The sequence below is a fragment of the Ruditapes philippinarum genome, unplaced genomic scaffold, assembly GCF_026571515.1.
Source record: "Ruditapes philippinarum isolate M1 unplaced genomic scaffold, ASM2657151v2 ctg1994_1_1_1_1, whole genome shotgun sequence".
NCBI classification, from domain to species: domain Eukaryota; kingdom Metazoa; phylum Mollusca; class Bivalvia; order Venerida; family Veneridae; genus Ruditapes; species Ruditapes philippinarum.
In genome coordinates this window covers 281-72,369 of record NW_026853388.1, presented here as the reverse complement: position 1 = coordinate 72,369, position 72,089 = coordinate 281, and the positions used below count along the sequence as shown (strand labels likewise).

Genomic DNA, 72,089 nt, shown 5'->3' with positions numbered 1-72,089 from the left:
TCATGTATAGGTAAGTAGACTCTGAAATGAGCTTGAGATTACGATTAAACTAGGATTATAATTGACGTCATACGTAAAAATGTCAGATCGATAGTGAAACAGAAGACAGACAGATCGTTTGCCATTTAATGCCACCGAAGGGAGGCATATTAAAATCGCATGGTCTGTCTGCCAGTCTGTGCTCGTGTCCGGACTGTAACTTTGTCATACATAGAGGGATTTCGAATTAATTGGCACAAATGTCTACCACATCAAGACAATGCGTCTCGGCTAAGGCTAATGTCCGTCTGTGTGCCCCCACTTACACAGCAATCATGTCCAGACTGAAACTTTGTCATGCATTCAGAGATTTTGAAATAACTTGGCACAAATGTCTATCTCATGACAACATTCTGTCTCGTCCAAGAATCACGTCCCTTCTTCAAAGGACAAGTTCACATTCATATTTTGAAGGTTCACGCAATCACAATTAGAGATTTTAGGTACAATAATACAAAGAACAATATTAAGCAATTAAGTTACTTTCATTCTCTTTTCGTTTCATAATACCTGCATGTTTAAGAAACGAATTCGGGGGGCATTCATCACTTGTGTGACAGCTCTTGTTACTTCATTCCAAAAAAGCAAAGATTGGTAAAAACTATGTTAAAGCCTACATGTATAACGATATTTCTCATCATAGTTAAATTGAAAAAAAGTCATATATGTATTTTAGTTTCAAAGTTCAATCCCTCATTTTTTGCATAACTGCATTATATTTTTATTAGTAGCCTTTATAATGATTTTCTTGTGGCTGTGGGTTTTGTTTTGCAATTAGAATTGCAGCCACCGTTTATCCCTGCGTGATCGTAAGAGGCGACCTAATGGGTTCAAATTATTAAAGTCTTTGCATCTCCTTGCTCCAGCAGGTAAGGTGGTTTTGACTCTGGTGTTACTTTACGTTTGTTAGCACCCGAGGTTAGCAAAAATCATCTTTCCTATTAACGTTATTCATACCGATTATGTAGTTAAATCTTTTCAGCTTATTGCACAAAATATATTCATGTTTTCAGAAATTGCTTCACTAATGTCATACTTATGAAATTTACTAAGCTTATATACAACTAAATTAGATACTAGTAGATGTATTATATAGAGGATATTTGTTTGTTTGTGTGTAAGATGAAATTTTATTTCATCGAGTGGGCTTTAAAAACAGTATTCTCACGAGTGGCGTAGCCACGAGTGAGAATACTGTTTTTAAAGTTCACGAGATGAAATAAAATTAAATCTTACACAACAAACAAACAAATTTTCTTTTTATTTTATGCTAAAAAACAAGTTAAAACGAAATTTCCATAAAATAAACGTAAATATTAAAATCTGTTTTCCCCATTGAGAGCCCCATTTAGTCGGAATTTCTCATTAAAAACAAGAAGTCTTGAGCTGTAAAATAAGTCCGACAGTCAACGTTAAATGACAGTGATATTATTTATTTTGTTAAAAAAATATGAATGATCGCTTGTTTTAATAATAAAAACAAACAATTCTTGTAGGAGAAAAATTCCAACCATCCATCCATATTTCTGTTACTTAATGCGTATTTATATTAGACCTGGCTTTGTTTAATGTAAGCGGCAGCCATTTTTTAAAGTTGTGTATTTCACGGGAGGAAAATAATTGTGTTTGATTCAGAGGGATATCATTTGGATTTGTTAGTCATACACCTTTTTAAAAGAAAGAAAACATATTTGAGGATTGAAACAGACAAAAAATAAGTGTTGACAGATGTGAAAACATGAAAAAAGCAGCTATGAAAATGGAAAACTTGGACTTGCTCGGAACGCTGGGTGGTTTAATTGTTCTACGAGGTGATAGCTGTCATTGTTTTTCAATTTTTCATAAAGCATACGGCAGTTATTGCTCGTAGGATACTTTAATGTGCCCAAATGTCATCAAGAGCAGTTTGCATGTGGAAGGAATGTATTTGTCAGACTGTAAAAATGAAACAAAAAATTTAGAGATGAAATTTGGTGATTGGAATTTGAATGAATAGAAGTAAGTTTTCTTCTTTTTATTACTTTTGACATTTAAGTTGATTATCAATTTCAGCTTTGCGTTTTCTTTAAACAGCCTGACATTGTCAGAATTGTAAGCAAAAATAAAATTGAGGTACAACATGGGAAAAATCTAAAAAAAAGTAGTTTCGTCATTGAAAAGTGTGAAATTATATTTTGATAATTTTCACTGTGAAATTATCAAATATAATTTTCACGGATAAATCAGTAATCCACTGAAAAGCATAAAATAAAGACGTTTAATTTCCTAAAGTTTCTTCATTCTAAACATAGGAAGGAAATAATAAATTAGCAAATTGATTTTCTTTTAACTTTGCATCATTAAAGAGTATATTTATATATTCATAACTGAAACAAACTTGTCAAAACATTCTGGGTCACGGTCTTACTTTTTGAAATCTCTTGGATCAAATTCTTTGACACAATGTACATATTTGAAGAAGCCAATTGATATAGAACAATGTATTAGCTTTCATGAAATATAATGTATGAAATGTATATATTATATTCATCTCTTCAGACTTCTAGATATATATTTCGTATAATATGCAAAGCAATGTTAGTCACTGTATCCATTTCTAGTGAAAATGAAAAGAAAAAAAGAAAGAAAAAATATCAAAATACAAGTAGCTTGTTGCCTTTATCTACGTATTTGTCGATGAACATACTTATATAATTTCAAAGTTTTCTCAAATACCTCATTGCTCTTTATTAGAAAAGAGGTATATTTCACCAAATCATGTTTCATTATTGGTCTTTGTAGATTAGACATCGTTTAATAGAACGTTAAAGTAATCTAATGGTAAAGTTTTTCAATTGAATTAACTTCCTTATCAGCCAATCTACTCATTAACAAATGCTCTCTAATAGTAATACAAAATATTTTTTTAATTATAACTTGTGTTAATGAGCTTTATTTGCATTAACGTTTACATAAATAGTAAAATATTTCTAAGGTTCAAAGAAGAAGATAAAACGCTCGCAACAAAGAAATCAATTCAATTAGTTGACTCTTATCGTTGATCAAAATGGTTTTTTATAACGAACTTTTCCATCTTGAAGCGATACTCTCCGTTAAAGTAGATTTATGCTTAATTGGTAGGTATCTGCTTACGTTGTAAACTATCAACATTCCTCGATCTTATTACTGCTTCGACTATCATAGTTTAGTTTTGCCGACTTTTAACAATAGCTTTAGCGTCATTTCGACTGTTAAATTAACTTTGAAAATGTCCCTAAAAGTAACGAATGATGTTGTCTTGATTGACGGATTGTTAATGGACCAAATGAATGACCCTTCTATTTTGATATCATTGTATGTAAATGCAAAGAATAAAATATCATATTTTTACTTAAGTCTCTAAATGAAATAGTTCATGCTGACCGGAACATTTGTCCTGCAGCATATTGATTCATTTTAATTATTGTTGAATTATTCATAAGTGCTGTCTGTAATTCCACGTAACGTATCATTTACTGTTCAAATGGCAAATCCACTGAATACTTATCTCTGTGTTATATCATTTTATTATGAATAAACCAACAGCTTTAAACACGATTCTGTCATGACAATTTACATCTATGGTGTGAAATGTTTTGTATCTAATTCATTTAATCTGAACTTGAAACGATGACAAAAATGAATGTTATCTTACAATCATATCTGGCAAAGCTTTGATAATATAGAATAACAATTCTATTAGCATAATTCTGAAATGTTTGTGACCTAAAAAAATATCAACTGTCATACACTGATATATTTTTTGTATTGTAATTATACCAATTGAAAAAAATACATGTAATAGTGTTTTAGTTTCTCAAAAAGTAGAACCGTGATTCTCTTCAATTATGCACACTTTAAGAAAATTTTGTTCACCAAGTTATTTTTCCGTATTTGCCTATATACGTGTAAGAAAGGAAAAATCAAGAGGTCACGTCTTTAATCCATAACCGTGTTGATCAATAGATATTAGCCTTTGTAATTGATATAGACCCAGGCAAGCCTGGCCGTCCGTATAGTCTGACAATACTCTGGTACTGTTGGTAGTTCAGTTACCGTCCGTATAGTCTGACAATACTCTGGTTCTGTTGGTAGTTCAGTTACCGTCCGTATAGTCTGACAATACTCTGGTACTGTTGGTAGTTCAGTTACCGTCCGTATAGTCTGACAATACTCTGGTACTGTTGGTAGTTCAGTTACCGTCCGTATAGTCTGACAATACTCTGGTACTGTTGGTAGTTCAGTTACCGTCCGTATAGTCTGACAATACTCTGTACTGTTGGTAGTTCAGTTACCTCCGTATAGTCTGACAATACTCTGGTACTGTGTAGTTCGTACTCGTATCAGCTACTGACAACGTCCGTATATCTGACAATACTCTGGTACTGTTGGTAGTTCAGTTACCGTCCGTATAGTCTGACAATACTCTGGTACTGTTGGTAGTTCAGTTACCGTCCGTATATCTGACAATACTCTGGTACTGTTGGTAGTTCAGTTACCGTCCGTATAATCTGACAATACTCTGGTACTGTTGGTAGTTCAGTTACCGTCCGTATAGTCTGACAATACTCTGGTACTGTTGGTAGTTTCAGTTACTGTCCGTATAGTCTGACAATACTCTGGTACTGTTGGTAGTTCAGTTACCGTCGTATAGTCTGACAATACTCTGGTTCTGTTGGTAGTTCAGTTACCGTCCGTATAGTCTGACAATACTCTGGTACTGTTGGTAGTTCAGTTACCGTCCGTATAGTCTGACAATACTCTGGTACTGTTGGTAGTTCAGTTACCGTCCGTATAGTCTGACAATACTCTGGTACTGTTGGTAGTTCAGTTACCGTCCGTATAGTCTGACAATACTCTGGTACTGTTGGTAGTTCAGTTACCGTCCGTATAGTCTGACAATACTCTGATACTGTTGGTAGTTCAGTTACCGTCCGTATAGTCTGACAATACGCTGGTACTGTTGGTAGTTCAGTTACCGTCCGTATAGTCTGACAATACTCTGGTTCTGTTGGTAGTTCAGTTTTGTATTGTATCATCGAAATGCCTGAAAAACTTCAACATGAACTGTTCTAAATTCAACGAATACCTCACAAATATACATCTAATTTACACAATAATAATAAAAGTTGTTTAAAGAAATTTTAGTTTGTTATATAGAATAGCTTTGAGATAGTGCCCTAATTTATTATTTCCATCCCATGAAAAAAGTGGGAGTCATTTTGGTTATGATTTCTCTGTCAAGAAAATCGTCAAAATCTTGAAGTTCTTGAACACAATGTACTTATTTGAAGAAGCAAATTGTTATAGAACAAATATGAAAAAAAAACAAGTTAAATTAGCTTATATGAAATGGCAGAATTGTTGAAGATTTTGTTATCTATCCATTTCTTTTGATAAAACAATACCAAAATACATGTAGCCTACATATTTGTCGCTTAACATACTTACAGTATTTACAAGTTTTCTCAAATATCTCATTTCTCTTTAGATAAAGGTATATTTTCTCCAATCATGTTTCATTATTGGTGTTTGTAGATAAGACATCGTTCAATTGCACGTGGAAGTAAACTCATTCTTAAGTTCTTTTTAATAAAATTAACTACCTTATCAGCCAATCTACTCATTTAAGAATACTCTGATATAGTAATAAAATACTTTTTAATTATAATAACCTGTGTTAATGAACTTTATTTGCATTAACGCTTACATAAATAGTGAAATATTTCTAAGGTTCAAGAAGATTAAACGCTCACAGCAAAGAAATGAATTAAATTAGTTGATTCTTATCGTTGATCAAAATTTGTATTTTATAATGAACTTTTCCATTTTGAAACGATACTCTTTAATTACAGTAGATCAAGGCTTAATTGGTAGGTATCTGCTTTAGTTGTAAGCCCATTCTAAAATGTAATTGACTTGATATAAAATAACACTACAAATTTTTTTAATATATTTTGTTTAACAATTTTTTCCCCTGCTTTTTTATTATATGATTCTATTTTATCTTTATCTTTATTATTCTAATATCTTTGTATTATATTTTTGTTCTTTTTGTTGCTATTTTGACTTGAGTCACAACATTTCTCCATATAGACTTGAATCAATATGCTGTCATCATTTCTCCATCGGAGTTACTGTTTCGACTATATAGCTTTGTTTTGCCGACTTTTTACAATAGTTAAGCGTAATCTAAATTGTTAAAATAAATTTCCCTAAAAATAACGAATGATGTTGCCTAGATTTAGGGCTTGTTTATGGATTAAAGAAATTTCTTTAATAATATCAGTGTATGTACATGCAAACAAAAAAATTGTTTCAATTATGAATAATTCTCTAAATGAAACAGATCATGCTTACTGGAGCATTTGTCCTGCAGCATATTGATTCATTTTTATTATTTTTCAATTATCTATAAGTGCTGTCTGTTATTCCACGTAACTATTCAAAAGGCAAATCAACTGAATTGTTATCTGTGAGTTATATCATTTTATTATGAATTAATCAACAGCTTGAAACACGATACTGTCATGATAATTGACAGCTTTGATGTAGATTTTGTTAATGATAAAGTTCATCTGAACTTGAAAGGGTGACAAGGAATGTTTCTTCACATTCATTTTCGCCAAAGCCTTGAAAATATGGACCGTAATAACAATTTGTATTAAGGTCATTTTGAAATGTTTGTGAATAAAGAAATATTACCAATGTCATAGACTGATGTTTATTTTGTAATGTAAATAAGCAAATTAAAAACTTGATTTTGATTTTGAACATGAATTTATAGTTTGTTGTAATAATTACCAAGATTAATGTTTTATAAAATCCATTGTATTTTGTAAACAGGGGCTATGTCTTTTGCCGAGCAAAGTACTTGCATCAGTATTTAATCATTTTTCAGTTTAATATCACCAAGAGTATTTTCTCTGAAGTAAATATTCATGAAGAATTTTATTCAGAACTAATATCTTATGGTTTTTTCTAATTGAATAGGTCTATAATGGAAGATTTAAATACCATTAATAACTATGTTAATAATATTTAGTATAATATGTAGAAACAAGTTAAGAAAGATTTTTCTATAAATGTTGTTTGAGTGTTAGATACATGATTCGATATGGCATGTAAATATAAAATTATGCAAAAGATTGCAAAAAGAGATGTAAAAGACTACTAGTATTACGATATTTCTCATTACAGATAAGTTGAAAAAAACTGTATGTACTTATTATATATTAATAAGTTTAAAAGTTCATCCCTCATTTTTGCCTTATTGAATTATATTTTTATATTAAAGTTTCCATTGATGGACCTTTTGAAATAACATCAGTAGTATTTGAAAATGATACAAAATACAACATTAACCCTTTCCCTCATGAACATATTATGAAAAATGTCCGTTTTCATTGAAAAGCCTCCTTATGAAAAATGCTTCAATACTAATCAAACTTGGCACAAATGTTGACCGGACCATTGCCTTTGTAACGACATGCTCAGTCTTAAATTTCCTGTTACCATGGCATCGAGGGGACATCTCAAAATTGCCAAAAATCACTATTTTGCCTTGATTTTTTCCATCAAAATTTATTTCAAACTCCTGCAACTTCTCAAGGGATTGAGATAGAGTCAAAGGCTTTCAGCGTTGGTTACACGTTACCTTATGATCGACCTGGGGTCATTTTTAGCCTCTCACAAGTCCAAAATTTTCTTAGCGATGAGGGGGACTACCGCCCAAACCCCCCCAACAGAAGGGGGCACATCCACTGATGTATCTTTTGGATGGGGGCGGCGCCGAAAAAGTGCTCACTTTTTTTAGGAACATTTCTCAAACGAAAACATGTGTTTGGGGCCCAAATATGACATTTTTTCACTGTTTGAGGCCTAAAAGAGGGGGGGGGGTCGAAAATGCGTTGTTTCGCGTATATATGAGGTAAAGGGTTAAAATACATGTATCGTGTTGCTTCTATCTCTAAGTATTTGTCGCTTAGCTTAATTATATAAATTGAAATATATCTAAGGTTTATAAAAGAAGATTAAACGCTCACTGCAAAGAAATGAATTCAATTAGTTGACTGTTATCGTTAATCAAAGTTAGTTTTTTATAACGAACTTTGCAATCTTGAAGCGATACTCTTTAGTTAAAGTAGATTGAGGCTTAATTGGTAGGTATTTGCTTTAGTTGTAAACCTATTCTAAAATGTAACTGACAATACGCCGCCTGTCAATTAAACTGGCAGGGGTCACAGAGATAAGCCAATCGGTGATCGTTATCAGTTCCACGCTAAGATACCTGCGAGGTCCACCATTTTCCTTAGACAAGCTACTTGTCTAAGACATTGGTGCAGAAGTAATTTACATTGAAATTATTTAATTTTTTCTGTTAATTTAAAGCTTTTTTATCGATATATATTAATTAAGTTAGCAAATATACTGACCTATTGACAGATCGAGTAAGTTAGTTTATTATACAAAAAGTCAATAAATTTCAACATTTGGAAATAATAAGTACGAAACATTTATCATGGCTATAACATAATATATTGAAAAAGGAAAATGTTTAGATAATCCACCTTTTTTTTATTTCCATTCTATCTATTCATAATCACATTACATATTATATGTTTAAGGTCCTAGAACATCCAGAAGATATGACATTGTTTCGTTTATAACGTATAGCGTAAATAAAAACGCAGCCGTAAAAATGCAAATATAATGAATAAATACAATACACAATTGGGTGAAATTATCTAACCTGAATATTTGTATTAAAGTTCAATAATTTAATATAAAATATTCAAAAAGATCTGGTAAATACTAAATAAAACCAATAACATCATGTCTGATTTATGTGAAGCTTATTTTAAAGAGAATAACATTGTGTTTTTCAAATGTTTGTTGACAATACATAATCACATATCATAAAAAGTTAGCAAGGGCATGTAATTTTCTGAATCAATTTTAACAATTTATGAACAAATTAATGTATTATCTTAACTGAATTTCTCACATAAAACCCGAAAAATGATTTTAAATTCATTTTTGTCACTGATATAATTTTAATGTTTTTGTTTCGCTACTTCAATTTCAAAGTAAAACGATCATAACATAATCATATACTTTTCTACATATAATCTCTCTTTGATTGTAAGATATGATTATATTTATCAGATTTAGATTTTCAATGAAGTCAACAAGAAATAGCCCGATCTTTGCAAATCGATTCATGCGTCATGTATACGTGAAAACAGATATATTTTTTTCTTTACTTTTTTAAAATACCATTATACATTTATACATAGAAAAATAGATCTTCTATTCAATAAAACCATTAAAAGCATATACAAAATTTATATAAGGTAAATTAATTGTGAACATTAGTGGCATAACAGTTTTGTGAATACATCGGTACCGTATTTTGTCTAAGTGTCTTACTGACCGGGTCACGAGAATCAGTTGGCGGAGCGATCGCTTCTTTGGCGTAATGTCTTGATGAAAAAGAAAGCTGAAAAAGAAAGATGCAAAGACATTTGTTTTAACTTCATATCACGAAAATGCATTATTTTCTTTCTTTACTTTTTTATTCTTACTATTATTTAATTTTATATTTCATCTTTATCTTTATTTTTCTATCATCTTTTTATCTTTTTTTTTATTTTGACTTGAGTCATTATGCTATGAACATTTCTGCATCTTGTTTTCTATTTTGACTGTCGTATTTTAGTATTTTGCCGACTTTTTACAACAGCTTAAGCTTCATTTCGGCTGTAAAATTTACTTTGAAATTTTACCTACCTTTAAGTAACGAATAAAGTTGTCCAGATTAAGGTGTTATAAAGAGAATAAAAAGGACCTTTCTATATTGCCCTCATTTATTGTACATGCAAACAATAGAATAGATTGTTCCTTAATCTTTCTCTGAATAAAACAGTTAACGGAACACTTATACTGCAGCATATTGATTCATTATATATAATTTTCAATAATTTATAAGTGCTGTCTGCCACCCTTGTTGCTTTTGTATGGTAATTTCATGTAAGGTATTACTTACTATTCAATTGGTAAGTTTACTAAACTACGAATTATATAATTTTATCATAAATCAATCATAAGCTTGAAACACGATACTGTCATGATAATTGACACCTCTTGTGTGAAAGATTTTGTTAAAGATTAAGTTCATCTGAACTTGAAATGATAACAAAAAATGATTTTTACCTTACATTCATTTGGCCAAAAACTTGATAATATGGACCGTAATAACAATTTATATTAAGGTAATTTTGAAATATTTGTGTATAAAGAAATATTACCAATGTCATAGACTGATGTTAATTATGTCATGTAAATATGTAAATAAAAAACATGGTTTTGTTTTTGAACATGAATTTATTTATTCATGATGAATTTGTAGTTTGTAGTAAAAATTACCAAGATTATGTTTTATAAAATTCTAAGATTTTATGTGGACATTTTAAGCATGGTACAAAACAGTATCATATTTATTCATAGCATAAATGATTTAAATTATATTTGCTAAAACAGTAGCACACGGCTATTATTGTATTAGTTTTTAACAGTGCTATGTCAATCGTCGGACAAAAGTATTTGAACCATTTTCTAATCTTTTTTTACCACAAAAGAGTATTTGAAGAAATTTATTCAAAACTTATCTTAAATGTTTTTTGCTTTTGTTTTGTTTTTAAGTTAAAAGATCTAAAATAGAAGAGCAAGCTATCATTTACATTAAAATGCTTATGTTATATTACTTTTGAACTCTATCAGCATTCCGTTTACCATAAATATTTCATAAAGTATCCAAATGATATAATTCTATCGTTTTCATCAATATTTGAAACATTTCCGGAAAATGTGCCCATTCTAGACCTATGCTTTGTAAGGACATATTGTACATGAATTTATCAATTTATCAAAATAATGTTGCAATCAATTCAAGAATGACATTATGCTCATTTTTGTTTGTCATGTTGCTATTCTACGACTCTTAAGACTCCAAGGTGAATTGTTTACTGTCTTGTAAGTTTAGAACATCAGTTAAATGCAATAATGATTAATAATTAATTATAGCAATAGGAATACCCGGAAGACTTGTAAACCAGACATTGTAATCAAGATGATGACAGGTAAAGAAATATTTCGCAGAATTACGTGATGAAAATTCAATATAGGTTAATATGAAAGTATCGTTTGTCTTATAACAATATAACTCTTATTCTTAGTTGTTATTAACTGTTTTGACTTTTGTATTAACGGAAACAGGATGTTATGTGGTTTCTTTTTTCAAACACCTGCAAATATAATATGTCATTTTATCATAAATGATAGTCACTATACTTAAAAGATAACATGCATTTATACATGTATCGTTATCATCCATTATTTGTAATATGATTGTGTTCAAGTGAATTGGTCTATCATGGAAGGTCTAATAATTCATTATCAGACATTACAACAAACCATAAAGAATTTTATATAATATTATGAATTTTGTTAGGACGTGTAGGATACATTATCCGATATTACATAGATTTATATAGCAGATGGTAAAATGTTCTAGTACAAAATAAATTCTTTTCACTAAAGTAATGTTCAACCTAAATCACTTTTAATTCATCAACATTTTCATGCCCCCGCAGGGAGGCTTATTAAAATCTCACCGTCCGTCTGTCTGTCCTTTCTGTCTTTTTGTGCGTCCCTACTTCATTCGTGTCCGGACTGTAACTTTGTCATACACTGAGGGATTTTGAAACAACTTGGCACACATGTCTAACACATCAAAACGATGTGTCGCGTCCAAGAACCACGTCCCTACTTCAAAGGTCACACTATCATTTTGAAGTTTCACATAATTACAATAAGAGTAAATAGATACATACATTCGTGTCGGGACTGTAACTTTGTCATGCATCGAAAGATTTTTAAATAAGTAGGCATAAATGTCTACCACATCAGGACGATTTGTCGCTTTAAGAACTATGTCCCTACCTTAAAAGTCGAGGGCACACTAACATTTTGAAGTTTCACTTTAACACAATAAGAGTTTATAGGTACTCTCATTTGTTTCCGGACTGTAAATTTGTCATGGAATTATTTTAGAATAACTTGGCATAAATGTATACCAAATCAAGGTGATGTGTCGTGTCAAATAGTCACCTCCCTACCATAAAGGTCAAGGTCACACTACCATCTTGAAGTTCGTTTTATCACAATTAGAGTTATTACAATGTAGGTACACATATTCGTGTCCGGACTGTATCTTTGTCATACATTGAAGGATTTTGAAATAATTTGGCACAAATGTCTACCACATCAAGACGATGTGTCGCGGTTAAGGCTCATGTCCGTCCGTTCCAACTTACACAACAACCATGTCCAGATATTAACTTTGTCATGCATTGAGGGATTTTGAAATAACTTGGCACAAATGTCTTTCTCTTGACATCATTGTGTCGCGTCCAAGAACCACAACCCTTCTTTAAAGTCACACTTATAATTTGAAGGTTCACGCTTTCACAATTAGAGGTTATAGGTACCCACATTCGTGTACGGACTTCATGAATGGAAGAGTTTTAAGATAACTTGGCACCAATGTCTACCACATCAAGATGACATGTTGTGTGTAAGACCCATGTTCCTACCTCCAAGGTCAAGGTCACTCTAATAGTCTGAATGTATTTATGCTCATAAGAAGAGTTTGAAGGTACACATTAGGTTCCAAATTGTAAAATTGTCATGCATTGAAGGATTTTATAATAACTTAGCATAAATGTCTACCACATCAAGGTGATGTGTCGCATCCAAGACCCTTGTCCCAAGGTGTTAAGTTTGCTATAAATGGCACTTAACTTCACAAGAACAATATAAAGCAATTAGTTACTTTCATTCTCTTTTCTTTTTATAATACCTGCCTGCGTAAGAAACCTTTTCGGGGGCATTCGTTACTTGCGTGACAGCTCTTGTGTTTCAAGCAATAGTTTACTTTTCTGATTTTTAGGCTTTTGAACCTCAACAGAGTTCCTTTCAATAATAACTGTCAGCACTTAATCCCATGTATAGATAAGTAGATGTAGTTCTAATATAGTCAGGCCAATAGTGAAACAGATGACAGTGGGACCGTTTGCCATTTTATTTCATTCCCAATTAGCAAAGATTGCCAAAGGAGATGTAAAAGACTATTACGATATTTCTCATTACAGATAAATTGAAAAATACCTGTATGTACTTAAGTATGTTTGTACTCATTTTTGCCTTATTGAATTATATTTTTATATTAAATGTTCCATTGATGGACCTTTTGAAACAACATCAGCTCATAGCCTGTTTCTTCTCTTGCGATCTAGACATACCGTCTGATTTTAATAGTCTCTATTGTCCGTTATTCAGTCATTTTATTTCATATTTGCAATTTCCCCTTAAAATAAATAAAAGTTTTAACCAAACTTAGAGAGATAAGACAAAACAAATGAGATCAAAGATGAGAACAAAGACCAACAAGGCATGGCATCATTTTCAGATATAAGCGCTAACAAGGTCACATTTTAATTTATTTTACCTGATGGGAATACGATATCTCATACCACATTAAAATAAATGCATAGGATCAGGTTTACTAGTCACTGATAGGTAAATCATTGACATTGTACATTAGGATGGAACTTTTGACCTTGTATTTTAATGGAATATTGACTTTAGTCTAATACAAACGTATGCATTATAATCTCCTCATCGCTGTTTCTGTATAAGTAAATTATATTCGATATGTATAATTATAATAATGGATTTGACCCCTGGTAATTAACACCCGAGTGTAACCAAAATAACCTTACCTGTTATCTTTATTAATACTAGTTATGTAGTTAATGCAGCTAATAACACCAAATATTCATGATTTCAGAAATTACTTTACTTATATCGTTCTTATAAAAATTAGCTTATATCGAACTAATTTATGTACATGTATTACATAAGTTTAATATCCTAAAGTTTCTTTATTTTTGAACATAGTGTAGGGCGGAAATATTAAACTAGCAAACTTGTTGTTTTTTTTTAAACTTTGCATAATTGAAGAGACTCATAACTGAAACAAACTTATAAAAAACATTTTGGTCACGGGTTTATTTTTTAATCTATCTTGGGACAAGTTGTTCTTTAACACAATGTACATAATTGAAGAGGCAAATTGTTGAAGAACAAATATAGAAAAAGGGGTGTGTAATTAAAAATTGTTAGACATTTGTGTATAAAATGTTTATATTTTATTAATCACTAGAGACGGCAAAATATATATTTCGTTAAATATGCAAAGGAATGTTAGTCACTGTATCCATTTCTTGTGAAAATGATAAAAAAGAAAATATCAAAATACATGTAGCGTGATGCCTTATCTACGTGTTTGTCGCTTAGCTTAATTAAATAACTTGATCATGTTTTCACAAATTTTCTCAATGGTTTTTATTAGATTAAGGGAAAGCTACACCAAGTCATGTTTCATTATTGGTCTTTGTAGATAAATCATTGTTCGTGACGTGAAAGTAATGTTATGCTAAAGTTTTTCAATTAAACTACCTTATCAGCCAATCTACTGATTAAGGAATGCTTTGTAATTATAGTAATAAATTTTTTTAAAATTATAACCTGTGTTAATGAACCTTATTTGCATTAACGCTTACATAAATAGTGAAATATATCTAAGGTTCAAGAAGATTAAACGCTCACAGCAAAGAAATGAATTCAATTAGTTGACTCTTATCGTTGATCAAAATTGGTATTTTATAATGAACTTTTCCATCCTGCAGCGGTACTCTTTTGTTACAGTAAATCAAGGCTTAATTGGTAGGTCTCTGCTTAAGTTGTAAGCCCATTTAAAATGTAATTGTCTGATTAAAAGAGAGCTACAAAGACATTTTGTGTAACGCATGTTTTCTTCCTAATTCTTTATTATTATTATTATGATTCTATTTTATCTTTATCTTTATTATTCTATCATCTTACTACTATGTATTATAGTTTATTTTTTTAAGTATTTTGAATGGAGTCATCATGCTAGGAACATTTCTCTATATTGACTTGAGTCATTATGCTATCAACATTTCTCCATCTTATTTACTTTTTCGACATTCATAGTTTTGTTGTGCCGACATTTAACAGTAGCTTTAAGCGTCATTTCGACTATCAAATTAACTTGGAAAATTCCATTGAAATAACGAATGATGTTGTCTAGATTAAGGTATTATTAAGAGACTAAAAATGACATTTTCTATATAAATATCATTATATAAACATGCAAACAATTTTACTTATGAATAAATGAAACAGTTGATGCTTACCGGAACATTTGTCTTCCAGCATATTGGTTCGTTATAATTATTATTCAATTATTTATAAGTGCTTTCTGACAACCCTGTTGCTGCATTGGTGTGGTAATTCCATGTAACGTACTTACTATTCAACTGGCAAACCAACTGAATTGATATCTGTGAGTAACATCATTTTATTATGACTAAATCAAGAGCTTGAAACACGATACTGGCATGATAATTTACATCTTCGGTGTGAACTTATTTTAGTCTGAACATGAAATGATGACAAAAAATGATTCTTTTCCTCATATTCATTTTTGTCAAAGCCTTGATAAGATAAATTGGGCCTCCAATGGTAACATAAAATAGAGAAAAATAAATAATCCCTTTTTTGGTTATGATTCAGTTCATCTGAACTTGAAAGGGTGACAAAAAATGAAATTAATGTTTCCTAACAATCATATCTGGCAAAGTCTTGATAATTTAGCATCACAATCATAATTCTGAAATGTCCGTGACCTAAGAAATATTTTTACTGTCACAGACTGATATATATATTGTATCGTAATTATACCAATTAAACACTTATAACAGTTTTTAAATTTTTCAAAAAGTAGAACCGTCATTCTCTTCAATTATGCAAACTTTAAGAAAAGTTCTTTCGCTAGGTTAATTTTTCCTTTTTTTTTTTTGCCTGTCTAAGAAATGAAAAATCAAGACGTCACGGTTTTCGCGAAGAGTATTTTCGATGAAAGTAAATATTCATGAATAAATTTATTCAAAACTAATCTCTTATATTTTTTTAAGTGAATAGTCTACAATGGATGATTTAAATACCATTAATGACTATGCTAATAGTATTAAGTATAATATATAGAAACAAACCAAGAAAGCAAGAAAGAAATATTATTTAATGTTGTTTGAAAGTGTTAGATACATGATCGAATATGACATATAAATATAAAGCATATAATAAAGTAATCTACAGCAAAATATTATTATTCAACATTGTATCTTCATACTAAATCACTTCAGAACTCTATAAGTGTTTAAATGTTGAATTCTGCTTAAGCCGGTGCTAGGGGGCGTGGACGGTTACTTGCATATTCCATTACCGTCCATGAACATGCTCAATCAAACAGAGCCTGCAACATTTTCAATTTTGTCTTGTTGAGCTTTCTTTAGGGATTCTTTATTCCTCTCTATTCCATAAATATTTCATAAGATTATCCAGATAATACAATTCCGTTGTTTTTATAAATATCTGAAGCATTTACGGAAAATGTGTCCATTGTAGACCTATCCACTTTAAGGTCATTTAAGGACATACCGGTATCTTATTTGAATTAAAAAAATGGCAAAAATGAATTGATATAAATACAAACAGAATCAAATGAATGTTGCGGATAATTAAGAGGACATTATGCTCATTATTTTCGCTGAATTTGCTATTGTAGGGGTTACCTTGCATTTTTAATTTCAACTTCTATGAATTTGCTCCCTGTTGAATTGTTTACTGTCTAGTGAGTTTAGAACATCAATTCAATGTAATAATAATTGATACTAAATAAATTCAAAAAAAATAACTGGAGGACTTGAAAACCAGACATTGCAATCAAGATGATTAAGGGGAAAGAAATATTTTGCAGAAGTATGTTATGAAATATATTAGGTTAGTACGAAAGTATCGTATTTCTTATATAACAACATAGCCCTTATTATTTTTGATAATTGATTTTTAACTTATTTTACTAACGTGATTATTAACTATTTCCTATGTTGTTTCCTTTTTCAAACATCGGCGATTATAATATGAAATTTTATTTTACTTAAATGTATAACATCTCGAACATACATTTATACATGTCTCGTTATTATTGTAAGCATTTCTTGCAATGTGATTGTGTTTAAGTGAATTGGTCTATAATGGAAGGTCTGTTATACAATTATTATAACTGTAGTAATTTAGTATCAGACATAACAACAAACCATAACATTATATATGAATTTTGGTGGGAAATGTGAGATACAAAATCCGATATTTTATATATTTATCAAACAGATAATAAAATGTTTTAAAATAAAGTATTATTTTTCACTGCACTAATGTTTATACAAAATCACTTTGGGATTTATCAACATTTTTTCGAAGCAATAATTTATAAGAATGTCTTAATGATACATTTCTGTTGTCTTTATCAAAATTTTGAATACTTATAAAAATGTGTCATTTGTAGACCACTTTAAATATGGTAAATTTGCCAAGCAGTTTAACAAGTTAATTTGACATGTTAAAATAAGAACTCTTCGACGATTATTCATAATAACCTCGGACTAAGTAGTTCAACCAGGTGGTTTTAGATTTAAACAAAACAGAATGTGTTATCTTTGTTTATGTATGGCTGTGTAGGTACAAGTAGGACCGTTAAACCGTATCCGTTCTTCTAGCGTTTGAGGTCCTTGTACAGTCTTGTCATGAACATATTGAAAATGTATTTAAAATTATTTAAATATTGTTAAGTGAATAAAAGAAAGTTATTTACACATTGCAAACGGCACTTAATATCTACGAAAATTACCCCCAAAATAGGTCAGAATATGTAAATATAGCCCCTGCTGCGTGAGTCAGGCAGTAGAAATATCATGGTGATAAATACTTTAAAATCAGTCATAAATTACATGTATCAGGGACCTCTTTTTCTAGACCTGACGGCACAATATGACACCTTCGAAGAAATCAGCAACTGCATACAAGACACATTAAATACATAACATATTTCGTTTCGATCTTCATTTAATTTAGACAGAAGTAATGAACTAATTTTTCGGCTTTTTTCGTAATAATGCTGAGACAATTTTGGACATTGAAATCAAACCACAACTGAATAACCTTTATGAAATTGACAGTTTGAAACAAACTATTCATGAGTTAATGAAGTAATTAATTTTAGGTTTAATTTCAAGTGTGCTTCTATATTTTCATGAAATATATTAATAAGTGTGATATTTAATTTTTAAAAGGCAAACTGTTATTTGCAGTGAAGTAATCAAGTTTTCTTTTTAGATCCTATCAGATTATTTTAATGTTGTAAATGATAAACTTTTAACTATTGCAAACTTAATCCCTTGCACTAGGTACACACCTTCAACAACATTACTGCACAATAAATTCAATACAGTCCCTTATTACACTTTCATGTGTGATTTCATTTCAGAATAAAAGATCAAAGGAAATTTTATTCTATGACCAGCCTTAATACTGTCTTATTCCTTTGGCTGAATTCTGGTAATTAATAGAAAAAGGAAGGCGCTATTAACAGTCAAGCGGATGAATAATTACCATAAGAGTAAAATATATCACTCGACGGAATCTGTGAGCACCTTGATGCCTGTAGGTGCTTTTCACATCCACAGGTCGCCATTTTGAGAGTCATTCCAAATATATGATATGCCAATTGTATGTAAGATAAGATAGAAATCTCTCATAGTTATTTCGTCTTCTTAAAAACTAATAAAACTCTTTACAGGTTAATGCTGTAATGAAATTTTGTTTCATATGTATAAAAGATGTTAAGAATTCACTTAAATCAGCTGTTTCATATTTGGTCAATGATTTTACGTCTACAGAATATTGACCCCCAAAATGTTTGTCACTTTTGGCAAAAGGGGGTAAATATTGTAAAAATCGGGAACTATCTATGGATAGTGTGAAAAAAATATGGTTAAGGGTCAGTCAATGTAATGCATATTTAGCTATATGCAGCATACACAATACTCATGTACAGCACACAAAATAACACAAAAATTGAATTTTAATTTATTAAAAATATTTTAGTGAACACGGCAAAACTATTTTAAAACTTCTGTTAATATTAGGGAAAAAACGACAAAAATGGGTTCTTTAGAATTGGCCACAATATAGGACTTAAGAGCCATACCTTTCCTATTATTATCATCATAATTATTATTATTATTATTATTATTATTATTATTGATGTTTTTGTTGTTGTAAAAATATAACAAAAATCATATATTTTCAATAATGAGATATCTAGTTATATAAAATTATACTTTTTCATGATATAATGTTTATTATATAATTGATTTGTAAGCTGCAATACTATATGATACCATCAACAACAACATTGATTAGCAAACTCAACATATACAAAGCTCTAATCACTTAGTCTTGTAAATATGGCTAAGGTTTTCAAGGCATTTAGGGGAAGTAGTAGCTATTTATAATATATTTTGAAACAATGATTTAAAGTTTATACAAAAAAGAACTTAAAGCAGAAGCTAGTTTGGTTGCAAATAGTTTACGGGGAGCTGATACAAAATGGTTATGTTATTTATTCCTGAAAATTTATTAACATTCAATTTCATACAATGTTAGAAATATCGTTTTCTACAATAACAAAATTAAAATGTTTTGTTTTTCATCTCTCTGTCTTTTTCAACTTTGGTTTCTACAGAATTTATTTCAGTTCGATTTGAAGGAAACTATAAGCTTAAAGGCACATTTTCGAGTCCGTTCCTGTAGCCAACAAGTACTAAGCAATGAGTGTAATGTTTCTTGCTCAAGGAAACAACAACTTGCTCCTGACGGGGTATGACCCCATGCGGATAGCTGGTCATTAGATTAATAGTCAGACGCGTTAACCATTCGGCAAAGCTTTTATAATGCTGTGTCATAAAACACGGTGACCACTATAAATGCCGTGCAATGAACAAATTCAACCTGCCTCATATTCCCTTAACAAATGTGTGAATATACATGATAATATTTAATACGAACTACAATAGTGGCGAACAGTGTCATCTTACACCAACAAGTTTCACAATCAGACACGAGGCCTGTTCAAACATTATTGCATCGCTCAATAATGCGAACTGTCAAGAGAGAAAAAAAGGTAATTCAATAGTGTCATCAAACTGAAACAATCAGTCACTTCAATTGTACATGTATATGCCACCAGAGTGATTAGATTTTTCTCAGCACAATGACTAGCTCCTATTTCAATCACCGATCAAATAAAGGTACTCAGCACAACTATTTACAGTTGTTATTTGGAAATAAATGTTATTTCAGCAATACAAAAAGACAGTACTTATTAGAATCTACGTTCTCCGTTCGATTTCCTTTTGAACTTTCGATCTTTCGATTGAATGACAATTTATATCCAGTTTGACTTGAACATGAAAGAAGGTGGCTTTATCCTTTTGGAAGTATGAATATAAGCTTCAAATTATGAAGTGCATCATAGTTGAGAGACCTTTCTTTCAAAGTTAAATCGTATACCTAGTTAACTGGAACATAGGTATTAGTTACATGCACTCCGTTTACCGCACTGTCTGTCAGTCTTAAACAAAGAGTATGCTTGTTGATTGGCTACATTTGGGGGATATTTATTATGACAACAGGAGAAGAAATAATAATAGAAAAATAATATTTAGATGCTCGTACATTGGTTCATTACTTTTTATGTTTTATTATTGTGACGAGATGGAACGTGTTTTTATTTCGCCTATGATATAGAAGAGAAAGAACATCAAAGCTCTCGGTAATCTGATTTATACTCGAGAACTTTTTGTACTAATCAGATAGCTTCGTGTTTCGATGCCCTTTCTAATATTTAATTCTTATTACTTAAAACATTATTTCTGACATCTGAACTGCAGTAATTACATAATAAATACAAGGTCAATTTTTGATCTCTCTCTTATGTCCGATTATCTTTTAGCTTGTGGTGATTTAAAAATATCGATTTTTAATCAAGCTTTGTAATTTTTCACAGAACTAGTAGCCATTATTTTAAAGTTAATCATTAAGCATCTTCAAAAACCTGAGAGGTAATTGAGATAATAGCACTAAGCTTGCCGGAGGAAACTGATTTTACCTTTGCAACCAGTGCAGACCCAGATCCGCCGTCCGGCATCCGTGCTGTTTGATTACGGTCTGCACTGTTTGTCTGTGTGTATTTTGAAATGTTGAAGTAAATGGTAGATGGCGTCGTCAAGATTGAAAAAAATGAACTAGTTATTTAAGAAATTAAGCTTGGTTATGGTAGATTTTACATATTCACATAACGTATTGCTGTCATACCACTAGCCACGGGGCTTTAGAAATAGTATTTGGTTTGCAAAAAAGTATGTCCCGTTTGTAAAGACGAACTGAACTTGGTTTATACGAATATATAAACCATATAAATATATATGTACATGACATGATTGGACAACATTTTTATGTCTGGAATATCAAACGAATGAATGAATAAAATGATTTATTTATTCATAACTAAATGTTGATGCTGATTAATCGTTTTTACCATTTTAAGTTCATTTCCAGTACTAATATATAGACCTTCACTAATCTTAATTCGTTTAAATGTGATTAAAACACAATATCGACAGAGCAATTGAAGAACATATTTAGTTGTTCTGTAGTGGTTATGTTCTAGAGAGGTTACCCTTATTTTGACATATTTCGGGAGGAATTAATACTGATGTTAATGAGTTTATTTCTGTATACCACTACCATGTGGAAGTTGCAATGTAAATACTTCAAATAGGAACTTCTGTCTTGATAACGTAATGACCCTCTATCACCCTTTATCACTTCACATTTTTCCAGGAATAGTCTAATTAAAATAAGACACATTAAAGTTGGACTTCTTTGTTGGCTGTCAGTTGCTAGATTTGGATTTTACATTTGTTTTCAAATAAACGATTTTATGTATTTGTTTCAGTGTTGTTAGTGATTTCTCCGAATTGCATTTGTAAAACAAAGCAATTAAGGAAACGTATTAATAATGGCTAGGTATAATTCAAACGAATGCCAGGCTTTGTTTGCACGTGCAAACTACAGTGTTGTTCAAGGGCTTGTGCCTTCCATTGAAATACACGAGACATTGTTACTAATTGTTGGATTTGGAATTTTTGCAACTGTTGTGGCTCTTGTGTTTAAATTCATACGGGAAAATATTTATAAAGATAAGGTGCGGATATTTTCATCTCAAAGTTTTGTTCACCAGTTCTTTTAATATCTAGAATTTAAATGTTTTGAATGAATACAAGTATATTTGTCTGATTTTAGATATCATCTAATTTAAAAGATTAATTTAAAAGGTATGCAAGTTATTTTCTTATCTATATGCATTAAAGCTGGATCATGTAACCAATTAAGGTGAAATACAAGGGTGGATTTAAATTTGTCCTGCTAAATATATATTGCACCCGAAATGCTCTGATAGTCTTACATGTACTGACACGCTTTTAAAATAAGGCCATCTAGAATTTATTTACATTAAGTGACATAATGCTCATGTTTTTGTTGTCAAATTGAGCTTAATTAGTTAAGTTTAAGACAATCAATTAAGAAATAAAAAAGGTAAATTGATAGTATGCTAGATCTTAATCTCAAAAGCAATTTTGTTTTATCAAAATACATTTATACAGTATTCTCTAAAAAAGAAAATGACATAGTACAGAGATACATTGAGTGTGGTGTAGTAGGATTTTGTCAAACCCGTAATGATAACAATCTGAGCTTCAACGTGCTCATGCTAACACTTGTATTATGTTCTACAACTTTAAACAGCCGAAAAGAAGTCATTTATTTGCTTGTTATAAAACACCGCGTGCATCATTTTTACGAGCAGTATTTAAAAAAAAAAAAAACAAAACAAAAAAAAAAAAAAACTCGGCCGAGGTAATCATGCATTCACAGGTTATTTCGGATATTTTATTTTTTATACATATTAGCTCAGCGCTTTCAAAATAACAGCTTTTACTTGAATGTGCAAATTCTTAGCTGCTGAAGGATTTTTTTGAAGGCTTGGAAATTGAAATTATAAAGCATTATACAAAATAAATGTTCAGAAGAAAGAAGAAGTTCTTCTCAGTTTTTATAGTATTTTTGTTCACGTGAAAGTTTTTATAATTCAAATCAGTTTTTTATTGATGATCTAATTTGTTGTAAATTTTGATATAACGTAGTGTTTTAATTTAAATGCCAGGTGATCTATGTATTTCTAAATCTGATTGCATGTAATAGACCAAACCATTTATCTGTTTTTAACCCATATTTACGTATCCAAGATGAGGTTTAACGAGTCTGCAACATTTTCATTCTTGTCAACGTTTTGGAAGTTATCTAGGGATTTCTTTTTCCCAGGACTACTAAGTGTACCAGCAATTAATAATATCTTTCGGTATTTTCATGCACATGAGTTTCCGGGATCGTGAACGTTATTGGTGGTCTCGTTCTTTAAGACTAAACTTATAAATGTCATTTATAACTGAATAATTTCATATGTTGAATAAACTTTTCACCACAGGATATATGAAATTTTAAAAGCAGTGTTAAATGTCGTAAATTGTTAAATGTTGTAAATTGTTAAATGGGAAGAAACACGACTAGCAGATATCCGAAAAATGTAACTAAGTTTGTATTTGAAACTCCGTAAGATTATTTAGGAATTAAGACTCGTAAACGTTTCAGAAAGATCCTTTATATCAATTTGCCAAATTTCGAATGCCCACTAAGATGCCCATATTTCAGTTTGTAATTTAAAATGTCCAATGAAAATTCGTTCAATATTCAGGTCTTTCCCATTTATCCGTTATTTTACAGAAAGTAAAACCAGTTCGCAAACGGACTCTCTCTCCGACACATGTGACAAATGCGTTTCACTTGTCATTTACATTAATTTATCTCACGTTCATTTAGTCGAAATTAGGCTTCCTAATTGTACAACAAAAACCCACATTTACATTGATTTTCATTTAGATATTTTATCAACATGATGTGCGATAAAATTCCTTGACAATAATCTTACAAACGTTACATATACGTACCTGACATAAAGTTAATTTAGACGCATTTAATTTTATTAAGGAAATTGGGGAAACAATTATCTCTGTCACGCGGAGATATAGTATTATCTTTTTTTTAGAAATTTATTTAGAAATTTAACTTATTTCCTCTTCCTTGTTGATATAATTTTCTGTTATCTTGATTATTATGTAAGTTGCGATCATGTGGTGAAGGTCCCTTGCATCGTTGTATTTTCAAATCCCATCAATCCTTTATACGTGCACATAACAGGTGAAACGGATTGCTTTAATTGCGTGTCTACTCAAGCCTGAAATAATTTACGGGGAGGCACCTTAGTTCTTCGCCAATCACAGTTCGCCAATATAATGTGACTTTGACGTTATATACGTTATTTTTTGGTAATATAACACGCAGGAATAGTAAATAAACCACTCGATATCAAATATGACCAAACAATATGGAGGCTTGAAGAAAGGTTGTAAAACCTTAGTGTTTGATAATGATTGTTTTGATAGAGGGGCAGTTTAGGCATGAAAACGGAAAAAACTATGTTTTACTTACCATAAAAGAGTAAAGGAAAAACTTGAAAATTGTGAAATTTTCAATTAGAAATACATGTATCCACATGTGTTCATACGAGTATTTCATTACTTTAATGTGTCCATAAATTGCTTATTCTATTCTGAACATATCTACGAATGTTTCTTAAATCAAATTTGACGACTTGTATTTATGAATTTTGCGTAAGCTGGTGCTTGGCTCCTAGACGATATCTTGCAGTTTTTAGTAGCATCAATGAAGAGAATATATCAAACCGATTCAGCAACATTTACAATTTTGACGTTTTGCACTTTCTTTTGGGGTTCTTTTTTTTCTTTAAAATAGAGAAAAATAGAATCCCTAATGAAACCCTAACATGGCAAAATTGAAAATGTTGCAGGCTGGGTTTGATTTAGCCTGTTCATAGACGGCACGGGTTATTCTACCATCCACGCCCAATAGCATCGGCTTAAGCTGAATTTAACTGGCATTATACTAGTATTGAATACAAGAGATAATATAATCGATTCAAGTTTCTATGTCAAATCTGTGTATGCATTTTTTTAGTAAAATCTCAGCTTCATTTGCCCTATTCGCTAACAAAATATCCGATAATTACATGGTCAGTTCCCAAGTGTCAATGACAAATTTATACATCGATGAATAATTAATTTTAAATGTGTTACATAAAGGGGAGAGTTCTCGAGTTTAACATACAATTACTCGATAATTATCTCCCCATAAACTGAGCTTGAGCGGCACTCTGTATTGGAATATATATATTCAATAATGCGCATTAGGAGATTATTTGAAAGTGATTGCTTTACATTGCAATGGCTTAAGTTTGAGTAGTTAAACATATCTTTGCTAAGATACCTATATCATATACTAAATATAGTTATTTCGTCATTTGTATATCATTTGGATTAAATGCGTCAGTGAATTAAGTTGTAGTTTTTATTTCTAAAATAGTTATAATTAATATATTTGAAAATAAAAAAGATGGCTCGGTCAAACTCAAGTGAGTGCCAGGCTCTTTTTGCACGTGGAAATTATACTGCTGTACAAGGATTGGTGCCCTCTATTGAGCTACATGAGACATTGTTATTAGTTGTTGGATTTGGAACATTTGCTACTGTTGTTGCTTTTATTTTTAGATTCATACGGAAGCATGTTTATAAAGACGAGGTGCGAATTTTTGGATATTTATAGTATTATATAAAAGGTCAAAAGGAAATTATTTAACGTATACTAGAGATAATTGTTTTTATATAAAACACAATAAAGATCTTATTTTTCTTTCTTTTTTTCTCCTTTGAGAAACAAAATCATATCTACGTAGAACAAATGTTATAGCTTTCGTTGATATTTACAAACAGTTCTAACAAGTATGACTTCTATAATTTTAAAAAAAGACTTGAAATGAGCCGCGTCACGACAAAACCAACGTAATGCGTTTGCGACCAGCATGGATCCAGACCATCCGCGCAGTCTGATCAGGATCCATACTGGTCGCTTACAAACCCTGTTAAAAGTAGAGAAACTGATAGCGAACAGCATGGATCCTGATCAGACTGCGCGGATGCGCAGGCTGGTCTGGATCCATGATGGTCGCAAACCCATTATGTTGGTTTTGTCGTGACGCGGCTCAATTTTTTTTTACATTTACCAGCTGCTGTTAAACATTATTGTAACTATATAAATAACATATTTTTTATAATACGACACCTTGACATATTTTGTTTGACTTCATTTTATTTGTTTTCATATAATGCCGGATTCCAATATGGCAAAAACAAAAAACAAAATTATTATTTGATAGATAGACACATTAGCCAGTTGTTGTTTTTGAGTGTGTGTGTGTTTTGGTTTGTTTTGTTTTTTGATTTACAAAAGAGAAGATCCTTCGGATACGGAAGAGCATAAGTGCCAGGTGTGTGTTATTTATTAACTCAAAATTTCAAATGACTAACTCGAAATAACGTACTTACTCGAAATTTTCGACTTATTAACTCGAAATTTCGACTTAGTTACTCGAAATTTCGATTTACTAATTCGAAATTGCGACTTACTAAGTAATGAGTTACTAAAAGTTTAGATAAGATATAGTAGGGAGTGCTATTGTACAATGGAGCAATGGAGATGGAGAACCGGGTGCCAGGACAAACTATAAAAATTAACCTGAAACTTATTCGTGTATAGCATGTACACGCCCGACCTCAAAAACTTCCTCTTTAATGTGTACGTTCAGTGTAATATAATCCCCACAAACACACACCAAAGCAATCACAGAAAATGTGAAGGATATGTTCGGTCTGTGTTGACATTTTGATCCTATCAAATTGTTCCGTTAAATACATAGGTGCTCTGTCAATGTGCATAGCTACACATGAATGAAATATCTTGAATTCAATCCTTGCTTTCACCGGCAACTAATGTAAGTCGTGCAATGTAAGTCGAAACTTCGAGTTAAATATTCGAATATCGAGTTAGTAAGTGGAAATTTCGAGTTGTGCAAGTTGAAATTTCGAGATAAGTAACTCGAAATCGAGTAAATAAAAACACACACCTGGTACTAATGCTCTTCCGTACTCGGAAGCCCCAGAAACCAACAATTTAATATGAGAGACTCGGTTGGAAAGAGTCTCTGTTCGTGAGATATAATGAAAAACCTTGCTAATAAAGAACCGACCATACCATAGAGTGACGTATATAATTCATTATTGATACATTAAAAAGAATTTGTAAAAACATAAAAAAATTAAAATTTCAATGTTTTATCTTTTTCCAAATATTTTATTCTTTATAAAACGGTTATATCAACAAAGCTGGTTTAAGTACATACATGTATATTCAAGCTAGTAGACAATGTCATAAATAGTGCTATTGTATTGAAGTTAATAGACAATGTCTTAAATACTGCTATTGTATTGAAGTTAATAGACAATGTCATAAATAGTGCTATTGTATTGAAGTTAATAGACAATGTCTTAAATACTGCTATTGTATTGAAGTTAATAGACAATGTCTTAAATACTGCTATTGTATTGAAGTTAATAGACAATGTCATAAATACTGCTATTGTATTGAAGTTAATAGACAATGTCATAAATACTGCTATTGTATTGAAGTTAATAGACAATGTCATAAATACTGCTATTGTATTGAAGTAAATAGACAATGTCATAAATACTGCTATTGTATTGAAATTAATGACAATGTCATAAATAGTGTCATATTGTATTGAAGTTAATAGCCAATGTCATAAATACTGCTATTGTATTGAAGTTAATAGACAATGTCATAAATACTGCTATTGTATTGAAGTTAACAGACAATGTCATAAATACTGCTATTGTATTGAAGTTAATGTCAATGTCATGAATACTGCTATTATGTTGGGGTTGATGGACAGTGTTATAAATATTATATTGCTATTATATTGAAATTAAAAGACAATGTCGTAGAAACTGCTATTATGTAAAATTTATGTCATGAATACTGATATTATATTGACATAACCTGATTCAAATGCTACTTTATTGTTTGATATATATTTTGGGCCGGAGGCCTTTGATAATGAAATAAAAGAGTTAAAGGCACATTATGCGTCAGAAATGCTATCATTTTTATTTCTCAAAATTTTAAATATTTGGTGTCTTGTTACAAGTTCCACAAAAAATACTTATTTGCCATATAAATGAACTATCTTTGCATCTTTTGCTTTGCTGGCAATTGGTATAATTATAATGAATTAGTATTTTGTATTGAAGTCAAAATACTATTTGTTTACATTTTGCTACCTTTACAACACATTACTGCACATTCAGCACTACTTTCTTCAGCTGTTAAATATCTTACATGTTCTAAATCCATTATTAAAACATTATTAAACATGTGTTTTACATTTCTAAAGAATTTAATAAAAAGGATTTCTGAGGCATAATGTGCCTTTAAGTTGAGTTGAGTTATAAGTGAAGTTTTATATTGTTCGCCATTTAATTTATTTATTAATGTATATGATATCGATTTCAAAATTAATTTCCTTGAATAATTCTCTTCTTACAATTCTAAGTTAGAAGCTAATAAAAGGAAATATTTTGAAAAATGATACAACGAAAACTGAAATTTCTGATAGTATACAAAAACTGAACAAACAAACAAAAACACACACACACACACAAAATAAAACAAAAAGAACGCATTGTGAGAGTGGGTATGATCATTTCAAAATCTGATATTTAATATATTTTTTCAGTACACTACATTTTGGTATCAATTTCATATTTTTAACACAATGAATATGTTGTTATCATTTTTTATATAAATTACATAATAACATTGCATAAAATTTCAAAAAAAAAAAAAAAAAAAAAAAAACACTTAATTGCAATGCCCTTATTTGAAATATAAAGAAATATTCGGGCGTGAGGGTTTTTTTTTTACTTTCATTAGTTAAAATATTAATATAACAAAAAGCGGATCAGAAGAAGCTACAGCGCTTTCGAATTAAAAATCCCACAAATTATTTTATGAAGGTCTCATTACCTTCTTAAATCTAAAACTATATGAGAATGTCTTTTAAAAAAAGTCAGTATTTAATTAGGCTATTGTATTTTACAATGACAGTAATTTTGTATTTATTTAGCAACCATGGCCTACGATATATTAACAATTTTGTAAGATGATATTTTATTAAGATAATTCGTCAGACGCAATTACTTAGTATGGCGAAGTATAATGATATCTTGATAACTGGAATTAAATAGCATTTACATGCTCTTGATTAATTATTGTAATTCTACTAAAAGAAAAATCTCCTTAAACATACAAATGTTCATAGAATTTGTGATATTTCATTTCTAAATAAGTAGATGATATTTTAGATTAATGGATGTAAACATTCCCTTTGCAAATTGTGCTAATGGAAAACCTATAATAATATAGCAACAATGAAAGGAAGCTTTAACTATTTATGATGTACCGTTCAATGATATCAATGTTATGTTTGCGTATCTTTGTGATCTGAAGGTTTTCGTATGTAAAAACAAAAGTTTGCCATTCATTTTAAGAAGGAAAAACAACATAAGTTTATCAATGTAAGTCTAATACCGGTGTTTAAGCCGGTGCTAGGCGGCGTGTGAGATGTTGCACTTTTACATTATCTCTCATGAACAGACTCAATCTGTCTGCAATTTCGTGTAAATTTGTCGTTTCATTTGCATCAGAGGGATCGCAAAAATTTCAGTTTTTATCATTTAGATCTTAGAATTGTAGTGTTGTTTTTTGTTTTTTTTTCTGGGGGGGGGTGGGGGGATGGGTTTCTGTTTCTTTATCTTCGTTTGTATGGATTATGTACAAAAATACAAGCACAGTCTGCTATAAAATGCAAATTGATGTGCATATCGTTATCTAAAAACACAAAATTAATCATGAAAATAACAACACAAATTCATATAATCCAAGATCACAGTCCATTATCGGTATAGCAAAGGTCGAATAAATACTATTTCACAATGGTTTTTTTCTGCTTCATTTTCAGAACACCCTAGATACAGCTTTTGATGCAGGAGGAAAAGTGAGTGTTGGACTTACTGCGACAACGATTGTGTCACAATGGACCTGGGCTGCAACACTTCTCTATTCCTGTGTTGTTGCTAGCAAGGTAAAACAATAATGCAAACTAACCATTAAACTATGTGTAAAAGAAACATTTGCTAATCATTATATCAGCGCAAATGTAAACAAATTGTTGAGTTCAATGTATGTAATATATTTTTGTAATGATAATTTTGATCATTGCTTTGATTGCACTCGTTATCAGATGCGTACTTAGTAAATGAAGGATTAAATTTTTTAAGAAAATTAAAAAAGTATATTTTTGTGCTATCATAATGAAATAAAAAATGAATTTCTTAAACGAAAATACCAAGCTCTCTTTTATAATTGTCCATTATCAATTGTTTGGATGTCAAGAAAAAAATTCAAGTTGGTCAGCAAATAATATAGGACTTTGTCAAACTGCATGGGCTTTGCATGCTGACCAGACTCCCTAACAGGTGACAAAAGACTAGTCACTCTCTCGCAGGGTTACAGGTAATAACCAACGACGGTAATGTAGTACACATTTCTAACCTTCGAAAACAAATCAATTTTGTACGTTACATGTCCAAAAGTTGAACAGTACTTTTTATCAATATTTTCCGTGCTACAATCATTCGTTAATGACGTTTGCTCATCCGTGGGGACAATGTATACGCACTATTTTTAGCAATTGTAGCATAATAACTTCGTTACTATATTGTTGTATCGACATTTTGCTGTAAATTCTATTATTTATAGCATTTGATATTAAGCAATGAAACAAAAGAAAACACGTAAATATAAAAAGAAAGTGGTTTCAATCAACATTGAACACCAACCTATAATTGTACCGCTATCATGTTCACATACTTCTGTAAACATACATTCGTATAATTCTCATGTTTAGAGTTCATCTATAGTTCTTGAATGCATATCATATGCTATTGTTTGTTGAGATTTTTATGGAACGGCCGTATGACAGTTGGTGTTTGAATGTTTCTTCTTATAAAGGAAAAGTCACCATATATTGTCTTTGCTATAATACTGCTTTTTATTGAAATAACAACGTTCATATGAAATATATTCAGAATTGAAATAGTGATACGAAACATTTTTAAGATTTGAAAACGATTATGCAAGTTCTGGAAAGAAATAATTTCTCTGATAAAGCAAGCAGTTTAAAATCGCAGCTTCAGTATTGTTAATTCTAGTGAATGTAGTTAAGAGATAGTTACATTACTACATCTCTCGGCAACCCTTGGCACCGGTCATGTACAAGAGAAATACACCATAACTTTAATTGGAAAAGCTTAGTATCATTTTAACAAAAATATCTTTAAAAAATGTATGTCCAGACATTCTCATCCTGTAGAATTTAAGTGGACGAATTTAATTATGTATGTGTGTGTGTCTGTTATACTTTATCACTTGTTTACATAAACTTCTTATTTTGGAAAAATATTCTCAGCTCATTATTTTTTGTAATATTTTGAGGTGAGCCAATTATAAATCATGAAAAAAGTTTATAAATGGGAATATAATTAGAGTTTGATGAATGTACATATGGCACAAAGTTAACCTACGTCTCATTAAACCTTGCAATTAAACTGAAACATATTTAGAAAAGCTTCTTCACCATAAAGGTACATAACGCCTCAGAAACGAATAATTTGTGTCCTCTTTAAAAAAGGAGAACATGGGTTTTATAACGTTTAAATGTTGATTTTAGAGCATGCTAGATACTTATTATCTGATTAGGTAGCACAGAATGTGAAATTTATTTTTCATAAAAGTAGTAAATTGTTAACAAAGTATAGTATTTTCAATTTCATACAAGTGCCATGTTTCAACAATTAATGTACGATGAATAAAAAACATAATTTCCGTACAAGGCGTTAAGAAATAATTTCATTGATAGGAACCATTATCAAAGTAACGAAAAAAGGCAATTTGTGCAATTTTTTAACTTGGATTTTTATAAGAAGTAACGCCCACGACGGTTCCGCAAACAGTCTATTAGTACTGTAGTTATATCTTTAATTAGGTGCACATACAAATGTTTGTTAATGTTTGCACTGTCGATGGTATTCACCCTGTGCGGTTCCCCTTTTATGAAATTCAAAACAAAATATCCTAATACGTCTTACGAGACCTATAAACACAAATCGCATTTTTTATATATTTTTGCTAAACCTCATATATTAAACAAAATGCACTGTAGGCAGGCGATATTTTTAGCTTTGCTGAAAAACCTTTTTTTTTCCTATTTATAAACATAATTGTCACACTGTCATTCGTAGGTCAATATTCAGATGCAAAAATTTAAGCTTCTTTTGCACTCTAAATGAAACCTAAAAAAAACAACGTTTACTACATTTATTAGTGAAATGCATTGAACTTAAATTTCATAATTTCAAGAAAACTTTTATGTAATTTTATCTTTTAAAAGATTTTAGTTTTAATTCAGGCAAAGGTCACTTACTTTGTGAAATATGGGTTCTAATAGATAACATCACTAAATTTGTGTTATAATGTGTCAAAGTATTAACAATTCATTTGTTCTGCACATATAAAGCGAGAAAAAATATCAGTTTGTAATAAGCGCAATGTTGTAAACCATATATATGATGTCTAGGGACATTTCTTAATGCGCCTAAGAAGTAGGAATTGCAATTGCTTTCTAACTTATATTTAATGATATGCTCAGACATTAATGTTCTTCTGGTTCTTAAGCATATTTTACTCAAGACGGAGTGTTTTGTAACAATATTTACACTTTTTCAAGATAAATTATTTTCATCCACATTCAGATTAAGTCCAGCAAAGGTGAAAATTATATTTTATAATTTCACTCTGCACTGAGATAGATTAAGTTAATAATTTCTACAACCTTTGTGAACTTAACATTTAAAGCCATCATAATCTCGGTACAGACAAGAAAAATGCCTTAATATCTATCATCAAAATGAATTGTCAATGAATCAACATTCAAAGCAGTTCACGTGCTTCTCTAGACTTTTTTTGCAGATAAAATCACATTTTATGTCGTCAATTTGAATATTAATCGCAAATGTTTATTCATTATTTGATAAAATACATATTTACTTTGCTAATCAGAACATATGCTATAACGGTCTTTTAAGATGTAATGTTAAAAGACCATTAAGAAATTTAATAGAAATTGTTTATAACAAATATGGGTGTATATATTTACAGCTACAGAAACATTCATTATTCTATTTAGTTTACAAAAGGTAGATCATTCCAAAATCATGAATTCAAAACTTTAAGTAAAAGGAATTTTCATTGTTTAAAAGACAATGAAAAAAGAAATTTTCCAAATTGTATTCAAAAATATTCATAAATGCATTATTTTTTCAATATGAGTGCTATGTGTTTATTCCTAACTTTTATCTTATTATATAAAATTAAAAAAAATTGATATGAGATTAAAACAATAAGTCGTTACTCAAATAGTGTAATATTGAAAATGATTCAAACTTAAAAGAAGATATAATATCCGCAGTGTATGACAGTTATATTTTGTTGCCCTGTATTTCATTTTATTGTTATTATACCTGTCTGATCCTCCGGGATCATTAATCCAATTAACTTTGAGTGTTTCAAGTGGATTAGTGCTTAGATCGGTGCTAAAGAGCCCAAGATATGTTGCATTTACCATCAAAATTCATCACTCAATGAAACCAAGTCTGCTCATTTCTCTTTTTGCGTTTGTTTTCATTGCTCTTATTTTTCTTAATTTTGTTATCTTAGCGCGGCTGATTACAAACAGGAGAAACTTTATTATATAGTCTCTGTTTATTCAATCGATATATTTATTTATTGAGTTCTCATGGAAAGTCATTCAACAGCTTTACGAGGTTTACGACAAAAATAATTGCAAATAGAAATGTCTTGGCAAAAATCTTTCTTTATCAGCTTAATTGCTTTTAAATTGAATTGTATCTTTTAACTGATTTAACATTTGCATGGCATAGTGCTTTTATAACTAGCTTTAAATACAAAAAAGATAACGTTTTTATTCGTACTTTTAGGGGATGATTGAAATGTTTACTTGTAAATTTAAAAGTACATCATTATCAACATTTTCATTAGATCTAGATATATTTCAGATTCGCTTATGACATTATGATTGTTGCAAATCATACCTTTTTAATATGGTGTGATCATTACAAATGTATATTAAACATGTGATAAAGAGAAAATGATTAGATATATGTTCGTAAAGCTTCGTAATGTTCGTCTTGGGGATACATTATAAATGGTGAAACTTTGTTCAAGTCAATTCTTGAAACAATAATCTTACTTCTTATTTTATTCTTTTATATCAATATTATTATTGTGAAATAGAATTGATCTTCAAAAGAAATCCTTAAATTTATGCTAATTGAAACACACATCAATAGAAAACCATTATTAGATTTAACAATAATAAGAATATAAATCAAGAACATATAATGGAGAAAAAACAAAAAGAACCCCCAAAACGACAAAATTTAAAATGTTGCAGAACCAGTTTTATTATGCCTATTCTTAAGCTTACATAAAAGTGCAATAAAGAAAAAAATAATTAGAACTCTTAAGAATGTACAAAACGGCCAACTGTAAAAAGTTGCAAGCTATCGTTCCCCTCCGTCTTAAGCAGAATTCATTACTTAAACATGAAAATGGTAAAGTTTTGGATTATGAATTATCCCAAGATCCCCAGATGTGTTCACACGCAATGAAAATTTTGAAAGGGGATCGGAGGTAACGAAGAATGTATATCATAGACTAGACGTCAAAGACACGTTTTAAAAAACGGTATCATTTCCTAAGGGTGATTTAATGGTATTCAAGAAGGAATATTGTAACCACTGACTAGAAAAAAAGTTCAAATAGAAAAACTAACACACAATACTGTTGTGCTGAACGATCTGCAAGGATCGGCAATATAGCATCTTTGATTGAATGTACGACATTGGCGGTCTCCACTTACAAAAAATGTGTGTGCAGCAAAATGACTTTTTATATACACGTATTATTTAATAACATATTTTCTGCCTGGTATTCAATATTTGTAATTTCTGCACGGCATACCACACTTAAAGATAGTTTGGACGAAACGTCTGTTTGCCGAGACAAACAAATGAGCCGTCACATAGTCATTTTGATCATTTGTCATGATGTAATTTATATATACGTTACGAGGCTTTAGTATCTGGCTGACAAACTTTGACTGACCAGTTAGTTCTATCTCCGCTGTACATCTTAAACATTCTTAATAATAAAAGAAATAAATGTTGTTTTGATTAAACTATGATGAAATTTGGAAAATAATTAATTCTGAAAACAGAAAACAGCCGAAGAACGCAAAGAAAGTATATCTTTGAAGGGCTTTGTGAAATCAATTCCCGCCATTATCTCTGGACTTTTTACTCCGGTTAAAGAGAGAAGTGCGAGTTGTAATGTGACATTAAAATGTTACTATGGTCATCTTCAATATAAAATTATATAAATAATGTTATCTTAATGTTTTGTGATTCCTTAGTTTATCTTTAGAGACTGATCATAAATCACTATGTGTGCAGACCTTCGCAGCTACCATGTTGTTATACTCTGGACAATCTAGGCCTCGCCTTGATATCAATTAATAATTACATGTTATTTCCGATGTGTACGGCTATCTTGGTTTTACGCACTGATATAACGATAATATTAGAAAAGTTGTTCAAAGCCTTGCTGATTTTGTTTTCCCCGAATTCCCGTAAACGAAACATTTTTCCCCACCTCAATATATCCCTGACATCTTTTTCCAAAATGTGTGAAACATCACTGATATAGTTAATTTACTGTGTTCAAATTCTTGTACTGTGTGTTATTTTCTACTTTGATAGATAGATAGATAGTAATTATTAATATATTAATAAGACACCTATAATTATACCTCCTTTAAATGGAACCGAGCTCTTTTTAAAGTAATTTCCAATATCGTTTGTGCAGTCATTTAAATTGTAAAAAAATATCACGTTTTCAATTAAAATAATGGATGATATTAAAATAATAATGATATTTAAATCCCTTCTGATAATACTAATACGTAACAGTATCATTAACTTAATCGCTTATACGAGTTTATGGTTGGACACCTTAATATAATTTGCTTATACTAAAATAGGTGGAAAGCAATAATAGTATTATGTCTATTAATATTAACATTTAAACAAATGGATATCGATATGACCATTTTAATATTTCTATAGAGACGTTTGTTAATGACATCTCGTTTGTACATACATGTATAATTATGTTGATATTAAACTTAAAAAGAAGGAAGAAAAAGATTTCAGTTGGTATAATATTGACAAAGATAATTTAGAAAAATCAATTCACTGAATCATATACGGTCTATGGTAGGCAAAATTGTTTTCCGAATAACATTTGTCTGATACGTGTATTCTATATCAAGGCTACGAAGACAAAAATGCCAATTAGTAGAAATACGATAAAATAAAACATGATACTTAAATGACTGGTGTTTTGTTTTATGTTCATTTACCTTTAATCTCTTTCTTTATCTCATAGCTTTATCTCATAGTAATAAGGTAAGAATTACCTCGTTAATTTAGTAAAATAAAGTGAAATAGAATCCTTAAAGAAAGCAGCCCAAAACGACAAAATTGAAAATGTTGCAGGCTCCGTTTTATCGAGACTGTTCATAAACGGTACTAGGAAAGTGCTAGTGCACGTCCCCTTGCACCGGGTTAAGCAGAATGCAACATTTAAACATGGTGACATGTTGCGTTTAGAAACATATGCAGATGTAATCTGAGATTCACCATTTAAGTCTTTAATGTTAAACAAATGTTTACCAAAGTAACTCAATATTGAATAAAGTTGTTTTACTTGTTGTTATTATAGTGGTTATTTAGTTCAAAAATATTTAGTCCGATTCTATAGAAAGCTTTCACTTTCTTATTGAGCATCTCTGAAACCAGTTGCATAGAACTATTCAGTACTGGTGTCATATGAGGGAACATGGCTCATTACCCATTATTAGGGGAACTATTAGTGTCTGGATCGAGAAGTTGACACTTTAAAGATCCTGTAACACAATTTTTTCATGGTTTTATTTCATAAATATGATACTCAAATTAAGATTTGTCAATATTGTAAGTTCAAATAAGCATTATTTATAAAGATATTACCCAATTTAACATTCATGTAAATAAAGGGAGGTAATTAGAAATTTATTTTCTGTAAATTCTAAGTCAAATTTTCCAATAAGAATGAATGAATTTATTGATTAAATATAATGTGCACAAATATTTGCAGTAAACATATAACATATTCTTAAATGTTTGAAAATTGTTTTATCTGCATAATTATATACATATATATTTTTTGCAATTGTGGTATGCACACAGTAACAATATCAATCAAAAAACATACAGGAGCTTTAACCACTACCCGATCGCTCCCTTTACGAGGTTACCGCTCCCCTATCAAGGCCACACTTCCTAGTCAAATCTGATATTATGATATTATAAGTAACATGCTAGACATGTAAATATTAAGATTTGCAATGTCAGTTGAGCTCTGATATTTTACATAGTATTGATAATTTCATGCCTGGTTACATATGTTTTTTGTTTCTTTTTTGTGTAGCTTATTGTCTTTTTTGTGTAGCTTATTGATACTTAAGACTTTTTATAAGAAAAGACTTTTTCAATGAGATCACGATGTGAATGATTTATATTCCTGTATGGAAGAAAATGAATAATTAGGTTCATATATTTGAACTCGTTACTATGGTTAAAGGTAAAGACAGGTAAATTAAGAATGATGTTTCTTTGTTCGTCATCTATTGAATTAATCATTGCAGTTGTAGAAACTAACAATGGGATTGTAACTTTACAGATATACACTTAATCACTCCATTCTATATATTTATAAGAAATTAATTACGAGTAACACAATCTATCTTGTTTCTGTCTGTATTTTATATAATTAAACAGTGTACATCCTTTGAGATGCAAATAATGTGCAGTGTACAATAACAAATTTTTAAAGTGTTGAAATTGTTTTAAGGAATTATTCAGATTTATGCTTTAAATGTTATCAGGGGAAAGAACAACTTGTGTGTACATTTTATGTAACATATAGTATAACTACAATGGGTTTAAAAGTTTTTAATATCTTCAATTAAAACTACCATAAAAGTTAATTTTGATTTCATGCTTGATAATAAATATTGAAGAAATTAAGCCTGGAAACAAAGTCAATTCAATGTGGTATACGACAGTTATAGAAAATAATCTGTTATTCCAATACTATTACGATTGTAGCATCTCAAATATTTGCTGAGACTATTTCAGTTATTTGCAATATTCAAAACCAATCATGTTAATCATTTTAATACTTTTACGGATCAAAGGGAGACAAATAATATTGATATATTTATAACGGTTATAGCTGTTTTTGCAAAGCAGATAATATTGATTTTGATTGATCTTCATAAGTTATTTTAGTGATTAATTAGATAATGCGGCTATAATAATAGTTTGTAGTAAACAGTGTTAAAGTTATTGCTAATTATATAGCTTTATCATATAAAATGACACTGTCAGATTTTTCAACTCATAATCCTTTAGATTTTTTCAAGGATCTTCTCAGGGAGTTAAGTCTTTACAAAGAAAGCAACTTATTATTCGTTACCCCTAAGTGTAAAATACACGAGATATAACTCTGGAAAGAAATACATTATTTGATATATCAAAGGTCATTTATATAAAATAAAACATATTCTGTATATTACAGAAATATTTTTTAAACGCCGTATGAACAGATTTGCGGATTTTTCTAAATTCAAAATTCCACCATTACCGTGATTACATATTGAATTCTGCTTAAACCGGTGCTGGGAGGTATGGACGATAACTTGAACTTTCCAGTACCGTTCATGAACTGGCTCAATCAAACCGACCCTGCAACATTTTCAATTTTGTCGTTTTGGGCGTACTTTATGGATTCCGTTTTATCTATTTTTTAACCTGAAGCAAGTGAGTTGACTGTTTCTTATAATTATGTTTTTCTTTTCGTTTAGTATAATTTAGAGTAAAAATGTTAGTTTTATATGTTGTACGAACGTAATAAAGCTATTTTCTGCCGTGTACATATAGTTAGTTAAAATTTACTTTAGACAATTAGAAAACTGTGACCTTGGACATTTAGTTAAACATAATTTCTATATTCCAATGAATCATTTAAACGAAAGGTTGTAAAGGATAATTATAACCAAAAAAATTATTTTGAGTTGAAAATAATGCAAGGTACACAAAGACTGAAAGCCATAATTTTGAAATTCAATTATTAGCAAGAACGAACTTCTATATCAGTTATGTAAAATCTTAATAGATTTCATTCATTACGGAATTATAGAATGAAAGGATGTTAATTAAATGAAAATCTCATGGGTAAATTTCAATTGCATGAGTATGCAATAATACGTCTCGTCGGAAATATATTAACATTTAGTACATAAAATCAGATGGAATGATATTGAACAGATTGATCGATTCGAATAGTTTTTATGTCGGAGAAAAGCTCCTGGGGTGCTTGAACTTAAAAATAATGTGTGTTGCTGCTGTCTAACCGAGTCTAAATTCAATAGAAACATGTGTCCAGTGATGAAAAATAATTGACATAAAAGTAACACATTCATCGAAAAAAAATCACTAAAGAAAACTTTAAATTTTAATTGTGATCCAATATGCAACCGTCTTAATATAAGTAATATTTCTGCCAAAAAGTGATCGGTTCAAAAGATATTGGACAAAGAATTTTGATATTGAAACAAAATTACTCGGTATGACCTTAACCTTGACCTGAGAAAGGTCAAACCTGCGCTCTGCACATCGTCTCGTTATGGTTAACTTTTATTCTTAGTAGAGAGAATTTCCTTCCATCGGTTCAAAAACTACAGACCGGACATGAAAACCTGATAATAGACGGACGGACGGACAACCAAGCGCATAACAATATACGCCGAAATTCTTTCAGGCGTATAAAAAAGTCACATTTTTATTGAAATAATATTGAAATTCAAAATGTATTCTCTTCCATCATTATTTTGATATTTTCAATATAATCTAATTTGTATTTTTTTAAATAATGCTATGCAAAGAACTAACGACTATGTTCCGTGTATTAGTCAGATTGATATGCGATACAGTTTCCAAATCATAAAAATACTTTAAAGCAAATTTAAAATAACTCGTTATATTAGTTTTCTGCTTCCTTCCAATCATCACTTGTGAACAGATTGACTGTTTTTTTCATCAATAATTGTTGATAATACATTATTATCAAATTTTAATTATTTATAATCAGAGCTATACAATTAACGTTGATGACAATGACAGATGTATCGCCAGAGGACTGCATATCATAATGCACGAATTCTATCTAGAAATCCCTTAAGGTAATAAGAATGCGATGACTTACTTGATAAATGTCTCTGTATGCTTCACAACAATCAATCTTTCAATAAATATTTGTTGATAAAGAACAAAAAATTACCAACAACCTTGTAATATATTCGAATTTCTGTAAAATAATGATACTGAAATATTTTCATGTATATGTCTCTATCGACTGCTCATTCAATAAGGTTGTAAACGCATTTTTAACAAATTTGATTGTTCTTTTTTCAATATTACATGTATGTTATCAAAGCTTGTCATTTTCTAATTAATACTTATCAACCCGAGTCGATGCTTCCGAGGGATCACTTTGTTTCCAGATTTTTCTACAACATTTTCAATTTTGTCGTTTTGATGTTTCTTTAGGGATTCTTAAATTCTCTAGTTTACTCTATTGTAACAACTGCACACGTCTTATCTGTGATATGCAGGCTTCATAACTTCAGATCCACTTTCAAAATTCCATTTTATTTAGTTCAGCCCATAATTTTCTCGTTTAGGGCACAAGCATTCTTTTACTTGGGGACCATTCGCCGCTTTTCATAGAATGGCACTACTGTGACACATTGAAGGTTCCATGATAACCGCTGTCGTTCAGCCTTGTTCCGCTGTTAAATTTTCAGGCCATTTTGCAGTGACAATCTACAATCACATGGTGCTGAAGTAACCGGAATACTCATAGCTATTTTTCCTTATAACACAAAGCTTTCGAATTAATCCTCATAATCATGTAAAAGCTATCCAACGTTAAAGCTTTTTGAGTTCGTGCAGTAACTGTTTATCAAGGTGCCATAAAACAGAGAAATACAAAATCTCTAAAGACATTCCAACACGACAAAATTGAAGTTGTTGCAGACTCGGTTTGATTGAGCCTGTTCATGGACGGTACAGGAAAGTGCAAGTTACCCTGCACGCACTCTAGCACTGGCTTAAGCAAAATTCAAAATTTTAAACACGAAAAGTGGTGAAATTTTTTATTAGAGACATCCGCAGATGTGTTCATACGGCGTTTATCATGGAACCGTCAATGTCACACAGTAGTGCCCTAAACGAGAAAACAATTGGCAGAACTAAATAACATGGAATTTTGAAAGGGGAACTTAGGTTATGAAGCCTGCGTAAAACTTGAGAGTGAAGTTAGCTGCTCATTGCAATAATTTGGCAGGTCACTTGCTTGGTCCTTGTACCTTTTTGGGTTCAATATTATATCAAACGTTCTAGAATTTGTTTGTCTGCTTGAACTCTGTTATTTATGTTTATAAATAATTTGTCAATGTGCGTCTGCCTCAGATTACGACGAGACTGTAATTAACGGGCTTCATTGTGTCAACCCTTGTCCTATCCTCTTTGGTGTCCTCTAGACTCAATGCCGGCAGTCCAGTGTTGAGGCATGAGTTCATTGAATGCCGCCTTGTTGATTTTGTTTTTCATATTTTGATATCGGGAAAGGTAAGGTGACTTTCATATGACTCCGCCAACGCCGTAACCCAGCGACACCAGCAGGATCACAAGAAGGCACGAAATCAAATCATATTTCTATCTCTTCTTAACCATTATTATCAAGTTGTCCTTCTCAAATGTAGAATTGAAAATACTAACGAGTTGAACATCATCCTCTTTGACCAAGAGAGCTTCATTTTGTAAAGCTTAAAATCTTAGATTTAAACACATGTAACTCTCTTGTACCTGCTCATTTTAGGCCTACTTATTACAGTGTTCCGTGCGGTATGACCAGTTATGTATCAGTGTCGCCGTTAAACCTAAACGAACAAAGCCTCATATTATAAACACATTCCTAGACTACTGGTAATCAGTTACGTGCAAATATTGGTATTTGCTTTTGTGCCAGACTGTGGAATATCACACAGGTCTCTTAAAGCCTTTGTAACAGTTTAAAAATTCTGGAAACAAAGTGATCCCTCGGAAGCATTAATCACAACAAAATTACATAAGAATTGCAGACTCGGTTTGATTGAGTCTGTACATGAGGGATACTGAATAAGTGCAACATCCCTCACGCCCCCTAGCACCGGCTTGAGCGGTACTCAATTCTCAACACTTAATAGTGCTGGCATCAATGATCCCGAAGGACCAGAAAATATAACAACACTGAAGTGAAGTACGGGGCAACTTTTTACAGCTGCCACACAGCACTTGACACCTGCTGTTGTGAAGTATAAAAATTCTGGAAACAAAGTGATCCCTCGGAAGCATTAATCACAACAAAATTACATAAGAATTGCAGACTCGGTTTGATTGAGTCTGTACATGAGGGATACTGAATAAGTGCAACATCCCTCACGCCCCCTAGCACCGGCTTGAGCGGTACTCAATTCTCAACACTTAATAGTGCTGGCATCAATGATCCCGAAGGACCAGAAAATATAACAACACTGAAGTGAAGTACGGGGCAACTTTTTACAGCTGCCACACAGCACTTGACACCTGCTGTTGTGAAGTATAAAAATTCTGGAAACAAAGTGATCCCTCGGAAGCATCTTGTTTACATTGATTCTTATGTTACTTTAGCTGCTGAAATGCTTGATCTTATGTGTGAAATTTTGACAATGTTCTTCTGAAATGTTAAATTAAGTACATGTACGTCATATCAATTAAATTGTAATCAATAAGAACTTACCATTGACAATAAATTTGAGAAGATCAGCTTTCCCAGTAGTTAAAATACTTTCAAATGACTTGTACATAGGCCAAAAATTTTGAACATATTATTTCACAGTAATCTCTACTGACAGTCATCAAACTCCTGTGATCCAGTAATTTGAGCAGACTGACCTATCAATATTTCTTGCAACTCTCCAAAAATAGAAACATCACAATAATACTTGTTCAGTGAATATACATTGCACCATTTCATGGTAACGCTTTGACTTGTGTCTTGCCCTGCTTTTGTTTGGTGTTTTGCTGGGCTCCTTGCCGGTGGTCCTGTGTTGCTGGGTCGTGTGGAGACGCTGCCCATTCTTGTTGATCGTGTTTTCCATATTTTACAAGACATTCTCCTTTAAATGGAACTTAGTTATATTTAAATTTATTCCCAACATCCACTGTACAGTCATTTAAGTTGTTAATAACCGTTTTCAATTTTGATAATGGACTAATTATGAGATTTAAATTACTAGTGATAGGAAAAAAATATAACATTATCTTAAACTTTATCGCTTCTAAGAGGTAATGTATGAGCACTTAAATATGATATGATATATGGAATTGGATCTCACTTACAACGTGGACAGTAATAACATTTAGTATTTATCAATATTAACATTTAAACAAATGCATTTCGGTAAGACCGTTTTTATACAGAGGTTTGTTGACAACATCTCATTCACATAATCAGATACGATCTATGGTAGACAAACTTTGTTCATGACCAGTTCTGTCTGAAATGTGAATTCTATGTCAAGGTTACGGAAATAGAAATGCCAATTGGAAGAAATGCTGTATATGTATAACATGATAATTATATTGCTGATGTTTATCTGAGTTTCATTACAACTAACCTTTATTCCTTTATCTCAAAGTAATAAAGTAAAATATGATAAACAAGATCAACAAGGAAAGGCGGCGTTCAATGAACGCAACCCCCATACGACCCAACAAGAACCAGTGGCAAGGAGCCGAGGCGGACCCCAAACAAGAACAGGACAGGTAGAAATTTATGTTGTTTTTTTTTGGGGTTTTTTTTTGCAACAATTTTAAGAATCGACCGAGACGCCTCCGTGGTCGATGGGTTAGAATCGATGACTTATCAATTCGTTAACTTAGAAAAAGAATTACCGCGATTAACGAATCTAGTCATTAAAGTGTATAAAACTATATGTCCGCTGCAAAGATATTTTTTTTGCATTTTGATAAAGACTACTTGAGAAATGCCTGTATGAGCGAATGGAGAATACACCCAATGAAAAGCTAAACTTAAAATAGAAACGTAATATTTTGTTCCGGAAAACATGTTATTCCCTTTTTCCACAATATTTATGTCTTTTTTGTTTTGTTTTTTTTGCAACAATTTTTAAAATCGACTGCCTCCGTGGTCGAAGGGTTAGAATCGATGACATGTTATCCAGTTACCTCTCTGGCGTGGGTTCGATCCCCGGGAGATGCTTTGGTAGTTTAGAGCGGAGGAAGGTAGTCTAGTACTGGTGTAACTCTCCAGGAACGAGGGTTAGGAAACTACCCGCCTATATGACTGAAATACTGTTGGGAAAAGTCGTAAAATGAAACAAACAAACTAACAAACAAACAAGAATCGACCATTACATCATGGGAACAATATAATTTTAATTTCAATAATTTCATAAAACTATTTCATAAATCATAACTTTATACATTTTAAGCAATAACTTCCGCCGTAATAAATTTATTGAATATAAGGTATTAATTTATTTAGTTTTCGAATGATGATACTTATGTGTATATTTAGTTCGATGGTGAAGAAACTCAGAAACATGATCGTGACCCCAGTTTGGAGTTCAACGATCGAATGTTTTTATAACGATGCAGACACCTTTATCACGAGTCAATCGCTCTCTTTACCAGACAACCGCTCCCTTGCTTTTATTGCGTAGCTTATTTATACTTAGACTATCCACAAGGAAAGACATTTTCAATGAGTTTAGCGATGTGAATGATTTATATTCCTATATGGGAAAAAAAACAAATAATTAGGTTCATGTATTTGAACTCGTTTCTATGGTAAAATCTATTCATTCAAGGTAAAGACAGATAAATTAAGAATGATGTTTCTTTGTCCGTAATCTATTGAATTAATCAATGCATTTGTAGAAACTAACGTTGGAATTGTATCTAACAGATATACACTTAATCATTTCATTCTTTGTTAATAAGAAATTACAAGTAATCCAATCTCGTTTTTGTCCGCATTTCTTATAATTAAATAGTGGCAAATAATGTGCAGTGTACAATAATTTTATGACAAAATGTTGAAATTGTTTTAATGAATTATTCAGATTCCTGCTTGAAGGTTATCAGGGAAAGAACAACTTTGTGTGCATTATATGTAACATAAAGTATAACTACGATGGTTTTTTTTGTTTGTTTGGATTTTTACGGCACGTCAACACATAACTGGCCATATCGTGCCAAATGCTATAATAGGGTTTAAAGGTTTTTAAAATCTTAAATTGAAACTGCTTTAAAAGTTATCTTTGATTTCATGCTTGATAATTGATACTGAAGAAGTTAAAGATCCTGTATGTCGTAATTGAGGTTGTATACCACACTTAAGTGAAATTATATATATGTATATAATTATGCTTATTAAACAATTTTCAGACATCGAAGAATATGTAAAATATGTACTGCAAATATGTGTACATATTATATGTAATTATTAAAATATATGCATTCATTTCTTACTGAAAAATTTGACTTAGACTTTATATAAAATAATTTTTTATTACTTCCCTTTATTTACATGAAATGTAAGAGTCGGTAATATCTTTATATTAATAATTATGCCTTTTGGAACTTACAAAATTGATAAATCTTAGTTTTAGCATCATATTTATGATATAAAACCATTAAAAATTGTGTAACAGGATCTTCAGCATGGAAACAAATTTAAATCGACGTGGTATACACTTTACGACAGTTAGAGAAAATAATCTGTTATTCCAATACTTTAATGATTATAGCATCTCAAATATTTGCTGAGACTATTTCAGTTATTTATAATATTCAAACCAATATTTTTAATAAATTTTATACTATTACGGATCAAACAGAGATAAATGATTATGATAAAATTGTTATTGATGATTTTGCAAAGCAGATAATATTGATTTTCATTGATCTTTACTTTAAAAGTTATTTCAGTGATTAATTTGATAATGCTTTTAATGGATTGTAGTAAGCAGTGTTGAAGTTATTGCTTATTAGATAGCTTTATCAAAAAATGACGCCGACAGGTTTTTTCTTTTCAAGTCATAATCTTTTAGATTATTTCAAAGATTTTCTCAGAGATTCAAATCTTTGCAAAGAAAGCAACTCATTATTCGTTATCCCTTAGTGTAAAATAAATGGGATGTAACACTACAAAGAAACAATCAAAGCTCCGTTCCTATAAAATAAAATAAATTCTGTATATTATATAAACATTCTCTAAACCGCCGTATGAACACATTTGCGGATGTTTCTAAATTCAAAAGTCCACCATTACCATGATTACATGTTGAATTCTGCTTAAATCGGTGCTGGGGGATGGACGGTAACTTGAACTTTCCAGTTCCGTTCATGAACAGGCTCAATCAAACCGAGCCTGCATTATTTTCAATTTCGTCGTTTTGCGCGTTCTTACGGATTCCAATTTTTTAATCTTTTTTTTTACCTAAAGCAAATGAGTTGACTGTCTCTAATATTTTTTTTATTTTGTTAAGTATTTTTAAGTATATAAAGCTTAGTTTACATACTGGGCGAACGTAATAAGCTTTATCCAGCCGTGTACATTCTAAATAGAAATAAAGTTTGTTAAAGTAAATTTTAAACAATACGAAAACTGTAACATTGGACTCCTAAATAAACATAATTTCTATATTCCAATGAATCAGTTAAACAAAAGGTTAAAACAAAAAAAATATCTTATTTTAAAAGGTGAAAAATAATGCAAGGCATACAAAAACAGAAAGCCATAATTTTGAAATTCAAGTATAAGCAAGAACGACCTTCTATATCAGTTTTGTAAAATCTTAATAGATCTCATTCATTACGGAATTATAGAATGAAAGGATGTTAATTAAATGGAAATCTCATGGGTAAATTTCAATTTAATTCACACCATTGCATGAATATCCGGTAAAACGTCTGGTTGGAAATGTATTAACATTCAATTATATAAAATCAGAAGAAATAACAAGGTGCTTGAACTTAAAAATGAAGTTTTTTTGTTGTTGTTGACATTAGGGCTAGAACTGTTATGTACTGTCAAGCAGCTGTTATCAATATTAAGTAAGTGTTACTATATTTTTTCCACACCTTAAGAATCATTTATTCCAATATATTTAGTGTTGATGATTGAATACCGCTTAAGCCTCCGGTGCTATATGAGTTACTTGACTTGCACTATAATTATATCATCTCTCATGAACTGCGACAAAACCGAGTCTAAATTCAATAGAAACATTTTTCTAGGGATTAAAAAATAATAACACATTCATCGGATAAAAAATTCACTGACGAAAACTTTTAAGTTTTAATTGCGATACAATATTCACATCGACTCAATATAAAAATCTGGAAACGAAGTGATCCCTCGGAAGCATTAATCGCAACAAAATAACGTGAGAATTGCAGACTCGGTTTGATTGAGTCTGTACATGAGGGATAATGAATAAGTGCAACATCCCTCACGCCCCCTAGCACCGGCTTGAGCGGTACTCAATTCCCAATACTTAATAGTGCTGGCATCAATGATTCCGAAGGACCAGAAAAATATTACAACACTGAAGTGAAGTGCGGGACAACTTTTACAACTGCCACACGGCACTTGACACCTGCTGTTGTGAAGTATAAAAATCTGGAAACAAAGTGATCCCTCGGAAGCATTTATCGCATAAAAATTACATAATAATTGCAGACTCGGTTTGATACGAAATGTTTTTATTTCTTTCTATCAGTTCATAGGATACAGAGCGGACAAAATATTTTGATAGTGAATCAAAATGACTGAGTGTGACCTTGACCTGAGAAAGGTCAAACCTGCGCTCGGAACATCGTCTCATTATGGTTAACATTTCTGCCAAGTAGTTTGAATTTCCTTCCACCGGTTCAAACGATACAGACCGGACACGAAAATTCCTATATAAGTCTATATATACCAATAAATCCCCGGGGTGGGGCACATTTTAATTGTAGGAAGTCCAAACTTGTTTTCTGTACACCGTCTTATTCTAAGTAATATTTCTGTCAAAAAGTTTTAATTTCCTCCGATCGGTTAAAAATATACAGAGTGGCCAAACATTTTGATATTGAAACAAAATTACTAAGTATGACCTTAACCTTGACCTGAGAAAGGTCAAACCTGCGCTCTGCACGTTCAAAGACTACAGATCAAACAAGAAAACCTGCTAACAGACGGACGGACGCACGGATTGACGGACGGACAACCAGGTGCATAACAATATACGCTGAAATTCTTTCGGGCGTTTTTATTGAAATAATTTTGAAATTCAAATGTATTCTCCTTCATCATTATTGTGATATTTTAAATATAATTTGTATTTTTTTAATAATGGTATGCAAAGAACTAACGACTATGTTTTGTGTATTAGTCATATTGATATGCGATACAGTTGCCAAATCATACTTATACTTTAATTTAAAGCAAATTTAAAATAACTCGTAATATTAGTTGTTCGCTTACTTTCAAGCATCAATAGTGAACAGATTGATTGTTTTTAATCAATACTTGTTGATAATAAATTATTATCAAATGTTAAATTATAATCAGATATACTACACTAAATGTGATGTATCGCCAGAGGACTGCATGTCATAATGCACGAATTCTATCGGTAATAAGAACACAATGACTTAAGAACACAATGACTTACTTGCGTTCATTGAACGCCGCCTTTCCTTGTTGATCTTGTTTATCATATTTTACTATATAAATGTCCCTATATGCTTCACAGCAATCGAATTTTTAATGATTTTGTGTCTATAAAGAACACAAAATGGACTTTCTTTAGGGATAATTGTTTTCTCTAGTCTACTCTATTGTAACAACTGCACAATTCTTACACTAAGTCTTACTTTAACAATATAATCAGTTACTATAATAGATTTCGGTTGAACTGCATTAGACTTGTATATTTTGAATGTTCCTGCTGAGTTCTTGCTTGCAAACATTCCCGATGTGTGGTCCTATCAGCTTTTGCTGTCGTTCAGCCTCCGTACATTCAGACTGTTCCGCTGTTAATTTTTCAGGCCATTTTGCGGTGACAATTCGCGATCACATGGTGCTGAAGTAACCGGAATACTCATAGCTATTTTTTCCTAATAAAACAAAGCCTTTGAATTAATCCTCATAATCATGTAAAAGCTATCAAATGTTAAAGCATTTTGAGATCGTTCTGTAACTGTTTATCAAGGTGCCATAAAAATTGAGAGTGAGGTAAGCTGATCATTGCCACAATTTGGCAGGTCCCTTGCTTGGTCTTTGTACCTTTTTGGGTTCAATTTTATATCAAAGCATTCCAGTTTCTTTGCCTTCTGAAAATCTGTTATTTAAGTTTAGAAATTAATTCAATGTGTGTCTACCTCAGATTATTTGACAGGCTTCATTGTGTCAACTCTTGTTCTGTCCTCTTTGGTGTCCTGCTAGACTCTTTGCCGGTAGTCCATTTTTGAAGGATGCGGAATTAGATGGCTGTCAAGCAAGGCAAGGCGACTGTCAAAGAACGCAGTCCCGGTTATAACCCAGCCACACCAGGAGGACAGCAAGAAAGCACTGAACCAAATCACATCTCTATCTCTCCTTAACCATCATGATCAAATTCTCCTCCACATAATAGAATTGGACATACTACCTTAGAACGGGAGACGATGCTTCATTTTGTAAAGCGTGAAATCTAAGATTTAACTAATCACTTGTACCAACTCATTTTAGGTCTACAACTTACAGTGTTCGGCGCAGTATGACAGGTACTGTGTCAGTGTCGCCGTTTAACCTAAACGAACAAAGCCTCATATCACAAACACATCCCTAGTCTACTGGTTATCAGTTTCCTCAAAATATTGGTATTTGCTTTTTGTGCTAGACTTTGGAATATCACACAGTTCTCTCTTAACACCTTTGTGACATGTTTAGATCTTGCTTTCATTGATTCTTATGTATCTTAAGCTGCTGATTGCTTGATCATATGTGTAACATATAGACAAAGTCCTTCAAAAATGTTAGATTAAGTACGCCAGGTCAATTAATAAATTGTAAAGTTGACAATAAAATTGAGAGGATCATCAGCTTTGTCAGCAGTTTTATCACTTTCAAATGACATCTAATTCCGCCCTTCCTTATTTGATCATATTTTACAAGGCACCAACTTGTAAATGGAGCTTCGTTATATTTAGATTAATTCCCAACAGCCATTGTGCAGTCATTAAAATTGTTAAAAACCGATTTCAATTTAGATAATGGACTTATTATGAGATTTTAAATTACTAATGATAGTACAAATAAGTAACATTATCATAAACTTTATCGCTTTTAAGAGTAAATGTTTGGACACTTAAATATGATTGGATCACACTTAGTACGTGGAAAGTAATAACATTCAGTATAATCAATATTAACATTTAAACAAATGCATTTCGATCAGACCGTTTTTATAGAGATATTTGTTAACGACATCTCTTATCAATTTCAGCGTTCACAAAATGCACAAAATCAGATACGATCTATGGTAGACAAACTTTGTTCATGACACACAAGTTCTGTCTGAAATGTGAATTCTATGTCAAGGCTACGGAAATAGAAATGACAATTAGAAGAAATGCTATATAACTTGATACTTAAGTTACTGATGGTTTATCTGAGGTTCATAGCAATTAACCTTAAGTTTATTTCTTTATCTAAATGTAATAAAGTAAACTAATCCATTTGTTCACTTAGAATTAAAGTGTGTAAAACTATATATCCGCTGCAAAGATTTTTCTTGCATTTTGGAAAAGAATACTAGCAAACTGTAATTATGAGCAAATAAAGAACGCTTTACTTAAAATAGAAGCATACTATTTTGTTTCGGAACATTTTATTCTGTTTTCTAACAATATTGATGAAGCTGAAATCGTGAATTCAGTATGTTGAAAACGGGAATTCAGGAAGTTTAAATTGTGAATTCATGAAGATGAAATCGATAATTCATGAAGTTGAAATGAACACTTTAAGTTTAATAAATAAAGATTCCATTGAAAAATATAGCAGCATGAACCCTTGCAAATGCGAAACACTTAACAATTGTCTGATGACATCTTAAAACATTTTAATAATTAATGGACAACTAATGTATGACGGAAGAACTTGTGGTCTTAAACAGTTTCCATTTCATAAATTATATTGTGTATGTTTATATCAAACCGAGGAGCAAGTGAAAACAAATGAATGTCAGAGATGAGTTTATTCATTTTATTTATAATAATTTAAAGGTACTTAAAAGGTTAATTTTGATTTTATTCTTGATAATCGTGAAGCCCTTTTCATGTTTACAAAAAAGATTTATTGCAGTAGAATGAAAGAAAATAATATATAAGTGGGTATTTATAATTCTTCTTGGTATTTAAAATTATATACTATGTAGAAAAAATACAAAATTAACTCAATACATAGCAAATGAGTCGACTGTCTAATATGATTCTTACATTGAGTATTACTGAATTTACTACTGTTAGTTTTATGTTTTATACGAGATATCTGCAACATGTAAAGTACATATACCAAATGAAAAAAATAATATAATTAACTTGAAGACACACAAAGTGGTACCTCTGGATTCCTAGTTTGAATATAATTATACTCGAATGAATCAAATAAACTAAAGATTGTAAAACATATCTTATTTTAAAAGAGGGTTAATTAGTCTTCAATTGGCACATTTTTCATATGTATTTCAAATACTGATACAAACAGGTTAAAATGTAAATGTATCATTAGGTAGTTTTGTACGATATTGCATGAACAAAATGTTGATTTAGCTTTAAGTGATTTAGTTTCAACATTTATATGATACATAATAATATTTGTTCTAGAACATATTATTATCTGCTATATGAATTCATTTAATATCAGATCATGTATCTCACACCTGCCAACAACATCATTATATAATTCTTTCATGATTTGATATTTGTTCTCAAGATTTATAAAGTTGGCCTTGGACTTCTTGCTATAATTGATAATTTCTATTTCAGGCCAATGAATCAATTAAACGAAATGTTGTAAAGGATTATTAAAACAAAAAGTATCTTATTTTAAAAACAGACAGATTATGTAAAAGCCACAAAGACAGGTCGCCACGATTTTAAAATTCAAATTCAATTTCTCGCAAGAATTACCGTCTATATCAGTCATGTAAAATATTAATAGAATGAATGCATTTCGGAAGATGAATAGAATGAAAGGAACATAATGGATTGGAAATCTCATGGGTGAAATTCAATTTATACCAATGCAATGGTATGCAAAGCACGCGTCTCGTCGGAAATACATAAATATTTAATTTATTGTTATGTAAAATCAAACTGAGTGAGATTTAAAAGGTTGATCGATTCAAACAGTTTTCATGTTGAAACATTTCATGAGAATCTCATTTTTATATGTTTTTATACTGAAAAATGATATAATTAGTGTGAAAACCAGCTAGGTGTGTTACATGTCTAGCAGCTGTTAAAAACATCCGTCCTACGTTTTTCTGTACTTTCAGAATTATTGCCTTTAATTTATTCAGAGTTGGTTGTTGAATACGGCCTAAGCCAGTGCTTTAGGGGTGGTATGATTCGGCACTATAAATCATAAGTGAATCTGCTGTTTTCAACTATTTGGATTTCTAGGCCGTTAAATCCTATAAAAACTCACTTTTTCTGGTTTATTCACAGTGTAGAGATTTTATCATTATTTAGTTTAAAGTGACTTATAATAACTCAATTTAAGTTTTGTTTCGCTTACTAGTAAACAGTTTGCTTGAATTCTAATATCTTTCAACAATTTATAATCAAATGTATAAAAGTTGATGATATTAACTAATGACTAAGGCATCAGCAGACTGACTGTCATTATGCACTGGTTCTATCTAGAAATCTCTGATCTTACCCTTGGTAATAATAAAATCACAATATGTCCTCTCAACAATCAATCTTTCAATAATTATCTGTTACTAGCGAACAAAGTTTGTCAATGTTAAGTAATTACTTGTACAACTGTACAATTCACACACCAGGCGTTTCTTTAAACATTTTATCAGTTACTATAGTCTGATTTTATTGACCTGTCAATTATGCATACATTATAGAACTCATTTAAATATTCGATCCCACTTCGGTTTGGTCCGTGTAGTTTACGAGAATTAATGTGGAGTATATTAGTCATGGATTGAAAGTCACGCCACCTTAATGTGAAGGTTTTCGTTAATTCACAATAGTACAGTCGGTTAAGAGAATGCCTGATAATTTAGAGGTCTGTGGTTCGATCCTTGCTGTTGCCATTGTTTTAGTACTCTTTCTTTATTTTGCCGTATATTTTAATGGAACAGTTTGTAGTGTGTTTTACAGCATTGAAAAGACATTTATTGATTTAAATCCGTTTTAATTTTAAACATGAATTCTTAAAACATGTTATTTAAAGAGAATATAGATATAACAAAATTAAGTAAAACATAATAAAACAAAACGAACAACATAAAATAATCATATATAGCTCCAATATTGTTGAAAGTATAAATAAGAAAATAAAAACATAGACCTACGCGGTCTCGAACTTAAAACACATGTGGCACTTAGAGTATAAACTCGTGCTTTACCCTATTGCGCTATAACGCTGAGTACACTTTGTTGAGAGATACAAATTAAATTAAATTCCATCGTACAGCGTACATCTCACGGAACTTACCGAAAATCTACCGAAGATTAATATACTGTGTGCATCGACCGTGTAATCAGTATGTAATTGACAGGTTAATAAAACCAAACAATATGACAGATTTAATTTGAAATGTATTTTTTCATGCATTTTTCTAATATCTGAATAATGTACACGGCTATTAAGGCTTTAAAAGACCCCATTATTATTACAGTAAGGACAAAAGCTCAGCTTTAAAATTGAAATGCCACTTCCACATTAAAACATACCTTGAAATATTTCAAGTTAATATTTGGCTGTAACCAAATCTAAAAAAATTGCTTGCAATTTTACTTTCACAAGTAATGCCAATATCTCTCAATATCACTTCTCAGATTTCAAGAAAATCGCGCTTTGAGTTTCACAAATCGAAGAGGGCCATACCATCACAATTAAAAGATATAATTATCTTGATTTTTGATATAGGGTATTTATTTTGAAAGCTGGATAATACATGTAATATAGACCTTCAGTCTTTATTCGTCCATTATTTATTTCCTTTACAAGTTTATAAAACAGTTGGTTATTTTTTACAACATCATAGTGCCTTTTTGACATTCTCGTAATCTGAATTTAATTCCTGGTTTAATTTCACTTATTTGTCAACTCATACCATTTGCGTGTTTATGCTAAGGTAAATGTAGTAAGGTTAAGTTTGTATCAAAACATGTTGTTTTAACACCATTTATTATAAAAAGATACCAAACTGGTGTAAACTGTATTATCATATCAAAAAATATTTTATTACAAATTTGATGAACTGATTAACTGGCATATGTTACATGACAACAATAGTATCATTTAATTTTCTCTATTGACAAAGTACTTTAATATTTCCTTCATTTTAACCTACTTTTCCGGCGAAACCCATTTCATGACAAAAAGCAATAATCATCAAAGTGTTAATAGAGTTTTTCTATTTATTTTTGAAAGCTTGCACTTTAAACTTGTTATAAATGTTTACATTAATGAATGATATCGCCAAAAGTCATCACTGATCACAAATTACTACTATGCACGTAAATTCCCTTTTCAAATAGCAATTATGGGAAAATCGTTATGTAATTTTTGCTCCACATCATTTATTGCTGCACGAAATATATGTTTTACATTCTGGAAATAAGATATTACAATGTCGACTTTATTGTGGTACCTTTGCCTTGCTAAAATGTAATTGTTTATTGGTTCAGTATTAAAAATGGACCTCCAACAGTAAAGTGTATGGTTAAGCTCTATGGGTGTGCAAGCCAATATTGCTCTACACTGTTTGCATAGACCAATCATTATTGTTGTTTTTACTCAAGGATTTGATGTCGTTCTTAAAGACTTGAGAGGACATTTGAGAGAGATATAATAAAATGTTAAAGCTTAACACAAAATTGCTTTAGAAGTTCTTAAAAGACTTTGTTAAAAAATGAGTAAACCATGTTTGTACTTTTTCCTTTTGTTTTCAGTACGGGATAAGTGGGCCATTTTGGTATGCCGCAGGAGCAACAATACAGATCCTCCTGTTTGCCATGGTATCTGTTCAACTAAAAATTCGAGCCCCTGGCGCTAAAACATTTCTGCAAGTGATAAAAGCCCGGTACGGAGCAAACACGCACAAGGTTTTTGTGGTTTATGCATTAGTTACCAATATCATTGTAACAGCTAATTCAATGACAGGTTAGTATACGCGGTCAATAAATTTCAAAAACTGTTATGAGATTAAATATTCCATTTAAGAAAAAGTTATTTGTGAAAAGAAATATAAGACGGTGATTCTACAGTATATGGAGGTTGTACAATGTATATAATTCTATTGAAATGAGATCTCAAGGAAGAAAGTTGGTGTGATTTTCACCAAACACATTTATTACTCACCGTCATGACTAAAACAGTAATCCAATATAAAAAACAAAATCTATTCAAACACCTGTGTCGTTGACAATATCACAATGCAATTTTTATAAGAACAATATTTTGTAATTATATACTATGTAACATATTTTTTGATCAAACTGCAAAGAACAATTAAATTTCATTTAAATAACTACAATGATGTTTAGGTCAGGCTTATTGTTATTAACGCAATTATTTAATATTTTGCTAGGGCAATATCCACTGATGATATTTTTGATGTGTGTTTTAATGGATGTCTAACCGATGATCGTGTTGGTTGTGTCAGGGACTGCATTCTTTGAACACGGCTTTGCCTTGTTTATCTGTGTTCTCATATTTATAGAAAAAGACTATTGAAAATGTTTTGGCCAATACTTCAAGAAATTTCCAGTTTTTTCCATGTAGCAAAAACCTGTTTTTAACGACTTAGAAAATTAAATGCTTTTCTTGCCAAACAGAAAATATGAGTATCATCCATATTGTCTATATTGCAGGTGGGTCAGCTGTTTTGTCTGGATTAACAAAGGATATGGGAACGGAGTACGCCGCTATGTTGATGACGGCTGTTGTAGGGACATACACGTGCATAGGTGGACTGGGTGCCACATTTTATGTCTCATTTTTCAACACAGCAATGATCATGATGATGATGTTGGTATTTGTTATACGTGTTTACGATGACAGTGGGAATGATGATAGTAATCCGCTCGGTAGGTATTATCAAAATATTCATTTATTTAAGACACTTTGGTAATTATTATCTACAAACCTGGTGGTATTCTATTAACAAAAATTAATTGTTTGGTATGAATCTCTAGGATTCCGTACTTTCATAACTTAAGGCTCTAAAATCACACAATTTATATGAATACATTATAATTTCTTACATATATTGTATACAAAATCCAATAAATGACATAATTTTCAAATGTCTTTTATTTATGACATAATGATAAAAGTTTTTAACATACATAGTTAGAACAACATCCAGTATCAATTTGTTTGTATGATTTGATTAAGGTTCTGAAGAGAAAGTGTTTGAGTACTTGTCCTGTAGCGAAGGACCAGAGGGCAACGAAGAACGAAGCTATCTGACGCTTGTTTCTAACTCTGGACTCATGTTTGGACTTATAAATGTCGCTGGTAAGAATTTAACATTCCATTAAACTACTCTCATCGTCCTCCATTATTTACAGTTCAGAAATTTCCTTGCACAATTTATTGTTTCTTATTTAACAATAAATTAATCATTTTATTGTTAAGCAATTGTTTGATTTTAAATGATGTAAGAAAAAATTAAATGTTCAGATATATTTGTTGCCAGGTTTCGTTGCTTAGTTTTTTTCACATTCTCATTTCTTGTAGATGGATAATAAGTATATGTTTACAATGCTTCATGCAAAGTTTATTTGACATCTTGTTCTAATTTACAATAATGTGAGAAAAATAAAGCATTTGCTAATATTTTATATTGCTTTCACATGGGTTCTTGATCTTTTTAACGTATCACATGTATATTTACTTGAATCTTTGTTGAGAATACACAAGACAAGTGTAATATTGCTATCAAATTAATTAGTCAAGACAACGTACTGTTTTATATTTGTGTCCCCTCTTTTCGCCTCCCTTGTTTCCGCTCCCGATTTTTTCGGTGCCTTCTTGATGCCCTGCTGTTGTGACTGGACTGCGTCTGGGGCCGAGTTCTGTGAACATCGTCTTTGTCTTGTTGATCTTTGTCCTCATATTTAAGAGTACTTAATGATTTTGAATCTTCAGAATACAAGAAATATCAATATGAAAATTACAGGTTAGAGTATTATTTAAGAGCTTTCTTTTATACTTTCAATAATTTTTGTTTAGCACGTGCTTTTAATTTTGATTGACTTAAGGTTGTTTTGGGACAACATATGTAGATCAGTCGTACTGGCAGAGTAGTGTTGCAGCAAAGCCTAGACAAGGAGTGTTGGGGTTTCTAGCCGGAGGCCTCGTTTGGTTCTCTATACCTTTCGCACTAGCAACTACTATGGGTCTTGCCTACACAGCACTCGGCACACAACAGGGTCAACCTTTGCTTGTTGAAAGTGATGTTAATACAGGTAAGGAATCCCTTGTAATATTTTGGTCCTGAACACAACCCTTCAGAGTGTCAATAATAATAATATGAGTAAAGAAAATCAACTTGATAAAATATTTTTGTTGTTTTTTACGCCTCATATACGTTACTGTTACATACGTCGCATGTTTATATTCTAAGTAAAAAAAATTTTTTTTTTGTATTCAGGATTGGTTCTACCAGTGGTAGCACAGCGAATGTTTGGTAAGGCTGGTGAAATGATGGTGTTAGTGATGGTTCTAATGGCTGTTGTATCTACTGGCTCTGCCGAAGTTCTCGCTGCTACTTCAATAGTTGTTTATGATATTTATCAGCTGTATCTAAAGGTTTAAATATTTTAACTACAAAAAAGGGGGCCGTTTAGGCAAAATTTAAAAATTCTCAAGTGTGTATTTAAAAATAAATGCATGTTTAAAATTGCACGCCTCTATATTTGTACGTCTAATTGGTAATTTAAATTGATTGTAAGTGTCTTTAGCAAAGTGTAAATTACTTTTTTTTGGTTAAATTTAAAAGTTAATTTTGAATATATTTTCAACATTTTCATGTAAATAAGCATGAATATGGGGGCGTGTGATCATCGTCACTTGATTTTTAAAACGTAAAAATTTATGTAAATTTTAATTTTAAAGAAATATTTTCTTTTTTGATACTAAAAAGAGGGTTTACTTATGTACCACATGATAATGGTAAAGATCAGATCTGTCAAGAGTAACATAAAACGAAGAAATTTTCGACTCAAATATTTAAGCAAATTTCTCTGAAAAAGACATTGAAGGCAATAAAGACAAAAGTATATAGGTAAACATTCAAGACCTGTTTGACTGACTGTTAATGAGAAAGAAATATTAATGGGAAGTGAAATATATCTCACCTTCCGACTTGCGTAGTCTTCAACACAAAATGTAATAAAGATAATAGGATACAGTTCTTACGTTTGAAAAAATACTTCTGTTTGTCATACTAATAGATTTTATCATTATTTTCACTTTCTTGTTTGATTGACTTACAGCCTTTCAGAAAGGTGCTAGACTCCAACAGTTGTATTCTGTGTGGAAGAGGTCGTGGAAGAAAGGCGTGCCCACGTGACAAATGTTCATGTGAAAGTATGTCCGTATGTGCCGACTGTCAAATGGATAACAAGTACGTGTAATACATTAGTCATAATCTTAGTGGTTACATTCATTGTAATAAATTTGATATGCATGTTATACAGCAATGCTTTATAGGGAATATTACGAAACAAGTAATAACTGGTTATAAACTGTATTGATATCATTGCATGTATATTCATTTTATGAATAAATTAATTGCATTCTGGTTACATTTGTTAATGTGTGGGAATTTATTCTAGTTAACCTATTTGAAAAGCTACATCATAATTTTAAAAGCCTTGTTTTATTACTACGATTCAAAAGGACTGGGTCCATTTACTTCTTATCATTACCAAGAAATCGTTCAATTGGATCTTGATAACACTCAAAAAGGATATCTGTTTATTATAACTCATTAGAAATTGTTCCGGTAAAGACCGGATATGTACCATGCATTCGTGCGGAGTGGGAAATCCTACTTTCAGTTTTTAAATGGCAGAAATTCTAATTGTGTTGTCATGAACTAACATCTTTCTCAATCTGCTAAGTTAAACATATTGAGGATATATAAAGTTTTGGGTAAGAGATATCCATAACGAAAACGAAACCAGTCAAATAGTTGACAATTGAAGACTAGGTTTTATTGAGTCTGTTCATGAGAAAAAAAAGGAAAGTGCAAAATCTCTCACGCCACATTGAACCGTTGCAAGCAGCATTTTTCCCAAACACTTTAAGTATTACAAGTATAATTAAAATAAGATTTTTAACTTTCAGGAAACGAAGTGAATCTTCGAGAATTCCTCCCCCTATGTACACATGTCGAGTTCATGGAACCTATCGCGAGTACACAGACTATCTCTCACACATGAAAAACTGGGGGTTGTTTTGGACAACCCTTTGTATTTTACCACTTACCATACTTCTTCACACCTTACAAGTAATTATTTATTCATTTTGATACACAGCTTACTTCAGCAAATGACTTTATTTCTTTTCAAATTTTTAAGACATAGTTTATTTTGTTAAAGCAAAACATGTCTAACTTTCCTTTTTCTGGTTGACGCTATTTAAAGATGGACTAAAACTTTGGAAAAATTCTAAATTTCTTAAATGTGCAGTCTGTCTTGAAGCTTAAGAAAGATCTTTTTAAATAAGTCACTAAAGATGAGATAATGTACTCTATCCATATAATTTTAGATCAATCTTACCGCCGTTTACTTGTTCATGGGTGTAACAATCAACTCTGCAGTGGTCCCAATTGTGTTGTCAATGTTCTGGGAGCGTCTTACAGGATTAGCAATGATTGCGGGAAGTATAGGCGGAACAGTGTTAGCGCTGATAACATGGATTATTGTAACAGCTTCATATCCTGGAGGTCTGAAGGACTTCAAAGACAACGCTAGTAGGAAGAATTTATATTTTATGTATTTCATCTTAAAGTTTACAGAATACAGAAGAAGAAATTATTTTAATATTTTTCTTGAATATTTTACCTTACCAGTGTGTTTGTTTCTTTCCAACGAATATCTTTTAGTTTTTTAATTTTATTAATTGTAGCAAACTTTTAGATTTATTAATTTACTTTCGCTTTTATAGGACTTCTTTTTCTCAATGCTAGTAGTTTATTGACAGTAATTACAACAGAATTGTTAATGCAAAAATCCTTACTATTTAATTCAAATTATCAGATTAATGTATTGCCAAAGAATTTCACCACAAAGTATTTGTTAACAAAATAACACATGTCAATGTCAGTGCTTTAATGTATTGTTATTCAAATTACAGATCTGAGTAGAGATCTATCAATTGCTTTCAGTGTGTGAAATTCATGATCTATTTAATATTTATACGAAATCCAATGCCTGAATAAACTTTTCATGTTAGTGTAATTTTATATTCACAATATTTCAAATGCCATGTACAATGAAATGATGATGTGATATCTAGAATCTGGCATGCTTTGTCTAACATTTTCGAGACCTCAATGCATTGCTCTAGGTAAAAAAAGATCAATGCTGTACACGACAAATTGATGCAATAAAATTTGCTTGATACTGATGAGTTTTTGCAGATATAAATCCGATCACCGTATTTGAAGCGTGTAAGTTATTATATTTTAACATGTATCGTGCTTTTATCACTATGCACAGAGATGAAGAGAAAATAGGTGTAAAACTGATACATTAGCAATGGTCACGGACTAATGTAGGCGGCCTTCGTGGTTAAATACGACGCATCAAAACTTTTTTTAAAAAAAACGACATTAAAAAGCTAAATAATTAAACGCAGGCCGATGTTATTTCTTTTTTTATAGCGAATATTTACTTCTTTTATAATATATTAAAATGTTTGTATTAACCTGATAATATATCTTTGTCAAAAACTAACTTTCAGCAGAGGAAACTCCGATGTTATTTGGAAACTTGATGTCATTAATAGCTGGTGCAGTTATTTCCGTTTGTGTCAGTTTGTTGTCAGGAAGCAACAAAGAAGGCTCTGAGGTGTGGGAGAAAACAAGAGACATAGACAATCCGCTAAGTCCGTGGACTGAACTTTACGAGAAGTAAGTTACAGGATTTTTTTAATCATTGGGTGTGCTCAGTGTTTTAATTCGTCTGTAAGTGGATCAAATAGAGCATCAAACGGATTCTGGAGAATTACTGATATGCGTTTTTTATAAGATCACATTCTTTACAGGATCCATTAACCGGAGTCTTTTATTTTGACCAATTTTTACATGACCAAGGCTGTAGTTTTGGCATCTCTTTTTATATGTCCGAAAGAATTTCGAAAATAATGTGTTATACCCCCTAGCGTCCGTCTGTTAGCAATTTGGTTTCCGGAGCATAACTTAAGTTTCATTTGGTCCATAATATTCGAACTTCATAGGATGGTTGTCCATATTGTGTAGCAGACCTTATTGATTTTTGGGTCACAAGGTCAAAGGTCAAGGTCACTATAACCTTAAAATTGAAAACAGTTTCCGCTCAATAACTTAAGTATTAATCAACCTACAGCTGTAAAATTTTATAGGATGAACAGAAATGCAAGGTCAAAGGTCAAGGTCACTATAACCTTAAAATTGAAAACAGTTTCCGCTCAATAACTTAAGTATTAATCAACCTACAGCTGTAAAATTTTATAGGATAAACAGAAATGTCCAATACATTACCCCTATTGATTTTATGGCCATAAGGACAAAGGTCAGGGTCACAATGCAATGACCTTAACATTAAAAATGTAATTTCTGGAACATAACACAAGTTCAATTTGGCTTACAGTGTTCAAACTTATAGGATGATTGCCTATATTGATTAAAATATCCATATCTATATTGGGGTCACAAGATCAAAGGTCAATATCAAATGACCTTAATATTGTAAACAGTTTTGCAACTGTCAAACTTCATAGGATGATCACTTATATTGAGTATATTTATTATTAGCCCTAAAAATGCTTACATGTTATACCCCTGGCGTCTTTCCGTCCCTCCGTCGTAGGTTTTTTTAATTACAAGATAACAACTTGATGGTGGTGCTTTAGAAACAACAACTGTATATATATATATTTTGTTTATTCATTCAAGACTTACACTTTTCGGGCATATAATGCTCCGCCTGTCGGTGCTCTTATTCATACTTATATTTATAGAGGATAAGTATGTTTAGTTTTATAAATCAAAAACATAATCAGTAGTGTCACTAATTTAGAGGACTCCACTGAGATCCATAAGCGTAAATATAAAACATTGAATACAGAAAAATCTACAAAAGGTAATCAAGGAATAAGCACAGAAATAAATTAAAAATCAATTTTTTGTGCTATTCTTAGCGCAATTTAAAGTTGGCGAATTATCTAAAATTTTGGTCATACGTTTTTGGACAATACATACATAAAAAAATAGTAATCCCAGTCCCGGCATGTCAAAATACATGTACCTCAGTGGATTCCCTTAAAGTTAATGCCGTCGGCTGTAAATAATTATTATTGTTGACTTGTTTTAGGGATCTTAATCTAACGGGTGCATCTCGTTTGGACAATAGGCCGCCACTTGAAGAGGTGCAAGTAGCCTTTAGGTTTGCAAAAATGGTTGGATTTATTGGATCAATTTCAACAACGGTCGTATTAATAATACTTTGGCCGTTAATAATGATGTTTGGTGTATCAGTTATGGACTTCGATTCATTCTATCAATGGGTATGTATCTTTTTCAGAATATTTTACAATTATGTCAATATAAACTTGTTTAAATGAAAATATGATAATCAAGTTTCAAAGGTAGTGTTTCAAACATCAGTCGAGATCAAGTATAAATCATCTTTTCAAATCCATGTCAAGGTGCCTTACGAGCCGATTAATACCATATCAGATTCTGGAATAAAACAAAAAACATATATAAAAACACAAATACAAAGTGTCAACTTTTTATGTATCATTTATTTATAATTTCCTAATAATGCCAAAGGATTCCATTTCATATCAATGTTTTTATCCTTTTTAGTCGAAAAGTCAAAAGAATTTGAAACAAAGAAATAAAAAAAAACTTTTTCTACTTTTTCAGGTTGCGGTTTCAAAAGTGTGGGCCTTCCTTGCAGCAATATTTATCATTATCGCCCCATTCGTGAATGAAATTTATGACATATACAAAGCATTTTTATCAAACAGACGCGTTCATCCTGTCAGGCGGAGGGATACAAAAGTTAATGCGCACACGTCACATACAAACGTTGAACATGTCGGTAATGAAACAAATGCTGTCAATGTTGAAGAATCCAACAATGAGATTAACAAAGTAGAAGTAGACGATAACGTCACCGTGGAAAATGTACGCTTATCTGGAGTGGAAAAACTTAGTATTTAATTACGGACTTGTGGCACTTATTCAAAGAAATCGTTTGATAGATCGATTAAAACGTTTAAATGAATGTGTTATCGAATAATTATTTTGATGGACATATTGCGTCTGTGGAGTTCGAGAATGAATACATTTGATGCAATGTTATCTGTACCTATGTGCTGTAAAGAAACAGTTTAAATTCGTAATTCGATGTTACGAAGCTTGTTCATGCTATTGCTGCTAGAATCGGCATTGTGATTTTTGTTTAACATTGATTGTTAGCTTCATACCTTTCAAATAAACGTTTAAAAACTATTTTCCGTTTTTAGAGGAACAACAACAGTTCTAGTGAAACGAGGTAACACGGTCATTATATTCCAAGGTCCCTAAAGGGTTTAAAGTATGTGTTCATATACTTTTTTACATGTACCTAAGTCTTACGTGATTTTTGTAGGAGAAGACAGGGTATATGGTGAAACAGATACATTCAAATTATGAAACTTTGAAATCTTTTAAAAGTCTTTGTGGACTAAATTAAGCACACCTAAAAATATGTAGCAATTCAAAATCTTTTCGTTTCATGGCCGTATTTTCTGCAATGCCATATTCAATATACTGACCATCACTCATTGTTTCGAAGAATACTTTTATTTGAGTCACTATTGCTTGAGCACTCATTTGGTATGATTTATTTGACCTTTTTTTATCTGAATAATGTTGACATGATAATGAGTCATATAAATACATACTAATTCATTATTTGCAATAATTTTGAATAATCCGTTCATTGTGAAAGATGTCCTGTGAATGTAATTGCATATCAAGGATAAGTCGAAGAAAAGTAAAATGATCTGAAACCAATTTCTTGCAGTTTCGGAAGCTTTTGAACATTTGATGCATTTGTTTTATCTGATTTTGCTTTATATTGTCTGTTTCACTCATTTTCATATGATTTTATTTTTGAAATAAAATATTGATATAAGTTGTTTGTTTTTAATTGATTTACAATTACAATCAATGTGCTACTGTAACTACGTGGAGTAATACAATACATGTATACAACATCTTTCACGCTATATCATTGTATGACTTTTAATTCATTTAATAGTATTTATCACGGGTCCTACAGAAAATCTGTTTTTTTTACTCAAATGTATATCATTCATTTTTAAAAGACAGAAAAAGCAAGTGATTATCCGGTTTTGTTTTACAATTCCTGAATAAAAAAAACAAAAACAATATTCCTTTTCCAGTTGTTAGACATATTTAGGCAAATTTTAACCCATTACTGCATGAGCATTTTGTGAAAAATGGCTGTTTACATTGAAAAGTCTCCCGTTACAAGTTCATATTGCTATAAAACTATAAAAACAGCTTCAATACTAATCATACTTGGCACAAATGTTGACTGGACCATTGCCTCTGTAAAAACATTCTCAGTCTTAAATTTCCTGTTACCATGGTAACGAGGGGACATCTCAAAATTGCCAAAAATCAATCTTAAAGGTTTCTTTTTTAGCCTGTCACAAGTCCAAAATTTTCTTGGCAATGAGGGGGGCTTCCGCCCCCTTCAAATCCCCAAAACAGAAGGGGCACATCTCCTTTTCTGGCAAGCCCCTATTGTATCTTTTGGATAGGGAGCGGCGCCGAAAAAGTGGTCACCTTTTTAAACTACATTTCTCAAACAAAAACTAGTGTTGGGGGCCTAAATAAGGCCTTTCTTCACCACTTGAGATAACAAAAGGGCGGAAAAAGGCGTGAAAAGGCGTGTATATCTGGTAATGGGTTAAAGATATAATCTCTATATTTAGATTTGGATGAAATGAATACATGATATAGACAAATGCATTGTACGAAGAGTACAGTCATAGTATACACCGTTTTCACTATATTTACTGAAGTTTTATTATAAATGTTTTGTACTTAAGTCAACTTTCCTTCAATAACATTGTGTACAATTATCAAATGGTCATCGGAAATGACGTGAAAGTTATTAATGTTCCGTCACTTTTCGTGGTAATAGAATGTACATTGCTTTTTAAAAAATACTCATTTAATTGGATAAGAGGATATTGGTACGCGTTTGAAATAAAGCAATGACCTTTTTTTACGTGCAAAATAAGCGGTCATATTTATGTCATCAACATTTTGATTAATAAGTCTACAGGAAGTGCAATTTTAAATATAAGATAATTGCCTAAGTCATGCTTTAATGTGCAAACACGGATTCGAACGACAAAAGCATACTTGTTTAAACTTTTATTTAAAGAATGACAAGATGAGATACTCATTGAAGTAGTGATATAATTTGATTTGACAAATCCATTGTTTTTTCTTGTGTGCTAAATATTAATAATAACTTAAATACACATCTACTCTGAATGAGTACAAGAGCACGTGATACCCTCTGAGAATGGTTAAATAACATATGTTGGAAATACACAAATTAAGTAATTAAAGACTAAACTTACAAAAGCAAAATATATCTTCAAAGATCGGGCATAAACAATTATGATGGAAACTGTGTTATTTTTTTTCTTTATTTAATCATTTATTATGTACTGTGATTTTTAATTTTCAGCTTCTTATTTATCTATAAGAACAGGGTTATCTACTTTCAATGTTTTGCATATGCATACATGTAATAAAATATCTGAATTTGATTTGATTATGACTTTTACATAAAAATTTGACCTTTTTAAAGTAAAAATGTCTGAGCATACGATGTCTTTCATTAGAACATATTTACTGACTAGTCATTTTTATGTACATGAAAATTATACTTCATTACTAACAAGTCCTTCAACGTTTTGTTGTTTCACAGTTTGACGAGCGATTAACTGCACTATTTGTCAATTTTCTCGTGTTTTATTAACAAAGGGTGATACATTAATTATCAACTTATTCGTTGATTCTAACAGGTAATTTTATATAATTTTATGAAATATACAACTTGGGAGCATTACATTTAAATCATTTAGGTGTAGAGTTGATAATCAAATTTGATAATGTAGTACAACTATTCTTAATAAGTATCATGTGTTTGTTTAAATGTGATAACACTACCGTAATAGAAATCGAGTTTGTGGTGTTCTAGAATAGATGTAATTGAGAAATCGGCATGCAAAACAAAAGTGTGTCAATATTAACTAATAAACACCATTTAGTTGATACTCACCCATTCTCGAGTTCCTGGAACCAACAAGTGCTGACATGTTGACAACATGTTGATCTTAAATACACTGAAGCCTGATGTTTAACCTTAGCTATTAGGTGTAACACATGTATAATAGCAGTTGAAAGGGCCTTAACAATATTCATTAGCAATTTATAGATTTGAAGAAAACAATTTTATATCTAGAAAATATATTTATGAATGTGAATTTACTGCCGGAAATGTTTTTATTTGCATCTTTGGTGTTTTTTTTTTATAAAAATGAAATAATGAATGTGGTGGCAATTAAGCTAAAGTGCCCAGTTATTTTACATGTTTACATTTCTACGCAATAAAAAGATAGACATATTTTGAGGAGGAGGATAAATAAGAATCAAAGTGCTGCAGCACTGAATGCGACGGACATGCAACTGGAGAGACATTTAGAAAAAAACAAACAAAAATAAAACACAAAATATATAACAGAGAAAATTTGTTCCATACAAGTTCGAGATTTTTAGAGCAATATATTTTGTGTCCCAATCTGATATAATTCAGACTTTCTACTTTCAAGCATTTAAATACAAAATGAAATTTATGCCTAAAAACTCTGGTCAAACTTGTAAATCAGTGTCCTTATCGATTTATTCCAAGAAATGATATGTAAATAGAAAAAAAAACTGTCAACGAAATATTTCTAAAATAAAACCATGCAAATAAACTTCAAGCATAATATATTGTACATGTGAGAATGTTATTTAGAATTGCTTCGTGTTATAACATAGTGGGCATATAGACAATAAAATATAAGTCATTTGTTTTTTATTTCTCTTGGATATGTCTCATTAAAAATATTTTTGGTTAAAATCATCAGCAATTAATAGTGTATTTTTTTTTAAAAAATGTATTTACAAGGGCCAGCTAGAGCACATCGTTTTTATTTTAATTTAAATGTCACTTAAGCACTACGGTGTTTAGTTGTCTTTTCATTTTCACACTAAATTCCATTTTCAACTTGTTTGCTTCTTACAATTGTATAGAATTTCTAAAAGTATTGCATGTAAACAAAGTAAGTATCCGCTGGTTTATTACATGCACTAATCGCCTGTCCGAAAATCAGCACAGGTGCAGCAGAATCTATTTTTAGAATAGCGAAGGTTAACTCATATCGTGACCTAGAAAAATATGTAAACAAACCACAAGAATCGGAAGTAGAACTGATATTATAACTTCCTTCATGAAAGACTACATGGTGGAAAAGTGTTGAAAAACCCTCTTGTTACATGCATTTTCAAAAATAGATATTTATGCTAACCATTGTACTGTATCTAATTTATTAATAACTGCTGAATATTCAGCTAAACCCGCGGTATGAGTCACGAAAATAGTTCTTCTTTTATTAATGCGCGAGTTATTCTAGAGTCACGAAAAACTTTTGATTTGTTAATAATAATGTTTTGTATAATGTAGAAATATTTATTTCCTACTAATAATTTCTTGGAACTCAGAGCTTACACCTTTATTATAGTATAATTTGCTGTCCTACTTTTTCGACAGCGGTAAATCGTTTCGGCAGTAATTTGCATATTGCGCAATAATACTACGGGACTACTACGTTTTTATCAATCATTTACGTTCATATTTTAACTTGGATAACTTAATTTGAAATTGAAAAGGCTAAATATGGAAGATTTTAAGATATCCCGACAAAGTATGGGAGTTTTAAAGGATAAAATTCATGTACTTTTTCTTGGGCTGTTAATCGGTTGAGGACACTGCGCGATTGTAGCAGACGAAATCCCATGTGTAGATGACTTAGCTCTGAACGCGCCTGAGGGCGCGTCCGTCGCAAAAAGTAACTTGTAGTAAAATTGCCCAAAAATTGAAATCGAAATTCATTAAGAAAATATGTATGACTTTAAACTGACGTGTAATTAACACAACATCGTGTTTTAAAATTAAATTGCATTATGATTGTATTATTATGTTTATGTTTTGATCATCTTTTAAAACGTATATCAAAACTATTGATGAATAGAAACAGTTATAACTGATAGGCTAAGACAAGGCATAAGGCAATTTAATAGCGGTAAAATAATATACACCGAAAAACTACAAACATAAATGAAACAAGCATTTGATGTTTTAATGATTACGCAAAATGTTTGCACATTGAATAACATTTGTGAGAATACACTAGATAAACTGAAATTCTTTTCGAAACATATTAAAAAGAAAGATTTTTTTAAATAAATCAAAACCCCAATTGAAAGCAGCTTATTTACAGATAATCTATTGTAATATTATAGCACAATATTAAGGATGACAACAAGTATCATAACTTGGATTCTACTACACAAAAAATCGTTACATAATGACTTCATATCCTGGACTTATGCTCGCGACAGTTCAAAAGAAAACGCTACTCGTGACGCAGAAAAGTTAAAATAAAAGTGTTCGTGTGTGTGTTTTCGTCTATAAGCGACTAATAGTTGCAAAAAAGGTAGACACCATTTGGGCAAAGTTTGTAATCAAACGTCTTTTGATCATTAGAGTCAAGTGGTAAATATACATGGTCATCAAAAAGACGACCGGGTTTTTAATTTCTCTATAACTTGGCTAATTAGGTGCGTGAGTAACATAAATTGCAATGATTAAACGCGCATTTATACGTTCACCATCATTGTCAAATGTCAGTAAACATATAAATGAAAACTTCTCCTGAAACCTAAAAATCTGTATAAAGCTATTTATTTGATGCCTGCAGTTTTCAAACTGGGTGTTTAAATTTGAAAAGGACAGTTCCAAAATGCATGTAAGATATGCTGGTATTTTTCTTTTGAGCACATGGTGCATGCACAAATCTTGCAATTTTTTCGATAATCGACCATAGGCTTATAGAAACAACGTATGTCTAGATTAAGCTTATCTTAAGATTATTTGACTTGTTTAATTAATTATTATTATTATTATAATTATTATTATTATTATTATTATAATTCTTATTATCATTATTATTATTATTATTATTATTGTTATTATTATTATAATTATTATTATTATTATTATTATTATTATTATTATTATTTCTATTATTATTATTATTATTACTAATATTATTATTATTTATAGATACACTTGAACATCGTTTTATAAATCACTTCAGTTTTTAAAAAAATACATGATTTATGAGTTTAAGAATGGCAACAAGTCAAAAAAGCAAAGTTATGTTATGTAACGGGCATCATCTGTGACAGAGCAAAAGAACTTGAACATGCGATTAAATGTAAGACAAGTCACTCTTTATTAAATATTTGTATAAGTTGGTCAATATTGTGTTGATGTGTCGTTAAATCCAAGCAAACTAAATATTTGAACTGTGATTTATTTTGTTAAAAATGGCCCTCATAGCCCGTCTTCTGTATACTAGTCCCTTCTTTTATTTTTTTTCCTTTTTTCTATTAACATTTTCATTCAATGAAAATGAAATATCATTTCTTGAAACTGATAATATAGTAGAGATCTAACAAGATTATACAACACAAAATTGAACAATATTCAATTGAATGTCTATTAGTATCCTTGAATAATGTACATGTATACAGTACTACCACCTTAACCGTAATTGTATTGACCGTTTTGAAGTTAAAGAACATTCGCCTCTTAATACATAATAAAAGCATGCATAAAAAACAAAATATAAGTAAATGTTAGTGTCTATTAAGTAAAGTTTCAACAATTAAGAATCTCACAGGAAGCGACCGGTCGAAAGCGACCGTGGTTTTTAAAGGAAAGGTAATGTTGGTGTTTATTTTGTGAAATGTTAACAATTGAGAATCTTACAGGAAGCGACCGGTTGGAAGCTGGTTTTTAATTGTATTTTGTAAAAGGAAAGGTAATGTTATTGTTTATTTAGTAAAATTTTAACAATTAAGAATCTCACAGGAAGCGACCTGTCCGGATCGACCGTGATTCTTAATTGTTATTTGTAATAGGAAAAGTAATGTTAGTGTTTATTTAGTGAAATTTTAACTATTAAGAAAGTCACAGAAAGCGACCGGTCGGGAGCAACAGTGGTTCTAAATTGTTATTTGTAATAGGAAAGGTGATGTTAGTGGTGTTTTAGTGAAATTAACAATATAGTCCAAGAGATGGCATGGTTTTATTGCAATTTACCGTATCACCAAAAATGACATTACCATCATTAAGTATATTGTCTGTAGTTTCTGAAATCCCATTTCTTAAGTTCCGCAGCCCGGGCAAAAGTACAGATATTCAAGATGGCCGCCAATATGGCTGCCAAAAACAAGGAAAAAACATTTAGATTTTGTTTCTTTAATTTTAACTTTAAAATTATGTACAACCCAGGCTTTATGACACAATATCATACAAAAAATGACTAGTTTGTGTAACAATAATGTAAAATTGTCGATTTCATAACAAATTTTAAAATTATCACAATAAATTCACCAAAAAAGAGGTGAAAAATCACAGATTTTTGTACTTTGGTGACTTTCGTTTTATTGTTTTGACACACAATCAAAG

The 72,089-nt window shown here is 30.9% G+C and overlaps 1 protein-coding gene across 1 annotated transcript; it reads left to right on the top strand.

Annotated features, from left to right (window-relative positions):
• Positions 1-25,605: 25,605 nt before the first annotated feature.
• Positions 25,606-65,370, top strand: LOC132736730 (uncharacterized). The gene is made up of 13 exons (XM_060723928.1): positions 25,606-25,941; positions 30,296-30,418; positions 55,920-56,130; positions 56,841-57,056; positions 57,367-57,489; positions 58,236-58,442; positions 58,628-58,785; positions 59,472-59,602; positions 60,328-60,490; positions 60,751-60,955; positions 61,948-62,116; positions 63,558-63,750; positions 64,115-65,370. Exons 1-13 carry the CDS (start codon positions 25,756-25,758, stop codon positions 64,412-64,414), a joined length of 2,385 nt encoding a protein of 794 aa, XP_060579911.1. The 5' UTR covers positions 25,606-25,755; the 3' UTR covers positions 64,415-65,370.
• Positions 65,371-72,089: the final 6,719 nt, after the last annotated feature.

Coding starts and splice junctions, on each gene's coding strand:
- LOC132736730 (XM_060723928.1), top strand. CDS start 25,756: ATGGCTCGGTCAAACTCAAGTGAGTGCCAGGCTCTTTTTGCACGTGGA. Junction 59,603..60,327: donor GACTGTCAAATGGATAACAA/GTACGTGTAATA, acceptor TTTAACTTTCAG/GAAACGAAGTGAATCTTCGA. Junction 62,117..63,557: donor TGGACTGAACTTTACGAGAA/GTAAGTTACAGG, acceptor GACTTGTTTTAG/GGATCTTAATCTAACGGGTG.